Raw genomic sequence first — 60,948 nt, forward strand, 5'->3', positions numbered from 1 at the left:
GACACAACAATTTGAGATATTCACGGTTATGGCTATGTCAGACTCTTCACAAGCTTCAGTTAGTGGAATAGCTCCTCCAGTTGACAGATGACGTGCCAGAACATACAAGGGGATCTTAAATTTTAGTTCTCTCTCCGCTTTGTTCCATAATTCAGTCTCTTAATTGGCATGCAGAGTATGTGTCTCTACTTAATGAGCTGTGTGGTGACCTACACTGAGTTTTAGTAAAGATCTTGATGCGTGTGATGCTCAGCTTCCAGCCAGCACTAAATGCTCACCATACAAGAGCTCAACAGGTGCTGAAAGGTGAGAGAAGAATGAAAAAAAATTAAGGTTAAAAGCAGTAAGACTGTTGAGGTATAAGACTTGCTTTTTGAAAGGCATTTAGATTTACCTGGATATACCCTAGCCAGGGTGGTGTGAAGGGGACAAGCTGGTCTGTCATCTGCAAAAGCTGAAAGTTTAAATCTTTCCGTTCTACTTCCACCACATTCTGGAATTGCTTCCCAATATAGCTGGTATCTGATGAGTCTTTGCTTCAGAACAGTATCTCCACCAGAAGTAGACTTTTATTTTTAAAGCAATGCGTAGGAACGTCAGAACATGGGGGCCATTTTGCTCTCCTGGTTGGAAATTGGCCAGTGGGTTTAAAGCTGGAGGGAGAGGAGGTTTGCAGGCAGACAGGGCATGATGGCCCCACGCTGAGGGGAGAAGTGCTTTCATACTTTGTGCTGTGAGGCTGCTGGGCAAACAGGAAAGCCCTGATGGGCTCAGAGCAGCCCCTGAGGAGCATCCAGCAGGTCACCGAGCTGCTGCAGAGCACAGGGGCACTGGGCACCCTGTCCTGGCAGCTGGGCAGCTGTGGGGTCTCAGGGGTGGTTCTCCCTGTTTGGACACAAAGCCCAGCATTGGGCCTGGCTGGGATTTTAACATTTTTTTACATTCTTCTGGCTCTTTCTACACAGAAGGGGTTCCAACAAGGGTGTGAAGACTTTTGAGCTCCATGTTATATGTGCAAACTCTGTGTTTGAAAGCAAAGGGATAACCCGAAGTTTTAGGTGTGAGCCTATAAGGCTGGGAAATAGTTACCTCCTAAAATGTAGGTAATGATCATTGGTGTGAAAGCTGAGAAAAATTTACTTGGTAAGCAAGCGCTCTAAAAAAGTCAAAGCATAAAGATGGTTTAATTGGCTTAATTTACTTCCTGGTACTTTAAAATATGCCTGTTTGAGCCTTGACATTACAGCACTTCAAGATGCTCCTTCTCTGATGCTGCATCAAAGCAGTGTTGAAGCAAGACGGCTCGTAGTTTGAAGTGGCAGCTTTAAAAATTACGGTTCTCCTCTTGCCCTCCTTAACTCCCAGCAGCAAAATCCCAGCCCGATTAGCAGACTGATTTATTTTACATAAAAATAGTAATCTTCTTTTTTGCTTGTCTCCTCCCAGTTGGTGAATTCCATTCCTGACATCTGCAATTTTATCTGGATACTGTTCTATTTTTTCTCCACACCCCACCTTTAATGCGTATCAAATTGCTGGGTGCTGTTAAGTATCTGCTATATTTCACTGCAGAAGTGGGTGCATTTGGATGATGAATTGAATATTTCCTATATATGAGTAATCTTCAATATCCTGCTTATATCCTTTGGGGTGAAACACATTATCGGTCACATTTTAAAACAGTTTAGGTGCTTTGCTCAAATCAGGCATTTAAGTAACTTTTAAAATCTGTCCTTCTGATGCTGACTTTTATTTATTATTACCTTGTCACGGTTTCTAATTAATTTATTTCATACAGCAGTAAAGGAGAGAGATTCAGACATAGTTAGTATGAAGCCTTCTACCCCTCAGTACACCCAAGATGAGGAGGCCATCTCAAACGTGTGTTGGCGTGACCATGGTGGTGTAGAGCCAGGCCTGATGGCAGCAGCCAGAAGAATAGCATACTGTGAGATAGCAGTGAAATGGCAGGAGGGCAGTATTTCCCTCTTTGTTTTCCTGTGGGTTTAGTGAGTAAAGGAAACTGCTCTGCCAGGCTTCCCATCTTCCCAAGCTTGCTCACTTAGATTTCAAAGCTTGTGAAAAATCTTAGAAGTTTCAAAACAATTTTGAAAAACTTCCCAAGTCTTGGCTTTTTGATGAAGTGAGGGAATTGGCTTGCTCCTGTCTTCGCGAGCTCTGGATCATCAGTGCATCCTGATGTCTGTAATAGGCCCTATGTATCTCCAGCCTCTGATGCCAGGGGCAGTTCTGCAGGGGCAGAGGTCTGCCACCCCACCGGGGTGGGCAGGGGGAGAGCCGGGACAAGACCAGCCCTGGTGGTGTGCTAGGTGCTGCCAGAGGCTGGGGCCTGAGGGTCCCCTATGAAGAGACCATATTTTGCCAGGACAATGTTTTCTTGCTCTCCTCCCATAAAGTCCAAGTAATTTCCCAACTTTATACTAAAGTTTAGTTGGACCTTAGACTAAAGCAGGGGTGAAACCATTTTTCTTGTCCTGCTTTCTAATAAGCCCAGGTGCAACTTGCAAAAAGCTCCCGTGAAGACCCTATTGAACTGGAAGAGCATCACATTTCATGTTTGCTGAAAAACTCTGTCACCCCCTCGTGCTCAAAATGACATCAAAGATATGAATGGGGTCATCCAACTTGCCAAACATCTTGGAAGAGAGAGTGAAAAAAACTTTCCTTTTCAGAGGATATTTAGAGGTGAAAAGGTAAAGAGCAGCAACTCCTGGAATCATTTCAGTGTGGAAGTGGTGTTTCAGGAGCACAGGGTGAAGGATCCAGAGCTGGAGTAGGACTGGTTGAAATGCTTTGTGCATCCCCAGAGAAAGAACAGGGAGATAGGGAGCAAGAGAAAAAGGGAAAGAGGCATTATATCAAAACCAGGTGATCTTTGTCTAGTATTGAGCTGAAAGTTTTGCTCAGCATTAATCATACTAGAAACCAATTTTCATCCTCCTGTATTACTGATTTCAGGAAAAAGGGCATTTGGAAAAAAGAAAAATGCAAAGAAACTTGACTGAGGTATTTAATGCTGTGAGTATGTAGTGAAAACTGATCAGTTCTTCTTTTTCATATTAAGTCCTAATATAGCAACAATCTGTTGTTCACTAAAATTAATGGCAGGTACATTTAAAACAAATGAGAGGATATCTTTCTTCACCCAGCATGTCCCCAGCCTCTGAAATTCACTACCACAGCAGGTCATAAGGACCACTAGTGTGGCTGGGAAAGCTACAAAAGTTTATGTCCAAATACCATCGCTTATGGTTATACTTGCTAAAATAAGAGTGATCTAACCACAGCTTATGTTCAGACTCTACACTCAACTCTGAACTAACGGGGAAAAAATTTGGTCCTGTGGGTGCTCCAAGATGGCAGACGGGTTTACTGTTCTTAGATGTTTCCATAGTTATGTTATTTTTGTCGCTTGTTGAGTTTCATTTTTTTTATACACCTTTCCTTTTATAAACCATTTTTTTTTTAAAAAAAAGATGCCTGGGATTTGCTAGTAAACTTCCATTTGCCAGAAAAGTTTTTTGCTCCATGATGTAAACAGCTGCTTGAAAATAGAATATAAGATGCTAAAGATCAATGGGCACAACTGACTGCTGTTCCAAATAAGAATGCCAAGCATTAAGACATTGGAAAATCAAATTGATGACCTGTAAAAAATAAGTTCCAATTAAGAAATATCAGGTTGAGAGAAATTCCTGAAAGCAAGGAGACAAGGCAAGATGAAATACTTTTGAGAATGAATGATGAAGCTGTTGGTTATGGGTAATTTTGAGTTCCCTTTACAATCTGTTACAGCATATCAGATCTATGGCTGATCAGAAAAAAACCTGTATGGTGGCCAGGGATGTGTCAACACTCGGGTGGTTAGTAAAAATTTGTGTTTGTACTATGGCTCTTCTGCATAGGCAGGTACTAGACATTTATGCATTCTTCTTCCCTAACTGCATCTGCACCAAAGGAGTATCTTTGAGCATGCCCAGAAAGAATTCTGCACATTCTTATAGAAAACATTACATTATTATCTTCTTCAGTAGTAGTTTAGTTTATCTAGGGCATCTGACTGGGGTACTGTGCAGTTCAGAGTATTGTTTTATACAGACTCTCTGAGGGGAGCTTGGGGACATGTTTTGGTGCCTGGTTTCAAGGACCTGAGCCTGCAGACACTTACTGGCATGAATCTTCAGTATACGTGTAGAACCATTAAGGTCAACAGGACTTCTGGCATGGCTAAGGCTCAAGTAAATTATCTGCAGGGCTGAGCCCTCAGCTTGTTAACTCTTTGGTAGACAAGAGTCATATCTCACCTCCTTTTTGTCCTAGGTGTGCTATGGGTCCTCTAAAAACCAGACCATGGCTCACGTTTTCAAGACCAGAGGTTGTGTCAGTGCGTACTCGAGACATTGCCTCTTCTTGTGTATATGACAAATTCAGGAGCAAAACCGCCAAGGGCTGTAGAGGTAAGCGAGCAAACCTGGCTTTCCTTTGATGCCTCTCTGTAATTTTTCGCTCCTGGTACACTGCTTGTCCCTCCAGCTCTATCGCTACAGCAGAAAGACAGTGGTAAATCAGGCCTTGATGATTTCTGGAGAAGGCATCTGCATCTGAATTTTGGTCTCAAAAATGGCTTTAGAGGAATACAAATTGAAGATAAGTTTCTTAACTCTGATATGGATTTTCATTTGATTTTTACTGTATGTTCTCAAAAAGAACTGTCAGTGTGTTTGTTCAACTGAGTATATATGATGTTATAATTGTTTTGTTTAGTACTGTAAATATTACGTGTGATTAATCTTGTTCATGCTGGAAAGGTATTTGAGTTTCTTACCAGACAGTATATATTTAAGGTTTGCTTTATTTATGTGGAGAAAATGACAAATACTGTAGCTGAGGGAACAGAAAAAATGAGAGCAGTGCACTAAAAAAAAACCCCTCTAGTTTGGAAACTGGGGAACAGTGCTGCTCTGCTGTGCTCTGGGTTGGGGTGACACTGCCTCATGAAGGGCTAGAGCTAAAGATTGCTGATAACTGTCACATCTAACCTATGATAACAGAGAAACTAGAAGGAGCCAGATGAGCAGGATGTGACCCTAAAGGCTAAGGAGAATAAGCCAGAGAGCCTGGAGGAGGCGTCTTCCCTAGGGTTTAAATCTTTTGTAAATAGCTTGTTCCATCACAAGTACTGATATCATGACCCTGAGCTATTGAAGTTGCTGCTTTCAATAGATCCTGGAGGCTCCATTAATACTGCTAGATCATTCACACAGGATGACATGATATTCCTTTCCTTTCCTTTTTTTTATTTTTTTTTTGTACTTCCTGAGCAGTGTGCACTTAAAAAAAAAGGAAAAAAAAAGAACCACCCCCAACCACCCTGCTCCAGGAGTGCATCTACTTAAAATGTAATAATAAATTGCACCCCATTAGGGTTAAAATAAACACAGCTACAGCCCTGCCATACTTTTGGGAAACACCGCTGTTCTATTTTATTTTAATACTGCAGGACTGTTTTGCTCTCACTCCACACCAGCCTCACAAATCACTAGTGCAGTGCTCTCACTAACTTGTCTGTATTATGTTCATTTTCTGGGTGGCAATAAATATTAGAATAAAATAAACTAAAGACTGCTGGCTGGGGCTCTGTTAGCTATCTTTATGGTTTCCACGGCAGCTGAATGACAGCTCAGGCTGGAAGCAAGCGGCCCCTTTTCACCAAGTAAATTTAGCCTTGGGAAGGATGAACATCTTCTAACTCTTGAGCTGTGATGGTTGATGCCAGTCAGTAAATCAGTCAGATTTTAATTATCGGACACATGACAGGGAGCAGTGACAGGCGGCAGTCCACTGGAGAGCATTCCTTCAAAGCAGCTTTAAAAACAGAGCAGCACTTGAAGAGGAAAACCAAGTGAACAGAACACAGTCACAGCTGAATTGCAGGACATTAATAGCATGATGGAATTCCCTTCCTAATAATTTTAACTGCTTCTTGGCCACAGCCTTCCAGACCAAGTAGATCTAAAGCAGCTTTATGGGGAATTTATTTTTTCTAAACCCCATTTATACAGACCTGTGGTTTTTAATAGAGTTTCACACAGTTACTTGCATAAGCAGCTGTTTAGCGCAAAGAAAGCAGTGACAGATTTATAATGCAGCAAAACTTGCTAATTGGATAGATGAAATTGCATTTCTGACAGTGGCCCCTCTATGAAAATTGGTAACATACCTCACAATGATTTGCGTATGTAAGAACTTGATTATTTATTATATTTTTCCTTTTATGTTAATCCTATGATTAATTCTCGGGTAATTACCTACAAACACCTCCCTGGAAGCCTCTTTAGATAATAAGGGCTTGGTGGTTAGTGAAAGGTTATGGGAATTTTACAAAATCTATTTAGAGAATTCTCAGGATATTTAGAAACACTTTATAGTTTCAGTGTGTATTTGGGGAAAACTGGGGAATTACTAAACGTTAGCTAGATTCTTTTTTTGAAAGAACAATTGAAGGAGTCAAAGTCATCTTTGGAAATTATCACTGAGCTAATAAAAAGCTTAAGAGAAAATGTAATAATAATAACAACAACAATATCAACAACAAAGCTCTTAGCTATTCAAAATATATTAATGTGCTACCTTTCCAAGTGGGCAGCTTGCCACTGTTGGTTAATTGCAATACGTGAAAAGGAAACTGAAGTGTAGCCTTAAGCTCTTCGGCTGTTTCTCTCGCGCTGGTTTAAGTTCATTGTTTAGGCTTCCATGCTGAAATCGAGAGGAAGCCTTTGATCACGCTCAGTCAGATGGGATGCTCTACGATCTCCCACACTATAGCCATGCTCCATAGTGCACGGGGCACCGCACACGTGGGATAAGCTGCCCCCACTCAGACAAGCCCGTTTGCTGTATACCCAGCACAATTCAGAGCAGAGTTTAGGCTCTGCTGAGAATACATGAAGTTGTGAAAACAAAAATATTTGACTTAATCTCAGTGAAGATCAGTAATTTTTCAATGAGTAACCCACAGCCAGATACAAATAGGTCAGGTTTTAGAATCGGACCTCTCTTCTACAAAAATAATGTCTTTCCCTGTAAATGAATCCCTTTTCCCAATGGGAATCATACTGTGCATTTGAACTCAGATTTGTTTTTGATGTTCTAGGCTAGGCTTCAAAAATAATTTTAATTTAAAGGCTTCTGTGGGAAAAGCTTTATAATAGGAATGCAGCTTTCCAACAAATACATAACTGCTCAGCATTGTTGGAGTTTCTTGGTAATCATCTTCACAAAGCTAAAAAGCTTCATTGTTATTATTTGTTTTATAAAAAGAAATCTGTAGATTGTCAAATGTTCAGGTTTCCTTGTTTTGTTTTATTTCTAAAAGAAAAAGAGGAAAGGAAAAGTACCATTTTTTTTTTAATGCCTTTAATTTTCCAATCAGGTAATTCAAACATGCTCCCCAGCTGACAGGAACAGAGACTTCACCAGTACCTACCCAAAACAGGCTTGTCAAGTACTTGTCAGCTTCCAGTTGTCCCTGGTTCTTAAAGTGTGGAACATGCAATTAGTCTGGTTTAAATAAATCATAGGCCAAGACCACGGACAAGGATCAGAGCCTGCTGTCCAGGACACTGTCCTGTGTGATCTAGTTGTAAGAGAATAGCTTGGCTTTCATGGGAGTGCTGTCTTCCCACTCAAAGTCAGTGGAAAAAGACATGAAGTGCATAACACAAGATAAACCCTTTGCTCTGGCTCTGTACCTGACTTCCAGCTGCTAAACTGCACTGGAAGTCAGTTAGAAATACATTAAATACTTCCCAAATGCTCCCTTCCCAGGAAAACAATTGCCACAATTGCTGCAGTGATGTTTTCTGGCTGAAGGGATGAAAGGGTGTGTGCTGGGGAAAGGCGAGTCATCCTGCTGATGGTGAACGAGGAGAGACTGTCCCCAAGACAAGACATGGGGAGTATGGCTCACTGTGAGGGCAGTGGTGAACACCCAGGTTTAGTAAGTTTAGGAGATTGGTTCATGCCTCACTTTATGCTGATCGTAAATAAGGATGTATTATTTGAGACTGATGTTAGTGAAATGTAGAGCAGAATCTGGACCTCGTATTAAGTTCACCAGAGGATATTCATCTAGTCAGGATGAGTTGTTTTATTCTGTTGTTCAGATGCATAAAGTGGGTTATTCAGGTGACTTAAATAGTAAGCTGTAATTTCTACAGAAAACAGAGATTTGTAAGTAGACAGCAATATATGTCAGTGTTTTACTGTGATTATTAAAAGTTAAAGGAAATGCATCGCGTAAGCCATACCCTTTGTGATTTTTATTTTTTTTTTTTATTTCTGTGGGAACAAGAGGATGGTATGGCTCTGCAGACAAAGAAAGAAATCATCCAGCACTGAGTTTGATATAAAAACACCACCCTCTATATAAGGCAGCACCTTCTGGCTAGGGGACAAATAACCCAAACAAAGAAACAGCCCTTTCAGAAAAGCAGGAAGGTAATGAAGCAACAGAAAACAGAACTTAGGTCGTTTGCTAGCGTAAGTCAACATAGCTTCATTGGAATGTAATCAAGTAGCGAGATATTTCAGAGATTTTTGCACATTTGGGGAAAGAAAAAACAGTGGCACTCAGAGGAGATTCCGTATATTATTGGAAGCTTATGACATCCAGCAAAGATAGCTTTCTTTACTTAGGATTTAGTATTAAAGGAAAGTTTGTGTGGATTTCTAAGGGCAACACACTATAGTGAATGGCAAAATGATATTATTCGCTAATCCCAGATAAAAGATAAATTATGTCTTACCAAATGTGACAACCAAGTCCTCTTATTACAGGCAGTATTTTCACAGTAATATTTTCCTATTCCTGTGGCTTAAGTTGACAGTGAAATATATAATCATATACTTGAGCATTCAAAAAACCTCCTTATGATTTGCTGTTCCTCATCTGTGTGAAGAGAAGGGTTTCTGGGAGTTTTTCTTCTCTTCTTGCAGTGTTTTGCACTAGAAAAGGAGAAAGAAACATGGGAAATCGAAGATTAAGCCTCTAATTTAAACTAAAGTGTGCCTGACTGCCAAATTTGAAATAGAGTCTGAGATTTTCAGGCAAGGTTTGGTTTAGAAATAGGGTCCAGGAACAATATCTGCATACAGATTTAGATCTGAGCCTCTTTCAGTTATCAATCTGCTTATCAATCTGCTTGAATGTGTGCTGGAGAAGGAAGAAAAGATGGTTGCAGTTGTGTTGGACTGAACTATTGCTTCTTGGAAGAGGCAGGGTGACAGCCACTGCTTGTGACAGGGGTTTGGTGCTAGTTATCCTGACCTTGATTCATTACATTGGCCAATGCAAACTGGGCACAAGTGCTACCGCTGTAATAACGATTTGTACCACGAAGCAAATGCTCAAGGCACAGAGTAAAGGAGACCAGAACCCTGTCTGGTTAACCAAATGTTTCCAGTGGCTGTCACCCAGGTTGTTCACTTTGTCCTTTCCCTCTGCATCTCTGCCTCTTAAAATATGTTTTGGGCTTAAAGTATATTTATAAATTTTAATTAACTAAGTATAATAACAGCCTTTGAGAGGTAGGAGCTCTCTCCACCCACCACCAACATGCAGCTGCTCTTTTAATAGTGTACAAGAATGCTCCTGAAGTGTTTTGGGCAGGAAATAAACACTCTCTTAGGCAGTTGAAAGTGTAGGTAGGCAGAGAGGAGCTGGAAAGTGTCCAGAAGGCTGCTGCACCGAGAAAACAGCCAGGAACTCTGGTTTACATCTTATCTGGAGGCTTACTCAGTTAGCATTAAAGTTCCTCCCTTCATACCATGCTTGGTCATATTGGCCCATGAAAGAAATACGAGACCTCTCGAATCACCCTCCCCACTTCCTGCAGCACCCAAGTATTTTTTGGAGACAGTCTGTTCAGATATAGATTGGACGTGACCCCGCTTCAATCTGAATTCTTATAAAGTCTTAAGACTTTAAAAATCATCTTGACAGATGAAAAACCAACCAGCAACCGAAACTGGGAATTTCAAGTCTTATTGCCATCCTCAACTACACTAGTTCAAAATGTTTCTCCTAACTCTAGGCTTGTTGTATCAAAGCCTTACTATTACCAGGACAATCTGCTTCACAGCATTGGGAAGGACGGAGTATCTGCAAGGGTACATTTAGCTGGGGGACCTTCTTAGTAAATCTGAGCTCAGCATTAGTCCTTTTGAAAAGTGGAGCCGAGATTTTCTGGTTCTTAACAGGACAAATACCACCCTTGCTAATCCAGACATAAGAAAACTTTTTGGAAGCTTAGATTTAGAGTATGAACATGTAATTGTGCAGCGATAATGCCGCTTTCCTTTGGTTGGTCTTGCGACAACTTCAGATGGCAGCATGGCAGGAAAAAATGGCTAGAATTGCAGCAGAAGTTTTCTGCCCTCTGCAACCTGTGCACAGTTACACTTTGGTGCAGGAGGAAGAGGAGGGGGTGGCACACCTAGGGTGGGAAAATATCCACTCTATTCCATCCAAAGGAGAAGGAAACTTGTCTGTTGCTATTATTAAAGCAAAAACTTTGCAGAAGCAAGAGCAATTGTATGCTGCAGAACTTTATGTATACCTGAGCATTTAGAGTGCTTCTGAGACAGGAATAGGTGCCAGAAGCTGTCTTATATATTTTTGGGTGGCATTAAATTAGCTTCACTTGCAAAAAAAGAAATGATTTGGTAGAGTAAACTATATCCATCAATGGAAAAGAAGTGGTCAGATGGGAAAGTATTATATGACTGGCTTAGGCAAAAAGCTTTTTTTCCCAATTACAATTAATTTCAGTGGACTTGGGCCTACAAGCCCCTGGCCTTGGGCACTTTTCACATCATAACAGTTGTGGGGAGGGAAAATGCAGAGATGAAATGCAGCCATTCAAAACTAGCCCAAAGCTGTTCTAGCAAATAGACAGACTTTTCTCATTTTCATGAAACCATTGAATATATGAATTTCACTGGATTCACTTTCTTGTGCCAAAGAAGTCAACATAGTTCATCCTGGCATGTTCAAAATTGGAAGTATCTGATTGACAGAAGAGGGAGATGGCAGATTCAGAATATTCAAATCTTGCTGTTGCACAGTTCACTGCAATACAAAAGATACACAAAGAAATACTGCTGACAGTCCATCCATTGCACTGTGCCATATATACTTACTTTGCATTCCCTTTAAAATAATTTTTGTGTTTTTCTGTTCTACTGCCTCATAATTATCTTTTAAACTTCATATTATATTTTCATATCTTAAGCTAGATTCCTCATGGGTCATTTTTTTAAAAAAATTAGAGCCATGCAGTGCTCTTATTTTACAGAACATATCTAACTATATTTTCTTTTCTTGTAAAGGTCTCTCTCACTAAGTTTTAAATTCAGTTTTTTGGACTGAGTGTGTCCAGAAATAAAACTTGCATCAGATCAAGAGTATTTCTTGAGAAAATGTGGGATTTCAACTTGAAGCCTACAGAGGCAGAGATAGAAAGCCCCAATAAAGAGCCTTTGACCAAAAAGCACACTTACATTGTGCACTGAAACATGGTATACAGATATCCAAATTATCCTTAAACAAACTAAGGTGTTTAATGGAAGCAGTCCCTCCCTGCCCATGGTGATTCTTCATGCAGGTACTTCACCCTATTTCTCTGCAGAATAAATGCACCAAGGCTTGCCATAATCCAAAGAATGGGCTGAGCCCTGGAAGCCCAGCCACGGTTTTTGTGAGACTAGACAAAGCAGTGCCTTTCAAGGTGAGAGAGATGCTTGATACACATGTGCCCCTGAGACATTATCGGGCAGTGATACCCCACGGCACTTCGCATAGCTCCAGTCTGTGCAGAGGCTCTTATGCTGTGCAACTCAGCTCCCTTCAGTAGTTCATGAAGGAACAGGGCAAACATCTGGCTCCTGGCTTTTTTTTTTTTTTTTTTTTCCTCTTATCCTCTTCCCCAATGCATCTGCTGAGGGAGTGTTTTGCTTTGAAACTTTTTAATAATATATAGGTACATTGCTATGCGTTTATGTCAGAAAGGGTCAAGCCAAAGGTGATGCTTTGCACTTACTGCAGAGATATTGGTGCTGATCCTCAATTTCTGTGGGATTTCACAGTTGGGAGCCAGTCCCTGTGAAAAGGTGGTAGGAATAGCCCTTTTCTTCTTCGTTTCTTTGTGCAGGTGACATGGAGACCTTCCCTGGGTGCTCCCCTGAGGAGGAAGCCCTGACTCGCTGAGGAGGGCAGCTGGGAGATGGACAGATCCTCCTCCACCCTCCGGTCTGCCTGGGACAATGGCTTTCAGGTAGGCTTCTGGCAGCAAGCTCACTGTGAGTGTGTTTCCAGGAAGTGTGGGGGAGCAAGTGCATGGGAGATTCCAAGACTTCTCTCGTGATCTGTTTGTTGTGGGGAAGAAACATAATTTTTTTTTTTCTCCGGGAGAATGAGAAATCAGTCACAAATTTCATCCCAATGGAGGCAGTCCAGGCAAACTAAGCATTAGGAGAGCATGTGTACAGACGTACTCCTTTGAGGTTCCCCTCAGCTGACCATACAAATTTCCCTAAAAAGTGAAGCCACAGTCAATAGAGCTTGCAGGTATGTTAGGAAATTAGGGTGTCCATTCTTGAATTTCTTAGCTCTGAGGCACTCCCCAAGTAACTTGAGTCACAGCCGAGCGAGTCCTCCAAACAGTCCAGCACTCAAACACCTTCAGGTGATGAATGAGTCCTGTCTGAACGCTGGCTTTGTAAGGAAGGCAGGTGAGTCCTGTCTGGTCCTGAGTTCAGTTACGAACACTTCAAACAGTGCCAGCTAATACGTCTTCTCATCTCCTGCTTTATTTGCCATTAAACAATCCTTCCTCAGGCTTTCTTGTGTTCTGCATAGTCATTCGTTTGAACTGCCATTCTCTTTGGCAAGCTGCAGAATTTTCAAATGCAGGTTAAAGCAGGTATTTCCCAAAGCAGATAGTGCACATACTTCTGGGAGCTCTTTGTAGCATGTACTCTACTAAAGTCTAGCAGCTCTTGTTCGCAATTTGTCTCATTTCAATCTTATGATTAAACATTTTATCTTAACCCATCAAAAAAGGCCTCCTTACAACACTAAATAGAACTCTTCACATGAAAACTTTCCTATGAAAAGATTTCTGGATATGAGACATACAGTAATTAATGCTGCTTGATAGAATCTATAGATGTACACTGTAGCAATGCTATTTGCTTTAAGCACTACTTTAAGCAGGAAAAGGCAATGAATCCCCCTTCCAGTGTCTGATTTTATGTTTAAGAGCTAATGAACTGAATTCTTCGTAAACATTGGCAGAAGATGCAAATGAACAGACAGATTCTCCAAATGCAAAGGGACACATGAGAAAGAGCTAATTTTACACAATTGACTCTCTAACCTTTTTGGATCAGTGGAATTAGAGGCTGATTAATCTGCCATGATTAGCATTTATTGAAGCTTTTGACACTGCTGCATTGTTTTTCTTTTCCTTTTCTTTTGTGTCTCTGAGAGTTAACAGTTTATAATACATTTAACTACCAGTCCATCACCCTGACAGGGTCATAACTTTCCTTTATGGACTTTTAAAATTAATAACAGACAGTTCTATTTTGACATGCCCTTGCTTCTGCTGCAGAACTCGGCTGTTTAATTGTAGAGCTGGCCTCTTGTGGCCAAATGCTCCCAATGTTTAGCAAGGGTTGAAAATATGGATGTTAGGAGAAAAACTGGCAGATGGCTGACAAGGCATTTTTACTCATAACACACCAGTAAAACTTTAACTCAGAAGATTTAGTGCTAGAGCTTTGCAGTCAGCAAGCTGCAGCCATATGCAGATTTTTTTTTTCAAACTTCTAAACTGATGGTTTTGCAAAGTGTGCATAAGCAGCCTTTATTGATTATGATGTTAAAAATTGAAAGCGTCAGTATCATTTAGCTTGAGACACTTTTAAAGAAAAAATGAACGTTCGTTTTCATTATGAATTCCTGACAGGCCAGACACGAGTAAGGTCTATAGTCTTTATTTCTAAAACTAAAGCAAGGAATGCTCTACTATACTTTTTTTCTGAAAGAAATGTTTTATATATGAATCAAACGGCTCCTCACATATACACAGTAACTGTTGTTTCTTACACATTCATAGACTCCAGATGATGTCCCGACCCATGAAAGTGACTTCTTAGCTGGATATAAAATCACAGACACCATAAGCCTGGGTGATAGCTTCACAGCCTAACTTTCAGACACAAGTTAGTATTTATAACAGTCTCAGTACCTATCTATCACTACAAAAAGCGTGTTAAATAACTTTAAAGGCCTGACAAACCCACAAAACTAGGAAATGAAGATTTATGGGTGCACAGTCCATGAATTCATTCTATTGTGCCCAGGTGTTACGGCACATACAGCAATGACATATGTTTGCTTTAGTTTAACTGTGAAGTGATGTAAGTACATTATCACAGGTATTCTGCAGTGGCCAGGCAGCACTACCCACCATTTTTTCCATTAAATGCAGCCAAACTTTGTGCTTGGTCACAAAACATGGTATAAAGTAGCTGGTTACTTCCTTCCTTTCTCTGTGCTTCTATACCACAAGACATTAATTCACATATATCAGTTAATATCAGCATAAATTATACTATAAAGATAGAAAATATGTCTTAGAAACGCAGGAAAAAAATTATCTTCCTTAGTCTTATCTCAGAAAGATCTAAACCAGATAATTTTTCAGTAAGGGAAATAATTAGAAAGTACAGAAAAATATATGTTTTCCATAGTCCTGTGAGACCGTTGTCTCTCCCAAACACAACCTTGGTACAAAAGAACCCCAAAGAGGTATATTTTCTAGTGCAGCTGAGCCTCAAATTTGTCTATGTAAAATAACATTTGTAGGTAAAAGAGGAATAACTATGCACCTAAATATCTTTGGTCAAATGGCAAATGAGTCTACGGTTGGATGGGTGACAGGCAGGTTGGTGTGCCGTCTGCAGACGCATCTCTTCTACTGGTGGGGGCTGCACTGCTTCCCCTGACAAAGTTTTACCTGAATCCCTTTTAGGAAGAAACATTGGAAATGGTATTCCCTTAAATCCTCAAGCACAGTGGTGCAATTAAATCAAATTAATTAAACACTGTTTACATGTATCAGGGCCTCCAAGAGCTCAGATGAATCTTGCCCTGCCTGCAAGACAAAAGGGAAGATGAACGGTAAGGAAAGAGACCCTCTCACAGCCATTGCTGCTCAGAGCATCCACTGTGGGCTCTGCTGCATGGCTCAACTGGATCTTGACCTTTTGAAGTACCAGGGCTGGAGATTGTCTCCAACAACTCATTCAGGACAAGTCTTCCTTATTTCCCAGTCTTTGCCACCCGGTGACCCTCTCCTGGACTCCTCTCTCCCTGTGACCCATCCTGGTCTCCTCCTGGGTTCAGCTTCTGTGCTGCCTCCACCCTCACACAGTGGTTCCCCAGCAGCAGAGGGCTGTGTCCTGCTACCAGGCACCGAGCACTCAAACTCGTCCCTCGCTCTACTTGATGCATGGATTTTCCTAGTTGCACTCCCAGTTTCAGTTCTACTGAGCCTGCCCATTTTGGGCATCGGGTAGAGCCATCTCAAACAGCTGCTCCATCTCTGGGTTGGACAGTTACGGGCTCTGCTGATGTCCTCCAAAAAGGAGAGAGAGCAGGTGGGGACCTGACCTTCCCCAGATACCAAGATCAGCTCTCTGGGAGCCAGGGGGTCTATGCTGGATCCCTCCTGGCCTCCTCACACCTCCATCTCCTGAAGAAGAGGAGCCCCATGCACTATGGACTGCTGAAATCCAACATTTTATTTGGAGGTCATCATGGGGAGAAGTGTGGGAGAAAGTAGGGTTTTGTAGGAGGAAGAAATTCTTTGCGTAAAGCAATCAGGGAAAACCTCCTTTGTGAGATACTGAAATGAAATGGGGACAGTGTTTTAAAACCACTTTGGGTTGCAGTAGCAGTGCTGATAGCATCAGCAGATCACCTGACTCCATAATTTCATGTTACCAATTACTGCAATCGAATTGATTACATGATCTAAATCCATGAGTATTACCTGAGTGTGTGGCCCCTGGTGTTTTGAACACTTATGCATAAAGATTGCTATAATTCTTGTTAATAGTCATGGCAGTTCATCTATCGCTCATCTATAATCTCTTGAAGATATAATAGGAATAATTACCATGAGGCACAATGGGGAAATGGAGTCTAACACCCTGGCTGAGGCTGAATGACACCAGAGCCTGCGTTACTCAGGCTTTGAGTGAGGAATGCCTGAAAAATTCCGAGTGAGTCAAACCTGCTGAATACCTGGCAGAGTTCCCTCCTTCATGAAAACTTTCCAAAGATTTGCCCAGCTTTTTACCACCTATTTCTTTCCACTGAGGAAGATAGAACAAGGGTAGGAGCTCATTTTGCCCAATAATTATCACCAATACTAAGGAAGTATTGGCATTTCTGAACCTAAAGCCACAAAATCCATTTAATACCAGGAATCAGGATTTCTTGCTCCCTTAACACCCTGCCAGCTCTAGGCGGTGCCAAAGCCACTATTGCCAAGGGGATAATGAGGTAATGTGCCTGAGTGATAAAATTCTGGCTTTCTGGCTTGTTGCCTGAGGTATAAGATGGCACACACCTATGTTCATATGAAAAGGCAGTGTGGGATCTTTTAGGAGGATTTCCAGCTTAAAAATGTCTCAAAGAAAAAAAAGAGCCAGGAATTAGACAGATTAAAATGTCCTTTAACTGTTTACAATCTGAGAGGAAACTCCAGTTGCAGAATACTGGCCCATGCTTAATCCAAAATCTGCATTAACTAATGCTTGTTGGATGTTGAATTACAACAGAAAGCCTATGTTAATGCATGTGAGAGCCACATGAATATCAAACAAATTCATTACGATCGGTGCTATTACAGTGAATACCAAATGAGTTCATAATGATGGAACAATGAAACTGTTACTGATAGATTTTATTTCTGCAACAAATCCTCTGTATAAGGGTCCACTCCTGTAGTATTAATTCTAATATAAGTCTGCATCTGAATATTAGCATCATCAGATAAATTATACCTTTCAATATTCTGAACTACACAGTTCAACCTTTTTTTTTCCACCAGTACATAATTTTTTTTAATCTCAATTTGTCCTTAAAGTTTGATGACTATTGTAAAGGGGTAACACTTTATTTTAAGTATCCAATCATTAGGAATTCATTTAGTATTCATTGCAATAACACTAATACAATAGAATTGAATGAATAAGAAATTAATTTAGTATTCATATAGATGTGATATGTACTTCCAAAAGAGTTCCCTCTAATTCAGCATTAGTTTGGCATTATTTAATGGACACTTTATTTTAAATGTACTGGTAAAGGTGACTTAATTTCTACACTTAGATATTTAGAGTTTTTAATTCTTTTTTTACAAAAAGGTTTGAAATATGGCAAGTTCATCAGAACACAATGCAAGCACTTCAAACCTATGCAAGAGGATCAGCTTTATGAAAATGGTTAAAAGAAAATCTAAACATCTTGTTTTCCCTGATTGGTATTGACATATTTACAGAACATGCTAGTTACAGAGGTTGTAATAATTCTTTGATAATACAATGCATACCTGTTCTTTGAAGAACTGGTTTTATAGCAGAACTTAAAGCACATTTTTTTGTTGTTTTATTATTAGCATGAAGGACTTCTAATGTATGAATTACAGTTCTAAGAACAAAGGCAAGTCAAGCTTTCCTCCAGATTAGGATCTTCAAAGTCAGAAAAGAGCTACATCTGTGTTCAACTGTTCCATACAGTGTAACTAAATCGAAGAAATGCCCCTATCCAGCAAGGGCAAAGCCTTATAGATAACCTCTCCTTCCTCTTTAAGCTTACTCCCTACCATCCATTAGTGATGGCTACCAACACACTGCAGCCACATCACTGAATCTGACAAAGTTATGCTGAACCCAGAGGGATTATGATGATTTGCCTATAATTTCTGGACTTCAGCAAACACACAAATGCATTTATGAAGTACCAACTATCCTTTCAGCTAACTCTTCATTAAAATGTATTTAGATGTCCTTCAAAAAAAAAAAAAAAAATCGTCTTACAGTGAAACTCAAACTGGCTGATTCCCAGGCTTACAGTTACTTTCCTATCAAGAATTAATGCAATATCATGCACACACCATTACTGAAAAATTCTACGCTGTTTTTTGCCAAGTGTTCCTATATAACAGTTTTATCACAAGTCTGACAGCCGCCATAAAAATTCCAGGCATTCTATATCAACAGCCCTCTTTGTACTAAGTTATTAAACATTAAATTTTTATTCGTCATTTGTATTCTGTTATGCAAAATAAGCTCCTTGATAAGATGTGTCTTCTTAATTGGGCCCTTGATGCTTCTTGGATCGGAGTTGTCAGATTAGCTGGAAGAAGAGGCTCTGCATTGAGCCAGCTCGCTACCAGGAGACCAATAGCTTTGTAACAACGATATTAAGTTAGAGGGGCCAAATGGAGGGCAGCACTAGGCTCAGGTGAGACTCTACATCTGTGCATGTCTTATGCTCAGGCACTTTTCTCATAGCATCAGCAGGGCTGATGGAAATAGATTTGTTTGTTGTTTACAGCATGCAGCTGTGGATGCTGCTGCATGGGAGTTGTATAAGATTGAAGCAAATTTGTACTGAGACTAAAATATTGAGCTCTTCTCCAGTCAGCAGTCTCTGGAATCTTATTGTCGAAAACTTTATCTAGTTGTAACCCTCCCCAGGGTGATTTTCATTTGCAGCTGCCCTGCTCTGTCTCTCGCCGCCTGTCCCACACTGCCTCTGCATCAGCCAGCACAGGAGTAGGCTCCTGGTGTACAAGGTAGTGGCTGGGCCAGGCAGAAGTAATGACAACTGGGGCGAGTGTTTTGTACGCTGGGTTTTGCAGAAAGCTTTTTGATTCTCACAAATCCCTCTGACAGCTGTCCTTAGGAGAAATCATTATTTTCTTCCCTTTTAGCTACAACCTGAAGAAAGGGCTCAACATTTAGTGTGGCACTCGGTGGCAAAGCACAGTAAGAAATCTCTAAGCACATGGAGGGGAAAAAAACCCAACAAACCAACCACCTCATGAAAATGTAAGATTTATTATTTTCATAAGGTAGACCAGTTCTAACAGAAGTATAGTACATTTCCAGGCTGGTGCTAGAAATTTAATTGATTAGTGCTTCTGGTATTTGTTTGACTGAATTCTCCTGTAATTCTGAAAAAAATGACTCCCTCATTTTATTAGTTATTTTCTGCATTGCAGCCAGACATGGAGGTCTCACCAACAGCAGGATCTGCTGTGCTATGTGCAGGAGCGCAGCCACCGCCTCATTAGAGCAGCTGGGCCAAGTGAGTGTGGAGGGAGTCACATTTCCAGTTTGCAGATGGGAAATGGAGGGTAAACGGTATGACCAAAGTCACCCTCGGAGGCTGCAGTGGAGAAACACATTGAACTGGAAACTTCTCGCGCTTCACAAGGTGTCCTAGCCATCAGACCTTCCTTTTGTCATAATTAAAGAAGACTTATTTAGTATTTAGCAAAATACTGCATCTCAGGTTGTTGTCTGATCTGTTGGAGCACATTGTTTTTATTTCCTGAACATTATAAATCCTTCTGTAGTTTTCATTTAGGACACTCTGTGATTTTTATTTTTTTTCAGATTTTTGGCACAAAAATAACTTAGAAATATTGGCGTGTGATATTATGTGGATTTAATAACCTATTGCTGTGAGAGTCTTTTAGACTGTTATCTAGGAAAGGTTTAGAGTTTTTAATATGGAATTTTTTGGTCAGAAATCTCTTAAATGAGTACAAACCTTAGTGTAATGTACTATTGTACATTTTCATTTCACTACACCTGCTGCAGTTTAGCTTACGGGTGATGCCAAGGAATAGAGAGCAGTCTCAACCCTTTTACTAACTTCTCTTTAGCCATGGTGATTTTATTTTTTTTAAGCACTTCATCTCTACAGGGCATTTGACTGAAGTTTTGATATCCAGCTGGAGAAACAATTTCTTTAAAAGGAAGGCATAACAATGAATGCTGTATATTGACCCTATGCATACTCTGTCTAGTTTTGAATGAAGGCCTTCTGCAAATCTCCCTGTGTTTGCTCATAGGCATCCCCACGCATGCTGTATGACGACAAGGCTGTTGTGGATCACTGAGTATTGCAGCAGCAGGACTGAGAATATTAGTTTGCACTTAACATGTTTTGTGCTTTCAGCTGGGTCAAGGGTCAAACAGCAGAAACACGGTGGGAGAAAAAAGGAGCTGTAATGTCCAAAGACATTACAAAGCTGTGCTGAGACATCCTTTCTTTCTGTTATATGTGCAAAGGACTGCTTGCTTTCTTTCAGGGTTAGGACAACCGTTCCTCCTAAGGAGGCTCAGAGCTTGCTTCACGTCCTAAGGCCACTATGCCAGACCTGTGTTCAAAGACAAGAAAAGGCATGGAGATCCTGCCCAGGCAATAACAACTCGGTGGTAACGGGGAAGATGTAGGTACGTGTCCCAGCGTCAGCATTTCACACAACTCAAGGGTGAGGAGATGGTGTTGGCAGTGTCCTCTCCGTCTCTACAGTCGGCTGCAAAGGGAAGGGAAGAAAGACGACATGCATTTCCAGCATTGCTCCCTTGAAATTTGGTGTAAACCTTTTATATATTCAGAGCATTTTGACGGGAGCAGGGTAGAGCAGCTTGCTCACTCACTGTCCATGTGCCTGGGACCCAGTGGGTGTCCCCAGCAGGCAGTGCACTGCCCGGCACAGCTGGAGCAGCTCTATTGATGCTGGCAGCACTGTGTTTCCTAGACATGACCTCCATGCTTCCAGGAAGCGGAATTTTAAAGGAGTTTCTGTGCCTAATTTCCAGATTTGAAGCATTGTTCTTCACCTTACTATATTTAGAAGCTGAACCTGTACACACCCCCTGCAGTTCAATCACTGGCATGCACAAATTGTGTGTGGTTGGTATCTGTCTGCCTGTCCTTCCCTTCCATCTCAGACTTGGATACGTGGCTTGGAGGCACCAGTGGCAGAAGAACATTGGCTGTGGTAAAGTAACATGCCAAAGGTCATGTGTCAGTAGGTCTGTGGCAGCATTAACCCTAAGCCATTAGTCGCAGCATCATCTCAGCTGAGACCGCATGTTATCTGCAGCCTTCCCTCAGAGCCAGTTGTTTAACTGCCACTTAGCTCAGAAACCTAAGACTCCCTCCTTGACTCAGCAAGTTCTTCCTCACAGCACTTGAGACAGTTTTTGAGCCTTGTTTATAGAAAATTATGAATATTTCAAAAGAAGGAAGGGGAAAGAATCTTTAAATTCAGGGGGGATCCTGCTCTTATCTGAAGAATTAAAACTCACAATCCTGACTGGCTAAATAGATACCTTACATCCATAATAATTCTTTCAAGAGATACCAGCTAACCCATGTGATTTCAGCCGCCATGGCTCCAACATCTGGCTGTGTTTTGACGTTTCTAAGATGTAGAGGTATTGTGTGGAATTGCAATGTTTTTGCTCAAATGTCAGTGATAATATTGCTGGCATGCTCAAGCAGTGGATATTCTTGTGCCTAGATACCTCATTATCTGCAGATGCCATAATGAGAATATGAACGCTGTCAATCACTATGAGACACTTGTATAAGCAATAACATAGGAAAGCTTTCCTTGATTTTCTCTTACTGCTCTGTGTTTGTTGGCTGGGAAAATCATTGGGATGTGAGGAACTGAGACTTTGTTTGGCCTGTTCTTTACAGACTTGAATCTGTCAAGTCTCGAGCCTCTCTCCTTAAATACCTCCAATTCATCTTCCCTTCAGAGGGGGCTAGCAAGGCAGGGAACTCTCCTGGAGTCTCTCAGGCAACAGCTACCTCAAAGATAGATACAGATTGTGGGGGACTTGCAACGGCTCATCCCAGATCTGACACCACTGATGCCAGATCATTCTCAATTATACCATTAAGGTTTACGGACTCTCTGTTTACTTCAAGACTACATAGACAGCTCAGGTTCAAAGCAGAAAAGTCTTACTTTCCAACCCAAAAAGTATTAGAAAAGCTTGAAGCAAACAGGCTATCCCTGGAAACCACCTTTTCATTCAGAAGGGCTTTCCCAAGCTACATGTGTGAAGGTTTTTAATAAGTGTTATGAAATCCCTACAGATGTAGATACAAAACATCTGCAATATTTGATAGCTTCACAGATTTATTTAAGTTATTTCTGAAAGGCATATTCTGTAAGTAAACATCTTACAGTTCTTAATTATCAAAAGGGGAAATAGTTTTACTAGTCTCTCCTTATTTTTTGCTCATTTCAGTTTGACACCCATGGAATATTGGGTAGATAATATTAATTTTCCCTGACTTCGATGTCTACAAGTTAGACAATTAAGTCTGGGCTAGTTACCCTTTAAAGTCAGTGGAGTGAAACAGGGCAGTTTGTACTGAGAGTCTTAGCATTGGTCAAATGAATCAGATTTATAGCCTGCACTGATTATAAAAAAAGATGTAGTTTAGTGACGGGTACAGGCTAGATACCTGACTTTACATATGTAATGCTGGTTGAGATTGATTCCACCCGTCACTGGCCAAAATATTGCAGCATGTACTTGTGTTTCCTACACATCTGAGAGAGCCCCCAGAACCAAGGTGGCTCCCGGGGTGCTGGTGCTGCCAAGGCTGCCTGCCAGCCTGGGGGCTCCCCTCGCCCACTCATGCTGCAAGCCAGCCCAGCAAAAGCTCATTCTGGCTCAGCAGTGCCCAGGTGCCCTTTTCAATTTACTGTGTGGTGGTGATGTAATGATAACCGTGTTTAGCTGGATGAAAATCGAAATCAGGGGTAGGGAAGCAGCCCTGTTTCCCTGAGGGAAAGATCCCTGCATCCCTGACCAAAGTCACCAAATGGGGCCCCAACCTTTGGGTCTACTCTACTTGTGCAGGAGGAGGTGAGGGCCAAAGAGTTTTATGGAGTGTGAGCTTCTGCGTGATCATTTCTGGAGGCTGCTGATGTATTTCTATCCTCTCTTTTAATTAATACATTAATGAATTTAGTGCTGATTTTGCATTGCTGTTTTGAGTGTTGGAAGGCATGATAAACAGTAATCATTAATGTGTTGGTGGAAGGCTTAAAATGGCTTAGGATAAGGGCTTTTCACAGATGCTGAGGAAGGTGCCTTGGGTGGCCATGGACAGGGAGGTGACATGACTGTCTAGAAGAGCAGAGATGTTGGGCTCCATCGGTAGTCAGGTACTTGGCCTGCTGGGCAGCTTCTGGTGTATCAGAATGGCCATTACACCCCTCCTAGACTTAAAGGAATCTGTTGAGCTCTTTTCTGCAAAGTGTCTGGACTTTCATTCTGGACCTACTTGAACCCCTTTGTATTTTACACCACGCTTGCTACACATTTTTTGGGCACAACTCCTCCCACCTTATCCTTTCATTGAACATAAACATAATGTAGCATAAAGGTGAACTTGATTTTATCATTTCATCAGGGCTCCACACTGAAATTCAAACACAGTGTGTGTATTCATTGAATTCATTTTACCTGTATAATCTCACATTATAATGGTATTGCCTTCCAGAGGGTCACTGCAGATTTGCACTGTGATCGTTTTGTCATTGCAAGCTTGTGTGATAATAGGATTACCATAGGCATGTTCTGAAATTGTTGTAAGATTGCTGTGAGGACATTAAGTCTCTATTCAAGAGTTTGCATCACTAAGAGTTGCACAAAACAAGCTTAGAAAACCTGAGAAATGTGTGTGACAAAAAGGAAGACACTTGACGTATCTTCCTCATGAAAGGAAACCATTTGTGTTTCTAGAAGTTTTGCAACAGGCATGAAAGTAAATGAGGGAAGCTTGAAAGAAAATAAATATTTATTGCAGGTCAGATTTACATATATACATGAAAGTACATACGCAAAAATGCAAATGGAGTTACTATCAGTGCCTATAGAGGCAAATGCTTACATTGCAAATATCTAATTAAACAGCTGTATGGCACTGTGTTTTATCAGAGCAGTAATGGTGTCTGTCTGCTAGGGCTGCCCAATTGTGTCAGCCTTTTTATTCTTAAGGAAAAATGTCCTGCTACTAGTGTTACCACTACAACAGTGAGTATCCTGGTACATATACAATCATATATGATTTCTTGTTTGAAATGCTGAGAACAATTATATGCAAAAGTTCTGATCAAATAGAAAGTGAGCAAGCCCATAAAACTAGTGGCGTGCAAATAAAGGATTATTACAGAGTACTCCAATTTTAAACAAGTAGTGGGAAGTATTTCATTTCTACTCATCATTTTTGATGCTGTTTGTGTTCTTAAGGCCTATTTAATTAAAGAAGAGCTTGTGGCTCCTTTAGGAAAATAAAATAACTCCACCCAGAGAGGTGTATTGTATTCTATTCTAATTCTGTCAGCTCCTTGCTTTTTTTCCTTTTGATTACAGGGCATGTTTGCAATGTGATGTAGTTTAGCAGTATTATTTAAAATATGGCTATTAAGCTTACCTACCGTTCTGAAAGCTAGGCAAACCTCAGATCATCCAGAATGCTTGCCCATCCAAACCTTAGTCAGTGACAGATTAGCTTAGCAAAGGGCCTTGCCTGGCTGTCCCAGCTGGCTTCTATACTCATTTCAAAAATATGTTTTCATCAAAAGCTCTTCAGCTGACAGCTGAGTTGGGGGGCAAATAAAACAGAAAAACTCTTGGCAATTTAATTTTTCAATGAAAGCTTTGACAAAAAAAAAAATATTTTTTTTTTCATTATTAAATCGTGCTCATCTTCAGCGTTATTTTCTGAGTAAGTCTTAAAGGAACCTCTAGCTTTTACCTGAATTCCAGCTTGGAAACCGCCAACATTTCAGAGCTCAAGGGAATTTACAGCTGGCCCTGAGGAGACTCCAGCCTGCACACAGGGCTGGCTAAAGTGGGTCACCACAGCATGAGGTATGTCTGGGCTGTCCATGTACACGGATGGTGAGTTAGTGGCTGGAGTTGTGGGACAAGGGCTCAGAGTGGTGGGTACTTTAAAACCAGTGCTGCCAAGGGCTGCAGTCATTGAATTATAGAATAATTTAGGTTGGATGGGATCTCTGGATGTCATCTACTTCAACCCCTTGCTTAAAGCTGGGTTAAACTTGTAAAACACCTTCATCACTTTCTTTATTATCTGACCTAATTTCAAAATTATCTCAACTTTCATCCAAGAGTATAGATGGACTTTTGAAAACAAAGTTTTATACTCATTTTGCAAAAGGGCCAGCTGACATAAGCCACTGCAAAGCTACTGGCTGAGACAGATCCTCAGAATTCCTGTGTCTCGGTCTCTCAGCTTTCGGCTTTCCATGCTAGGCAACTGCCTGCCTACAGTACAATTGGTTATTATTTACATGAAGGCACAAGATCCTTCTAATAAAATGCCCATCAAAGCATCAAAGTGGTCATCAGTGTGGGCTCATTTTTTCTCTTAGTATCATTCAGAGTTGTATAGACGTGTTTCTCGCAGGCAGAATTTAACCTTTGCTGCACAAATTAGCAGAGGTTGGTTATTAAAGCAACGTGGTTTGAAATTGCTTTGGTAGTTGCTAAGCACATCTGTGATTACGTCAATTTAGGTTTACCTCAAGATACAAAGCTTCAAGTGAAATGTTAGAGAAGCAAGGAAAAATCATGCTTTCACATCTAAATGACATATGCTAGACAACCAAAATAAACCCCTCTATGTCGTTATATTCTGGGCTGCCCTTATTTTGCAGCTCTGCTTGTACTGGATTGAGGTCTACAGTTGCTGACCACTGCTTTGATTATCTCACTGTAGCACATAATGCTTCATACCCGGAGAATGTATTCTAGCAAGCTCCTAAATTGTATTTGGACAAAGAATAATTGAACACTGGACAGAATAACAAATGCTATGGTCAAGCTTGCTTCATGGGTTTATCGTGTTGTATTAACATGATAGAAATATGAATACTTAAATCTTATCTCAGGTATAGTTTATAACTGCATTAATCATTTACTGTATTATATATTTTTCATGTCACTAAGATTGTGAGGAAAAGATTCAATTTTCCCAGTGCAGTCAGTTGAATGTGGTTTAGATAAGTTAAAGGCATTGCATTAAACTGTTTCAGCATGGCTTTCTCTTATAGATCCTATAAAAGGATGGGGAACATATATCAAACAGTAATAACTGGTATATTTTACTTTTTAAAAAAAAGTCATATAGCAGTGCATTTTCCATTTTCATTAAAATCAGATAAATGAAGTTACTAAGTTTGCCACTTACAGGTAAATGTATTCAAATTGACACAGGCATTTCTACCTGCTGTATTTGCTTGAAATTGTTAAGGGGAAATGCCCTTCTATCAATTAAAGTAGCAGTTTGGTAGACACTGAAATTATCCAGGGATACCATAAAGAGCAACAACAAATACCCACAATATACCTAGAGGTGTTTCACTTTCCTCGTATTTACTGGTGATGTGGAATACGAACCTTCCAAAAAAAAAAAAAAAAAAGAGTGGCTCACCAGCATGTGTCTCTGAGATTTCAGCACACCACAAAGCACTCCCATTTTACTCCACATAAAAAAGGAATATGTACCAGCATATGCATTATGCACTGCTAACTGCCTTTTTAGATCATTATATGAACATTGCACATTCATTGCCCATGAATTATACGTAGATTCTAATTTGCAAGAGAGATACTGATTCATATCCTTGAAATCAAGAGGTGGCCAAAGGAAAAACGGGGGATGCCAAGGCAAGGGATGCCAGGGGGGCTGCGCCAACGGCTGCAGGCTGAGTGCAGGCGAGGTGGTGTGGCTGCCGACCTCAATGGGAAAAACAGTGAGTGGAGCAGGTAGCGGTATTTACTTGTCTGTAGGAGTGCTCCATCAGTTTGGGGGAGTTTTGGACAAATGGGTGAGTATCGGGTGGTTAAGTACTTTTGCGCTGCCCCTTACTGGCATGTAATATATGGCCACTGGGGCTCACACCATGAGCAGCTGCTTCTGTTGGGGAAGAGATGCAGGGAATGGTGTCTGGCTGGGCTTCGGTCTGGTCAGGACCAGGGCTGGCTGGGGATCGGGTCCAGCACCGTGCCCAGGACTGCCTAGGTGCAGTACAGCACCCTGAGGGTGGCACGAGCGCCGGGCAGGGCGGGCACCAGCGGGTCCTGGGGCGGCTGTGCCATGCAGGTACTTGGGTCCCCTGTGCAGGGTGTGGGGTTTGTAGCAACAGCACAGATATACCGTGACTGGAGGTGAATTAATTGTTTCAGCAAATTTTCATAGTTGCTCATAACCGCGTTTTGGAAAGTCCCATTTAATAACAAAAAACGAAACAAACAAAATTATACTGCTATAGCTGTCATGCTTTGCTATCGTTCATTATTATTTTTTAATATATATAGATAAAACTGTTCAAAAGTTTTGTACCTGGAAAGCCAATTGAAATACCAGGATCCTTATGCCACGACCGTTCTTTTGCTACAAAATTCTCTGCACTTGTTTGTATTTATCTGTTGCACTTCAACATCATGCTCCGTTTGCTTTATGACTTTAAAAATAAATAGGATACTTTAAATATGTTGTACAATAATAACTTATTTTCTGGTCAGATATCCTCTAATTGAGATCAGCTGAAATAATCTTAATGAAGTTGTACAATATGGAAGATTCCCTGCTATGGAGGATTTATTCGCCTAAACTGTAAGTGGTGAGTGAAGCGTTTGCCAGCTCTCAATTAGTAGTTCCTATGTCATTGCTGGATTTTTAGAGGGTTTTCCTTAAACTGCTTTGAATTATGGTGTCACAAAATGCTAAATCAATTACATATGTGTCCTTGTATCTACCCCATAAGAATACCTGCCATGATTTTTTTATGGTCCTTTTAGACTTCTTGTTTACTTCCATGAAGTGAAGTAAAGGTCATAACACAGTGCAACTTATTCCTTAAAGTTTAGAAAAAAATCAAAACAGCAGGCCGTATAATAGAAAGGTGAGATTCAAAGACACAAATCACTTCACAGTCACAAAAATTGCCAAAAAATAGCAGCTTGCAGCTGTGCACAGCAGGGACAGAAAACATTAAACACATGTTAAATAACAAATAGGAGACTTAAATATAGCTAAAAGTGGACCTTATTCTGAATAAATCATGTAAACTGCATCTTAATGGTTCTAAGGAATGTAATGGATCATGTGAAATATGCTAAATTTGTATTGTTAAAAAAATCAATAGTTAACCCCATCCCTTTTAAAAAGGGGACTGTTGAGTCCATGAGTAAATATTTTGTCTTTCATTTTCCTTCTCTATGTACAGCCAGATTTGTGAAATTTCATTTCAGTTAAGGGCAAAGCAGGACTTGCATTCAAAGCAGTTTGGGTTTTGGGTATGATACTATTTAACATTCTCTTTACAGAGGCTGGACTTTTAATGAAATTGTCCTTTTCCCCTTTCTTCTGTTACAAATGCAAAGAATGTGGATTATCCCATTTTTTTATATACTCCTGGTAAAGTGTTTGAATTGGGCTATCCAACATGCTGCATTCATTTGTGGTGCCTGTGAAAGGGCAGCCATTGCTCAATGGGCACAGCGAGCCTCATCCCATCCTTTCTACCGTCTGGGAATGAGCGACTGAGCGCGAGGGGGAGAGGAGGGGAAAAAAGGCTCTCTTCTTTTTATGAGAAGCATGAAAAATAAATCACCAGTTTGAGCATTCAAATCAATCCTGCTGGCAACTATCTTTCCCTTGAAATGTTTGTTGCCTGTATATTTCTGCCTTCTGAATATTTTCAAGCCTTTTTGCCTGCCTTCCTCACCGAGGGTCACGTTTTAGTTTCGCTGTATATATCTTTTTTGAGATTAATGTACCTTAATGACATCATTGTGTGCGATGATGGGAAGGTCCCCAAGTTTGCTTTTCTTCCCATCTCAGTTGCACTTCTGAACAAATCAGCTCTTGGGCTTTGATGTTTTTTCCTTTAGGGCTATCTTTCTTATAGGCAATATAGCTTACCTATACATTTAGCGAGTCTGCAGTCTCTCATTAGATGCATTTTTGTCATCAATAATAAGTTCCTAAGGAGCCTAATACGAGGGGTAACGGATACGGTGTGGAATGGAGCCATTGTTTGATAATGCAATATCTCTCATAACAATGTAAATAAGAGACTGAATACATTTCAAGGCTCCTTTGTGCTCCACGTTATTAGATAGTGCTCTATTTTCAATCTGAATATTCAAAATATGCTCCTAGAGTGCAGCATCGAAGTAAGTGGCTTTGAGGATATTTTTTTTTTTAAGTGGAAAGAAAAAAAAAAAAAAGAAAAAATGAGGAGTGTTCTAATGAGGAACAGTTGAGTACTATGATTTAACATACTTCTGAGGTTTCTATCAGCCTGGAGCCGTTCTTTCTTGGCTTGTACACAGTGCATTTACATGGAGCTCTGTTTGGATGAGTGCCTTCCAAAGTACTAAATGCTCTAATGTACTGAAAAGCGATAAATATGGAAAATGCACACATGCATACACACACACACATACACGAAGTGCAGATACATATGCAAACACATACACACACACCCCTACACTCCTTACAGAGAAACTCACCCTCCCCCATACAGATGTTTTCATCTCCTTGATGGATGGATGGGTGAATTTTTGAAGGCAAAAATAATAAAATAGTATGTATTTTATTTATTTATTACCTGGCATTGCATAATACTGAAGTACTGCTTGAAGGGATGTGCTCCCACCCCTGCAGTGTGGCACCAAAGAATAAGACTAGTTAAAGGGGAAGAAAAACGAGGGGAAAAATCCCATAGAATAAAACCTGTACAAGTATTGTCACTTCTTCCCTGACCTGCCTGTACTCTGCTAACCTGAAAATGAGGGAAGGAAGGGTCTGGGTTTAAGCAGCACAACAAGCTGTGTTGCTGGATGTCAGGTACTGTAAATGCAGACAATAAGCTCTGGAAAGCATGTCACTGTTTACCAAAGGGCTCTTTGCAGTGACCTTACAAGCTAACAACAGTGATGGGAGTAGAAATGGTAATTGTCATTTTTATAGCATAGTCTTTTCTAATTTCTTTCAGTTCGTTCCTAAAAAAAAAACAAAACAAAAACAAAAAAACACAAAAAAACCCAACAAAACAACTTAGACCACAAAAAAGAGAAATAAAATCGTGAAAACAAAGCTGAATAGGTTAATGAAATGACAATAGAAAAGAGTCCTTAATGGGGATACAATTGCTGCCTGAAATATTTATTACTTACATTTATTTAGATCCTTCATGAAAAAATGTGTCTGTTTTCCTATACTTTGATTTTTGCTCTGAAGTTTCGAGGAGTTTTTGTGCTTTTTCATCTAATATTCCTCCTCTAACTCTCCCAACGTGATTCATTTCTTTAAGATCTTGTTTTATTTTTAAGTCATCAATTACTCAAACTTTGTTGGCCTATCTATTCTCTGCCATCTGGACCCCATACCTTATTTTAAAGCATGTTCAAATAATGACAACCTTCTTTTCTCAATTAATTTATGGGCTGTGGGGACCATTTTTCATTTGTTATCATGCACTTCCATTTGATCTCTCATATCTTTCTTCTGCATCTGCAACCATAGTGTATAAATCTTCCTCTCAAGCATTGTCATGGTGCCCAAGATATATAGGTGTAACTCCCTATTAGTTCCACAAAACCGACCTTAATTTCTAAAAATGGTATCAGATGCGAATAAAGTTTGGTAAGATGATTTGTTTTGATTTACTTTGTACCACTTATCTCGGAGTTTTCTTCCTACTTTTCTTTTATCTAATTTAGACAGTATAGTCTTGCAAGCCCAGTTGCATGTTTATCCATTACCTCCCTGCCAATGCTGCTCCTTAGAGAGATGGTGCTGTAAGATTTTGGATGCTAAGAATAATAAAATGGCATTTTTCAGTAACCTGTAGTAAGTATGCAATTTCTTCTTGCATTTAAAAATGGTAATTTTGTTTCCAATGAAATACAGGGATTTTGTAGGTCTGATTGAGGTGACATCAGTCTGGTAAAATGAACAGAAACAGACAAATCCAAATAGCTTTCATTTTATTCTGCTGTGTTGACAAATGATAAGACTTAAAAATCCAATTCTCCCACCGAGCACTTAGAGGAAGCTGGTTTGGACTGCTGAAGGGCTGTGGCTCACAAAACAAAAACCTCTCTTTTTTGTTATTGGGGGCGGGGGGCAGAGTATGCATACACACACACACACACACACACACACGTGTGTGTGTGTGTGTGTGTGTGTGTGTATGTGTATTTTGTTTTACATAAACAGACTTCAGTCCAAACTAAGGGTTGCTAATTAAGCAAAAACCATGACCAGATGTTTATTAACACCTCTCAGGTTCATGGGATTTGGATAGTGTGCAGTTTTCATGGACTAATTTGAGAAGGGAAACACCTTTATTGGAATAATGGCCAATTATAATTGCCGCCTATGCCTATTTTTCTTTTATCTGGTGTACAGGGGGGAAAAAATAAGCCCAACCTATCATCCTCATACTGTTGATATTAATTCTGCACATTATTGGGTACATATTATTAATAATAAATACATAATAATGTACAGATGAAAAATTCCTCAGCCATTTACTTTACAACAACTTTTCTGTACGTGTTTTTATTAGTTTATCACATGCCAACGTTGTTAACCTATTTATATGTAGCCTGCCACTAGGTTTGCCTCTGCCAAAGCAACGATGCGTCACTTTGATGCCAAAAAGCACTGAAACAGGAAGAGTTGCTGTTGGGTCCCAGCATGGTGACTTCATCACAGGCCTCAGCTTCAAACTGTGGAGTAATAAAACTGAATAGCACAATATAAAACTCCATGTTTCATAAGACAAATATTGCTTTACGCATTCATGTCCCTTGTACTATGTTAACTGTAGGAAGAAATGGAATACAGTTTTAGTGACCCCCTGGGACCTATAAAGGCTATTTCTGAGTCTGAATCTTGCTGTTTAATTTAATCATTTATTATATTAATATTCAAATGGGCTGCATCTTATTAGCTACTGCAAAGATGTTAGTATGTCTGAAATAAATACCTAATTATGCTTTTGAAGAGAGAGGTTCTAAAGACTTTTGTACATTTGTGCTAATAGAACAGTTCATTTGCAGATTTTTTCTGCAGAAATCAGCAGTCTGAACATTTTGTTTTTTCCCCTCCTTACTTTGAATAAAATAAGAACACAGATCAAATATACCATTGTGGTGCCTAAATAGCACATACGAGTTTTCCCCTTTGTGCTGTGAGACTTCATTCTCCAAGCGAGTGAGTTATACAGTAGCAAACTGACCAGTGCCCTCAGCTTCTAGCTCAATAACACATTAATAAAAATAACTGCTTTAACCAAATGACCATGAAATTAAGTATGTTCTTATTCAAATTAAACAAATAGATATGCTTTTGAAAAAACATTTTTGAGCCTGACATGGTCATGTTTAAAATACATTGACGTTTTATTGTTTTAAAAGCCCATTATTATTTTTTCCCTGAGTGCAAACTAGAAAAGATGAGGACTTTGAATTTCATGTCTTCAAACAATAGACAGCAGCTTCCTGCAAAAACACATGTTGTGGTTCTACATCAGGTAGGTAGCAGGATGCAGGGATGTGGAGGAAAACCATCCGTGGATTTCCAGTGCCAGCACATCTGCAGGATCTCCAGAAAAAAAACCTTTCACTAAGTCTGCATAAGGATGTCTTGAACTGCAAATACTGTGTATGTAAATGGTACTAACACATTTTAAACTAAATATGCACGGTGTGTTTAGAGCAGTACAGAAAATTAGTAATAAATGCAGAAGTTACCGTCTGCAAGACTAAGGATCACAAGTTGCTATCTTTCAAAAGATCACCACAACCAAACTTGGAATAATCTTTTTTTTTTTTTTTTAAGTCTCTAAATCCAAGGTTCCTACTAACACAAAGTTATTTCTTTCATAACTGTTTGCTGAATAAATGATGTTGTTAATAAAAGGTTAAAGGACAGAGACTGCTGGAAGCCAAAGTCAAGTCCTGATATTATCCACAAACAGCCAAGATAGCGAGCTGCAGGATGAGGTCCTCCGTGCCGACCTGTGAATGGGCTTACCCTCACTCCGCTGCAGCAGTGTGGAAGCCTCGCCAGAACATCTCCTGCCATCGAGGACAACAATTACCACAGTTATCACTGCTGGGCAAATTATCAGCCTTCTTGAATCCAAGGAGGAGAGAGGTAGGTCAGCTCCTATATTTACTCAGGGAAGTTTTGTCTAACACCTCTAAGCCCCGCTGCTCCTCGTGGGAGTGTTGCCTGTGAAGGCTGTGACTAGACCCCACTCCGCAGTTCGTTCCTTAATTCTCCCAGAGCTTTTGGGGCTGCACTTCATCCCATTCACCCCCACAGAGTCTTCACTGTATCCAAGGCATCCTTAAATGCCTGTGAGGTTTGCTGTGGAGAACTTGAGTCAGTGACACCCCACCCCTGCAGGTGATTTTAATGACAATTATGTAGTTACCTGTAACCTTTGACAGGATTGCAAGGAGGATCAGTATGTATTATGGCATAGAATACATAACGTTTTATAACCACTGTTATCTTAGTGACCAACTGAAATTATTAATAATGGTCATCTGACCTACCCTGTATATAAAACAATAGCCTTGGTAGTTTGCTAATTAATGGCAATGATGTTTCTCTCAATAAGTAGTTGATGCATTTCTCTGTTGGCAAATACTTAAAAATACACATTGTTGTCTAGTTTTGCCTTCTTTTCTCCTGCAGAGTACCTAAAGATTAGATTTTCACTGTTGGTTTAACAAGTGCAAGCAAAGCTAGGGCATCAATAGTTAACCTTATATTACCCTCTGCTGAACAGACACAGTATCAATGTAGGGGTTTAACTACCACACCACTAAAAACACATATTCCTGCAGTTTTAGACTAGCCATAAGAATGCTGTGTATATGTTTTCCTCATTATTTGGATGTGCTGTTTGAATGTTGTGATCAGTGATTCAGAGCACATGATTCATCAGGAAGACATTTGCTAGGCAGACATGTGAGGAGCTGTCTGCCTCTTCAATCTCACTGACAGGGCAAAAATGCTGATTTATAGTAAATCATTAAAATCTGCTTATTATTGCACTGCTTGTTCCTCTTCTCCACTTCAAGCCAGCATCTTGATCTGCATCATGTCTCTTACAATTTTATACTACAGCAAGCAGTTATTTAAACAAGAGAGAAATGATCCTTAGTCTTTATTAGTGCATATGAAAGGATATTTTGTTTAAAGAAGACTAATTAAGAAAGCAGACTCTATTTTCTTGCTCAGTTTAGGGAAAAATAAAGATTTAAAACGTGGAAGTGCAAAGAATTATTACAATAAACCAATACTTTTAAATGATTATTGAATAGCTTGTTTTTTAAAAAATAATCATAGAAAAGCAGCTCAAATACCACCAAAAATATTTGGACGGAAAGAGAGCTTGGATGGTTATTCAGCTTGTGATAGAACTCGGGGAAGACACAGCTAAATATTATGTGATTATTGGTGGAAAGGGTAAAACCCCTTGGAACTAGAACTAGGTGCCAGTTGGGTACAGTGACAATGGGAACATTAAAATAATTTTCGGGGGGGGGGGAAGTTTTGTTTACTTTTAAAGAGGTGGTTTTGTGAAATAATACAATATGTAAATACGCTGTCTGATAGAAAAACAAAGAAACAATACAAAAAGCTCTATATTGTGTATGTGTTACTTACAGTAAAAATTTTAATTTGATGCCTGGGGACAGAAATCCTTGCCACTGAATTACAAAGAAGTGAATAAACTGACTCAAAATTAATCCATACAGATCTGTCCCCTTAATAATACTAATTCCAGAGAACAAAGCAGTGCATAATGCATTTTAAATTAACTTGGAAAATGCATAATTTATATTTGTTTTATTTCTTAATATTTGAACACAGGTACATTTTAGAATGCTAAGGACAAGAAAGGAGAGGACAGATTTTGTCCATATATGCTCAATTTAAAAAAAATAAAACCAGATAATATTTTTCAAGCTCTCTTAGAAAAGGACTTCAGCTGTGAAATATTACGGAGAAAGGATAAACACAGTTAGGAGAGAGAAAATGATTTTTAACATGCTGTGAAATGAATATGTTTGGTTAAAATATAAAAAGGGTCCTAATTCCTAATAAAACATTCTGAAATAGATAATTACATATTAGTTTGGATCAAAAATAATGTCCTTACTCATGAGAAGCAATTGAGAGATACACGGCGGGGTGCCCTGTCGGGCATGGCAGGCAGATAGAATACAGGATGTAAGAGGGCAGGGGTAATGCACTGCAGTGCAATGCTCCGCTCCCTGAAAAATACACCGTGCCTACGGGAAACGACGAGACTCGGGGCTGCTGCTTTATTAATGCTCTTCACCTACACATGTAACATTGTCACCTGCCTCTTATATATATATCATATTATTTACCATATGGGTGTGCAAGTAGAAAACCAGATATCCTGTGTTTCTAATCTAGAAAAGCCGTGCCTGTAATTCAGAGATGCATTGATCTCCTGGCTGCTGGGGTAGCTCAGCAGGTTGGCTTCACCCCCTCCAGCCCAAAGGGCCAACCTGCACTTTACCAGGCACCACCTTACCACAGGGAAGAGGAAATAATTTCGTACATCGGTATATCAGCCTCCTTCCAGGCTGTGTCTTTTGGACAAACTCACAGGCTCTTCACTGCCCCGCCGTGCTATGTCTGTGCTGCTGGACTTGAAAGTTTGTCGTTCAGTTGGCCTGAAAAGAAAGGAAGGAAAACAAAAGGATTGCTGCTACAGTACAGGCATGGGTGCAGATGGTAATGTAATACAAGGAGAGAGCATCTGGATTTAAAGGTTCTTAGTCTGGAAAATTAGTCCACACTGTTTTTCTCCTGCCTTTTCCAGAGTAACTTTGGATCTAATAAATGTGAAGGGCTTTTGGAGAGGGCCAAGAAGCAATCGGGTAGGTGTGTGCCTCTTGCATAGCTGTATATGCAGAGATGGGGCATGCCTGCACGGGCAGCAGGGTTGTCTGCATTTCCCCTCTGGGGTACCAGCCTAGGTAGGTCCTGGAAAGAAAGATAAGCTTTTAAAGAGAAGAAAATTTGCAAGCATTCCCATTCTCATATCAAAGCTGTGATCCTGAGTGAGGATGGAAACCCGAGTGAGTATTGAAAAAAAACAACCTGCTTGACTATATTTACTCGGGGAGATGTGGTGGTTAAAACAGCGGTGGTACATGTGCAGCTGGTAATCAGTAACGATTTAGAATAATTTCACTGGTGTAGATTTCAGTTATTGATACTGCTAACTGTTAACTCACTTTGAGTGGTTATCATAGGAGCACACGAAGGATAAAGACCATATTTTATGGAGATTTTCCTAAATATTCTTCATGATGATTAAAAGAGGTGAAATTTGCCTGAGACCAGACTTGCTTACAACACAAAAATTTAGCTCCTAGTTGCTAAGTTATAAATCTTTCTGCCAGATTGGCTGGAACATCACATTACCTTGAACTAAATTTGTAAAGAATGACCATTGTCCTCACAGCTGTAAGAGAAAAATGTAGAGCTTGCCCCAAACCACAGGTTTTAATAGGCTGTTCACATGAAACTAAAAAGTGAGGAGATAAAACCAAGCCAACGCAAATTTATCCAAACTGATTACTTCCACAGTGACAATTTGTTAAATAATGACTTTACTAGGAAACTAAATTGATTACATTTTGCACACTTTTAGTATTTTAACTACCTGGAAAAAAATATCAGCTTATGTTTATAGGAAAACATTCCTAGTTAATTCTTTCCTTGGTGCTATGGTTGCGAGTTATTTTCAATAACTCAATTTACAGGCTAGCCTTATCGTGGGCTAATGCAAATTAATGCTTTGAGTCATAAGTGTTTCCCTTGGAAACAGTAATTTCAAGTTAATGTCTCTTGATGTGAAATGGAGTGCAGTGTCACAAGCTCTCTCTCACCAACCTACAAATTAACTTCTGTCCCCTCTGTACAAGAAATATGGATGGAGTCCTGCTTTGCTTCCCATAAAAAGTTATAGACACATACGTGTATGTGTAGGTGTGTCTATGCAGGCATGTGCGGCAGGCCACTCTTTAATGAACTGGTTACCGTGGATTTTCACTGGTGCAACCAACGGTGTGTGAAAAGGCTGTATGCAGCCGTTGGAAATGAATGAAAAAACAAAGTACTGACATTTGCAGCATACTAATACAATGATGAATCATGAAAGATAATTGTTGATCCCCAAACCAGGCCTACTTGGGCAGGTTGATTTGGTTTGCACCTAGGGACTGGTGAGAAAGAATTTGCAGCTAGCAACTATGAAAAAAAACCCACCAGAATTAAAGAAAGAAAACAAAGAAAGCAAATAGTGAGCAGAGGGAAAAAACATGTTTCTTCACTGTATTAACGACTTTTTTTGTGACATATTTTAAATGAATCAACAGTAGAAAAATTCTCCGATCCAGCACAGCTATGCCTCCTGCATATATATTTGATTTAGTATTTTCAGTCCAATCTTTTAACACAGCCTGTAGAACCCCAGCCTTATGCTACTGCTCAGAGAAATCACAGCACTTGTCTCCATCCTTCCAGCCCTCTGCACGTGTTGGAGCATGGGCTTTTTATTCTCATAGTTGGGCAAAAGTAAAACCAGAGTAGTCAGAACTACTAATGGTGAAGTCAGTTACAACCGAGTCAAAGCAGGCTAATTCTCCTGGCTGTGCCCTTGATGGTGCCTTCCCCTAGAACTCTCATATTATTGAATTTTTCTTCTTGCAAAATTCCTTTTCTTTTTTTTTTTTTTTTCCTTCTTAATAGTTCCGAGGTCAAACTTCTCATTTTTATAGCACCTACCTTCTGGAATTTATTTAAAAATAAATATTACAAACCTAACAAACCAGCCAGCCAGCCCTTCTCCACTTCTCCTTTGCCTAAGATAACTAAGTTAAACAAAACAAGCTTTGTAGAGAAATTACACAAATCCCATCTTACAATACAGAACATTTTCCATCTTTGCAGAGTCCTGAACTTCTTTTGGAGCTACGCAGCTCTCTGTCCCACAATGGACAATATTTGTGGGCTGCTACCTTTTGACCTCCACAACATCCCACAGCTTTCAGCAAACACCCAGGCGACACCAGTAATGCTACTTATTTTCTCCCAGCAATGGAACTATCAAAACAAGTTAAAAAAAAAAAGTGGTAAATAGCAGTTAATGTAGGATGCCCGCTGAGCATCAGCTAGGACAGTCCCAGCAGTCCTCCGAGCCTAAGACCACACAGCTCAGCAAGCCCTGGGACAGCTGCAAGTCTCCAACTCACAGAGGAGGGAAATGGTCTCTTCTGAAAATTCATGGGTAAGGATGTGTTCAATGAGAAGGGAAAAAAAAGCCTAAATTGCGCATAGCTCTTGACTCTGAGAGAAGTACCTATGTATCCTTGGGAAATAGCTTCCCTCATCTTGAGTACAGGCAAGAGAACGAAAGCAGAAGTGCCCATCAGCAGCCAAAGGCAGATGTGGCATTTCAGAGGGAGAGGAACCCAAGGCAATAATTAGATCAGAGACAGAGAACAAGGTAGAATCCTAGAAAATTAAAGGGAAGGAAGAAGAAGCAAGACTGCAATAAAGGAATAAAGAATAGAGGACAGAACATTCATAAACCAAGATGAACAAATAAGATAGTAAAAACTAGGGAGGGAAAGGAGCAGCATGACTGATTTTTAAAAGCTCAGGTCCTGATACCTATAGGAGGAGGAAAGGAATGAAGACAGTGGGGGGAAAAAGGAAATAAAGACAATCTGGCCTGATGGAAATAGCAGAGACAAAGAAAACGAAGCATGTCTGAAGAAACAGCAGCAGGAAGGGAAAGCACAAATTCCTTCGGGAGGAGGCAAAAAAGAATAGCTGTGTGCTCTGGACAGAAAGAGATTTCTTGAGAAACCACTGGCAAAAAGGCAACAAAGTCCCTATTTATTAACGCAGATTGTTTAATGATTTTTTTTCCTAAGACTTGAAGCAAATTATGGGACTCAGAACACTAAACAAGGATGCAGAAGACAGAAAATGTTTAGGTTGTGCAGGTGAGCTTTAGGTTTCAGAGTGTCTTGAAATAGCACATACTGAATAAAATTGCAGCAAGTATAATAGCCTGTTTACAAGATCAAGGCACAGAAGCAAATCGAATGAAAGGTTAATAAGATCAGAGTTCATAAATTAAGGTTTAAATTCTCATTTTCTTAAAGAGAAAGATTTAGATGAAAGATCATGCAATCTATTTTAATTGTAGGAATAATTAGACGTATGGAAGAGCAGAAGGGATAATATGTAATCAGTGAAAAGACCTGGTCTTCTTGACCAAGGAAACGCCCTCCAGACAAAGTCAAAGACATGGTATATTCAGGAATCAATACATTTTTCTTTACTTGAAGAGGTCTCTTATTGTCCACGTTGGTTCGTGTCATCCAACTTTAAATGGTTTTACTTCATCAAAGAAAAATTATTCTTTTTTCCCTCTTTTTTTTTTTTTGATGTTGCCATGGATAATTCATTCTGACCAAAAAAGCAAAGATTCAGATATGAGCAAAAGACCAGAAAGGCTATGGGGGAAGACCCTATTTAATACTTTGATCTACAGACTTGAAAACAACTGTAAATATTTTTTTAATATTTCCAACATAAATAGTGTCATCTTTAGAATTATATTTGCAATCAAATTTATGATGGCCAAAAATATCACTTTAAAGCAGAAGCATCACTTCTACCGTCTGGAGATTTTTCTTTTTTTTTCTTGTGTTAGGTGTCTTAAGAGTGTGCAGAAAAAGGCACTGCAAATTCAGCACTTAAGAGAAATGATAATCAGACAATACCACATTTAAATCATAATGTTACATTACATTGCAACACCTTGTTTTTCTTATGACTTATGGCAATCCTCTAAGGACCATCACTCTTCAAAGAAATTAAGAGATTTCATCAGTAACAATCCCAAAAGAATTCTTGCACTTTGGAGTGTTTTGTTGGGTTTTTTAAAATACAGTTTACACACAAGAATATGGCCGCTGATGTGATAACAGACTCAGTTGGCAAAAATGCTTTTCTTTTCACAATTACTGCTTTTGGATTTCATTCTGCAGAAGGCTGAAACAAAAGCCTTGGCAAAATTCCTATGACCAAATGGTGGAAGAATGTGGCTGCTGTTTGAGGGACCGTGCCGGAGGAGCCCAGTGCAGCGGGACCTGCAAGCAAGTCACCACTGCCCTGCGCCAGGAGAAGGTGCCGTAGCAATATCAGGAGCATTTCACTTCTGAAAGGCAGCTGTGCGCATGGCTTGCTTGCTTACCTGTCTTGCAACACTCTTTGCTCACCGTGGGGCAGGAGGGAAACACTAGGGCTGTCACCAGCTTCATGGGCATCCTCTCCTCCTGGAGCTGTGTTCTTTAGGGCTCACATGGCTCCCAAGGGTCTGGCCAGCCTTTAAAGTCTGACTCCTGCAGAGATCAGGCTGACTCCGTCCTCTACCTGCATAGCCTCCAAAAAGGGAGCAAGTAGAAATTTAAGCAAAAATTGGTGGAGCCTGAAAGACGAGTCTGTGCTACAGCATGGAAGAAGGTGGCGTGGGGAGATGTGGGCTGTCACTGCCCTGTGAAGGGTCTGGCAGCGTTTGCCAGTGCACGTGGGGACCGGGCAGGTGCCTGTGCATCCTCCTTCGCTATGACCAAGCGACTGCTGGACACCAGGCACAGCAGTGGGGATTTCCCCTGCATCTAGGAGGAAAAGCATCACCTCAAGGGGTGAAGAGCAATATTAATAGGGAACGTTGTCTCCTTCCTTTGTCGATGAAACACCTTGTTTCAGGGTTTTTGTTTTTGAACAGAACAAACGGTAACTAATCGGTAAATGTTATTTTGCATGTGCATATATCACTGGATTGCTCCAGCTCCTGTAATGTGATATCATACATCAGAGTCAAGAGGGATTAACAGCTCTGTCAAATGTCATCAGTGAAAGCTGTATATGTACAGTCATCTCCTGTGGAAACACTTCTGAGCAGGCTAAGTTTAATTCAAATAGTTTTCAAAAACATCTCCAATTGTCATAAATAGGCGAGTCCCTGGAGAAGCAGATGTTAGCTCTACCAAATGCAGTAAAACATCTTAAGAAAAAAAATCGTAAATATGGGCAAACTTCACTGATAGAGTATTTGCTAGAGAAAGACCAAAAGATTTACTGTGGATGTCATTTGGTGTTTAAAAATACTATCATGTGTATCATTAAAACAAAGAGTATTCTCTTAAATGTCTGTTATTTAGTTTTGAAATGAAAAATATCAAATAGTTAAACTTTATTACGTGTAAAATTGTTTTTAGATCATGATGTAAATGTTACATACAGCAAAGCAAAGTTGAAAAGCAAGAAAAAGCAGCTTGCTGCAGAAAGATTCAAAACACCAAAGCCAAACAGATGTTTTTAAGCTAATCTGACTGTAGCAAGGACCACGTGCCATCACCTATAACTGAGCCCTGAAGGAGGGAGGCCAGGATTACTGTGGGGTTATAACCTGGTTCAGCTATTTAGAAGCACGTGGAAACCCTTGAAATGCTGCATGTAAAATGCAGCGGGGCCTTTTGGGCAGATGTGGTTTCCATCCAACAGCAAGTCCTGCTTTAAGCTGCTCAAGAGCAAGAGCCGCTGAAAGGCCCAAGCGCTGCCCTGCCCACCAGCCTTCGGATTTTCCTCTCCATGTTACACAGGAGCAGGACACAAACCAGAAACTATTTGGGTGCAATCACAGGAGAGCCCTGCCAGGTTTGGCAGTGCCAGCACTTGCCCTGCAGCTGGCTGGGGAGGCCCCCCCGGCAGCCCCCCGGGAGAGGACTGTGGTGCTGCCATGCCCTCAGCCATGGCAAGGTCGGCTGTGTTCCCAGGCAAACATCAACTCCTCCCGCAGCTTTCCAGAAGACATCTTCAGCCCACACCGTACCCAATATACAACAGGATATAACTTCCTGAAAACAAAAGGGTTTTCTTTAAAATAACGGTCATGCCTCTTAGTGTCTCAAATCATGGTGAAAATTGTGTAAAGTAAGTAGTGTTTTAAGTAAGTAGTGTTTTTACTTACTAAATTTCTTCCTTCAAAATAAACTGAGTTCTAGACATACAACAGCATTAAAAAAGAAACGTCCTGTGACCAGTTTTGTACTTTTCTGGACTGCTTTTTCTGCTGCCGTTCTTGGATGGAAGAGACCACAATGGGCTACACTCATGTAGAAGTATGTGCATATTGAACACTAAACAGTAGTCATCATGTCATTAAATCAAAGGAACACCTCACCATGTAACTGGGTCTCGATTCCTTGCAGCAGCATCACTGTACAGGTAACTGGTCCCTTGGAGGTCAGCTGAATCCATTTCTCTTTCTTTACAAGGACTTTTCTGTAAATCTTGGAAGTTCACATGTTGTGTTTAAAGACTTGTAATCTCTCGTTCACATAACCATCACAAAGAGCACTGCCACCACTGTAGCGTTTAGACGAGCTGGATCACCAAAGGCAACAGTGGCTAGCCAGGCAGCAGAGGAACTAATGGCATCTAAATGGTCGAGATTCTATGGCATATAGACAAAACATGAGTAAATCTTGAACATTATTTCATTTTGTTAAAAATATTTTCCTTCAGAAATCTTAGGTGTCAAACTGAACATTTAATTACCACATCTAAATTGTGACAACCTACACCAGTAAACTGCACTGTTACATGAATGAGGGACAAACTATCACATGAAGGTACTCACCGTGATTTAATGATCCTTCAGAAGAGTATTGTTCAGAAATTACCTCATTAGTTCCTTTGCAGGTAACCAGCACCATTCATATGTCACATTGCAACAGGATGCTGAAAAGCCTATCTAGGGTCGACTGAAATTTGTCTTCTGCCTGGTAAAATGGACATTGCAAAGGAAATATATAAAAATGTGACTGATCTGATGAGTTGCAGAGAATGACAGTGCATCCTTCTGGGACTTCTGGTCTCTTCACTATCCATGGATCCATGCAGCCACCCATTCTTCCACCCATCTGTCCTGAGAACTTTTGATGTGCGTGCCCAGAAACTTCTGATAAGATGGTAATTTTCAGCTTCTAAAGCCAGGCATTTTTTTTTTCCTTTTAACTGCAAAACTACGTGTTCTCTCCACGTCACGGTCTAAATCAAATGGCAGGATATTAATAAAAGAAGTCATAACCAGCAGATTAAATTTCTTTTGTATTAAACTTGGTGAGAGTTATCAGGACCTCAGATTCTTAGCTATAAAAAATATTCCTTTACTAAGGGATTAACTTCTAACAACAGATCTGTTGTTCAGCAGAGTGAGAGATGCCCCAGACTGCAAGGGACTTGAACCAGCTGGCCAAGCCCTACGGTCAGCCTACGCTGGGCTGAAATATTAAGCATTGTCTGCCAAAGCTGCATCTCTTTGCCTGGCAGTTGTCAATTAATTCATCTGCAAGGCCTTTTTCTAATACTCTGTACTCCACTGGAGTTTAAAAAGTCAATCTCTGTGTTCTTATTAGGTTGAAAGAGCTTAATTACTAGTAGAAGGAATTAAAATAGTATTGAAGGTTTTGCTTTCTGAAGAGTAATTAATACAATATATAATTAAACCTTAGGTTTATTTTCAAGGGATGATATTGCTTAGGTTACCTGAATTCAGCCTTCAGCACTGACCTTGTGGCCTTGTGGACAGGGGGATGGCAAACCTCTGCAGGAGACACTGGGAAAGCAACGGCAGGAGGACAGGAGTGACACTGCACAGAGGACATCCATCGGGCTTGCTTTCCAGTCATGTTAAACTAAGCTGTGGGAAAAACTTAGTTTAGATTTTCTTTCATACATTGGCACTTATTAGGTTAAAAACCATCAGAGGCAAACCATGTAGTCATGCTTGTGCCGCTGAGTGCTTCAGAATGTCACGTGCCAGGTTGCCAGTGCTGAAGAGGTTTGGGTTCCATTTGTTGGGTTGTCTGGCTGTAAAGTGCACGTAGCAGTTGGGTCCGGCGGGCTTTGCAGCAGGAGCTGAGCTGGGTGGGTGACTCGGGGGTCACAGTGCTCCATTTGCATCCTCATCTTCACACACCTGCATCAGGTATGTGTGAACGCCCCGTGATACCATTCGGGGAGGTGGGTGTAAGCATCTTTTTTTTAGGAGGCAGATACCCATGGTCAGAACGGTGCTACGAGGAGTTTCTTCAGCTGGGGAAGACAGGATCTCCAAGTCGGCTTTGTTTCACACCACCGTATATTATTTCAACTGTTAATGAAAACACATGGGTTAATGTTATTTAAAATGCATTTAGGATAAAGGCTGCATATGAAATAATGTCAAAAGGAAAAAAACCCCACAAAATTGCCGTAAAAGCCAGCTTTCTCAGAGAAATATCGCACTGGATTTATTTGAGAAAGACTCAATATTTTCTGTTTGGAGGATTTTGATGAATAAATGTTATTCCTATTTATTATTTATCCACTTTCAAATTGTAATGAATAGTCGTGGTGATAATTTCTTTATTTCTATATTTATAGAAATACAGAATTTCATACATACTGAACTGTGTTATTATCCACACATGTTCCGCCTTTCTGTAAATACAGAAATTTGGTGTTTGCCAGTAGAACTATTCATTACAATTTGAAAGTGGATAAATAATGAATAGTAATGCCATTTCTTCATTAAAATTCTACAAAAGGAAAATATATACTCGTTATTCCTTTCATGAATTCGGCCCATTGAAGGTTCATAAATAATTGTGCTTCACAATTGTGTCTAATTAGCAATGAACTTAATCCAGTGCATCCAAGAGCCTGAAGCAAAGGGAGGGATATTTTTTTGTTGTTTTATTTCTCACTCTCAGTGGCAACTGTCTGATTTTTGAATGTACCTTTGCTGACAAAATGATGCACTTTCAAAGATCAACGTTACATATACTTCTCCCCCCCCCCCCCCCAAATTTGCTCTTTTAAGTATGAGGTTCATAAACACTGTCCCCACCAAACTTCAGGTTAGCTCAACAGTGGAGCAGCAATAAACTGATAAATGAATCTTAAAAATACTTCTCTATATTGAAGTTCTCACATAATACTTTTATTCCCTAATATGAGCTTCCCTGCAGAGCCATGCTGCTGTAGGAATGTCTCGCTATGAAACAGTTACTTCTGAGCCAAGCTTCAGCAGTGGCACCTGCTGTGGCAACACCCTTGAGGAAGGGTTGTGCAAAAGGCAGAAGGTTGGGTCTTCCCTACCGGGGGCACTGGTAGAGTCTCAGCACACAGGCACACACAGCACCACAGCTCGCTCTTTCCCTGCACAGGCTTCAAAGTCAGTATACAATGTAAAGTGATCATATTGCCCGTGAGGATTTCCCAGCAATGCACCCTTAAGAACTGTTAGAGGATGATATGTATTTAGCTGTCCCTCTTTTCTGTACAAGCTGGTTTACTAGAGAGTGGCTGGTGAAAAAACAGAGCTAGATGTACTAAATGTCCTATATTCTTCAGCTTTCAGTATCTCTAGTTTCTGTGGTGCTTATCACATGCCTATATAGCCGCTCCCATCAAGATTCCTTGGCAGGCTTGATAAAAATCCTAAATATATTCATTGTTTTCATCTCCCCCAACTAGTCAGTCATCAGTGACGCTGTTGGCTTTGTTCTTTGTACTTTTTCAAAGGAGCTTAAGCTCATACTCTAACTGATTTGATGTTATCTGAGTCTTAAACTATCACCAGCTATGAAACATCTAAGTCTGTTATGAATAGTCATTTAAACAACCAGTACTGTTTTATGAGACACCAGCAGGTTATTTGATTATATTACAATCACATGCCTTGCAGTTGAACTTTACTGTTGCCAGTGAAAAGCAGAGGAGAGGAAGAAGGAAAGGGAAACGGATCTTTGCTTTTCTTAGTGTCCTTTGTAACTCATGCGACTCATACAGTGAGGACACCAGACAATATCTTTATTGAATGTATGCCATCAAACTATTTAACACAAAATATGACATATTTTAACTGACCTTGTCTTAGAAAACAAAGGCAGACTCCAACAGATTTCTTAAGTGAAAGCCTCTAATATCACAGCTTCAATAAAATAAACATCTCTTTTGTTTTCCCTCTTTGCCTTTTACAAAGACCAAAGGAAGGTCTAAAGACAGACTCCCTGATGGAACACATTTAGCTAAAATAACACTGTCGCCTGCTTTTAGAATTATCTCAGCTCCTTCCAAATATAGAAAATAATAGAAAAATAAATGCTGTTTTATCATCATACTTCACCCCTGAGAAATTCATATCCTCCAACAAACAAAAGTATGAATTAAAATTGTCTTTCGAGACAACTGCTGGAGAAAGTTACATAGGGGAGAGTCAGGGATTAAATATACAGACTGATTTCTGCTCCCAGTTCTGCCCCAGACATCCAGAATGACACTGGGCAGGTCAGGGATTTTTTAGGTACCTGCTTTCCCATAACAAAATCCATACCCATGAGTTAAATCCTCATGGCTTATAAAATGCATCCAGAGAGTTAGGCACAGAGAATAATAAGTGAAAAGCTGCCTAATACAACATAAATCTAAAAAACGTAGTCACCCTTGGGCATAATAAAATGGGCATAATAGTATTCTCCTACCTCACAGAGTGCTATCAGCATACATTTACGAATGCATGGGTTCATAAAGACTACAGAAACAGCTTGGGAGACCCTCCTACCACATCATCTCAAACAGACCCTGCCGCTGCCTGTCCCTGGCATGAGGTGTGTGGGGCATAGGCCAGGGAGAGCCCTGGGGGTTGATTGTTCTTGCACCTTGCTGTCCAAACAGGTTTTTACTCTGCAGCATTCAGCCATCTATAAGAACACGGGAATCTTATCTTTTGAAGTAGTTGGGCTGAGAAGCATAGCTTTTCCCCATGCTTTTCCCATCTTTCTCACGCTGCTGGTATTTCCTAAGTCTGGGAATTATCCAGAAACCAGAATTCAGCAACGCTGCTTTGGTATTTGCCTTTCTGTCAGGCCTGTGAGCAAAAAAATGTTGTCTAAATGCTTGGTGATGTCTTAAATTCTCAGAGCAAGAACATGTATGTCTTCACTTACACGTCCTTTGCGTCCACAGGCATATATAGCAAAGCGGTGAGAGATCTGCAGAAGTGATTTCCCATCTGAACACGCTGTGACCTGGATGCCCATGTAGGTATACGGTTACAATTTTTGCAACCTAGGTGCAGAGGTTTGAAAATATGCCCCCAGTGACCAGTCATTAGCAAAACTGAAATGAGGACAGTTTCATGTAAGAGGCTTTCTGAAAGCCTTGAAATATACTCAGCATATTTTAAATGGCTTTAATTCTACAGTACTTTTAATATAACCCTTTAAACATGAGGGAACACAAAGGGGAGGTTAATTGGAATGGCTAATTAAACACAGTGAAGTTAAAGAACTGGAACACTGGGATTTTGTTTTGATATTTAGCAACATCTCATAACCCTAAGGACATTGATTTAGCCTAAGGTCTGGTATCTTTATAAATTGCAACATAGCCTGGAGACCCAAAGGAGAGACAAAAGGGTTGAGTGCTTGTAACAACAGATTCCCAAAGGAGCCCTAATAACAATTATAACCAACATGATTATTTGCATTAGTTAAAAAATAAATCCGTCTCTCAAGTTTTAGTCATTTTGTACTGATCAACTAGGATATGGAAACAGTGAGACAAAATCTGCAACAAAAGCACATCCGACCTAGGGATTCAGAGGACAGAAATTTGTATCTTCCCTTGTGGATATTCAGCCACAAACTTCATTTTGCCCTCGATAATCCCAGAGCAATTCAAACCATTCCTCAAATATGTCAGTGAATGGGAAAAAAAAAGGCTGCTTTTCTAGACTTCTTCCCCAGTCTTTAACGATAACATTCAGAGAGCCTGTGAGGTGTAGTTATACCCATTTTATAGCTAGGAAAACAAGCAACGTACCCAACTCTCAGCAAGCAGAGAGAAACCCAGAAGCGGTGACTGGATGTCCAGACCTGTTCCTCGCTGCTGAAGGGTGCCTGTGCCTGCTGCTCTGCCATGCTGATGTGCCAGCGACAAACCCAGTAGAGCAGGAGCTGCCAAAAAGCACTGAAATTAGAAACAGTAGAGCCACACCAGTAAGATCCTAAACCTTACAGCTTCTCTGGCTGGGGGACCAGGGTCTTGTCTGTGCACTGCATGGTGCAGGAATGCAGGATGGAAACCTGCCTGGTTGCTGTGTCTCATATGATTAAACTGGAAGCAGAGACGAAAGCTGTTGAACCTCTGTTGGCTTTGTTCAGTGAGCTCCTCTTCCATGAGACCTGACCTTACCACACAAAATAAAACCTCACTTTAATGAAGGTATCCAGATGGCCCTCCTAGACACAGCTATAGACTGCTGAATGCTAAGAACAAATCAAAGGAGTTGTTTGGTTTGTTGGGTTTTTTTAGTGTTGGGGTTTTTTTGTGTGTGTGGGTTTTGGGGGTTTTTTTTGGTTTTTTTTTTTTTAGGGTTACCTTCACACAAACAGCACATATATCACAGGAACATGAAGAGCTGGATGTTTTCTGTAAGCATTTTCTTGTCTTTGCTGACTGAGAAGTTCCCACAACAGAGCACAGTTTGCCCAGAGTTGTTTACCTTCCCGATTTCTGATATCACTGTTCAGCTGCTGGTCTCGTAGCAGTGCACAGATTACGATGTCTGCTGAAAAACATGATTTCTCAGCCTTAGCAATGGCACCTGGGGAATTAACAGAGCTCTCAAGGATTAAAGTGAGATCCTAGCCATACTTACATTACCTGTGTAGCCGGCACAAGGAAGAGTTAGTGTCCGTGTTACCATGATTCACATGGCTGATGCAAAAGTGTATAATCTTTTTAGGAATGCTGACTTCTATTAATTTAAAGATACAAGGATCAGATTACTAGAATATTAATGGTATAGATGCATAGAAGATGAAAGAACTATTATGAGTCTGTTGTTCTAGTTTAGTAGCTGGACTGTTAGAAAGCAAGCAGAAATACAGAGCGCACATGTAGAGCCCCCAGTAACCAAACCCCAAGCAATTACCTGCCCAGACTCAGAAAGGACACGTAGGTTATTGCTAATCGTCTGGACAGGGTGAAAAGACCTGAAGAAATGAGACCCTTTCTAAACTAGCAAGGCAAGGTAAGTGGTGGGGATGGGGATATTTAAGCAAATTTTATGATGATGGGCAACCTGCAAGCCAACGTTGTTCTGCCAGATCCCTGCTGTGACTGTCCATTTCCATAAAGAGCAGCTCCGTGGTGCCACCACACCACACCAGGGACCGTGCAGGTGATCAGTGGTTCCACAGGGCACAAGTTCACCTCGTACCCCACCTGCACACCTCTCCTGCTTGCTTCTCACTCTGCATGGATCTGGGGTGTTCTTAGAACAGCTCGAGCGAGAGCATCACTCACAGTCCGTTACAGGCTACTGTCTTTCCAAAGGGCGTTCAGCTGATGCCCCCACAGCCTGGTGAAGCCTCACTGAAGCCCTGCACATAGAGCAGACAAGTCTACCTCTCCAAAGAAGATTTGCTGGCAATCCACATACGTTTCAATACATAATTTTGATTTCATGAATATTGAGGCAACACTAAATGACTGTGTGAAGCTGCAATCCAGCTCCGAAACAATTTGCAGCGAAAGGTATTCAGGCACCAGATAAATCTACAAATTCACTGCTTTCATTAATACTTACAGAATGCTCGAGAGTAGAAGAGGCCTTTATGCACTATATGAAATATTTAACTGGAAACATATTGCCAATAATCAAATATTATGCTCTGAGAAACCTAAATGCAGTCTAAAAATTGGGAACTTACTGCTGAGATAGCAAATAGCTCGCTCTTCATTTCTAAAGGTCTTGCAAAGTTTTGTCAGTGCTTTGCAAAAATATCTGCGAGAAATGCGAATCCTCCCTGTAAAATCCAGCAGGAAAGGGCCACTTCCCAGCTGCCTTTGTTGTCAATTTAGAAAAAGAGAAAATGGTTTCACAATGATTGCTTTCACTTTAATTTCCCCCCTCCCCTGATTTCAGCAGGAGGAGATTCTGCTGCTTAAAGGGGGTTGTAAGTCCAGAACTGCTCTGCTGACTTCACAGAGGCGTAAATGAGAACAGAACAGAGACAATTGCTTTTAAATGGATTAATCAGAGCAAGTTAAATAAAAAGCAGAAAATTCTGTTCCCGCTTTATATTCAGGTCAGAATTTGGGGATTTGTTCTTCTCATTTGCCAGTGTTTCAGAACTAGGAAATAATATCTGAGAATTCTTTTTTCTTTCTTGACAAAGAGCGCTAGTCAAAAATTGGGAACCAGATGGCTGCTTATATATTTCTTTTTTTTATTTACTGCAATACTAAAGCCACCATAAAAAAGCAAAGTTGAACAGACAGAGCTAATAATATAATCATTCAAAACACCTGCAAACAGTGCAGATGGGCAATTTCTGTCTGCAAAATCATCAGTGAAAGACCGCCTTCCCATATGGGCAAATCTAGCTGCCTTAGAGCTTCCTAAGCTCTGTCCCTTACCTTAAGAAAACCTGCATTGAGCATATGCAGTCTTTTTATAGCAGAGCAGAAGTGTCTGTATCTGCCTGTTTATTTTAGTTAAATATAACTTACAGCACTTACAGCCCTCTATCAGTGTATTTGATTTGCCCATTGTACGTCCCAAAAGGGCAGAAACTCTGAAGTAGTAAAGCAAACAGCTTTTACTCAGGCAGAACATTTACAATTGTTAATGTATATTAATGAACCTCAAACACATAAGTTTTATTCCTTTATGTAAGCAAACAGTTACAGGACCAAGGTTGCTGTTGCTGGGGGGTGTGAGCACATATGTCTGTCTTATGTATGCATGTGTTTAATATTGGGTTATGAAATTATTTCTCCCCCTTATTAGAAAATAAATCCTCCTTCTGGTATCCTTTTGGCATGTCATCTCCAATGATAATATACATCGAGAAATGGGAAAGAATGAGACCCAGGTTGTTCCAGAGCTAACGCTGGTGCTGCCATTGAGCCTAAACCAGGACGGGCTGATTTTCATGCCCCAGCTTCTCGTCACTTCAACAACAAACCTGCTTCAAGCCCTGGCCCTTGGGAGCTCCCCAGCCCAGCTTCCCAGTCAGATGGAACCCAAACCTCTCTGGAATTCAGCGTGATCTCAAGCAGCCCTTGTGACCAGACTCCTCATTTCATCCCTGGCGCTCTCATCTAGGCAAAATATTCAGCTTTGATATTAGTATTATTTTTGAGTCAGCATCATTAAGAAACCTCCCCACTTTCACATGAAAGTCTTATCTATAAATTTGATTATCCTCGAGGATACATGATTTTGGAACAAAAAAAAAAAAAAAAGTGTAATTAAACACTGTGAAAATGAAGTGGCGAGGCTGTTCCAAGCCAAGCAAATCATCTGCAATACTACTTTATTCAATGAATTCAGTCTGCGTTGTGTCTTTGCTCTCTACAACATCTAAAAAAAACCACAGACCTAACACTTTTTCTTTTTTCTTTTTTTTTAATACTAGCTGTGGACAAAAATAGAAAGCTTAACTACATTTTTACACTGCTGCTCTTGTTAGGTGTGGGCACCCACACCAGCTGCTAAATAAAAACTGTTCCTTGCTCCAGAATATATACAAATTTACTTAGAAATTCCCTGTTGTTCCTTACAAATATTATTTTTAACGTATTTATTCTGTGCAGAGTGATCTCAAAAGCAAGTCCAGATGAAACACAAATGGTCAGGAAATCATAACATGATTTTGGTTTTTTTTTTTTTAACCTCTTAAAAACCTACCTTAATACCACTGCATAAGAGAGTGTCTGCAGCCAGGACATCATGGAAGGGGGTTTGAATGCAGATCCCACCAAGGCAGTGACCTTCTCCAGGCGTTTTCTGCGTTCAGGGTCCACACATGAGGTCTCTCTGGAAGGAGCTCATTGCTGTGACAGGGCCTTAAATTTCATTTTCCTCAAATATGTGCACAACTTTGAAATTTGCTTTGTATAAATACTTCCTGGCAGTGAAATGCAACTTCTCAAATCACCACTGAAAGAACACAAAAGGAGCAGCAACCAAGCCACAAGGAATGCAAACATTCACAGAAAATATTGTACATTATGTACCTAGTTCTGGTGAACATCATCATTAGGCCATTTCACCGGGATGCACAGTGTTAGCAGCTCACGTTGTTGTTTTAACATAACAATTAAAAAGGTAATATGTCGTAGGAAAGGAAGTAGGGGGGAATGTAGGTAAAGAAAGACCTGGTTTCTGCATTATATAGCAATATAATTCTGCAGAAAACCCGTCTGCTCTCCTAGCCAGAGCTTGGAAGGCTACAGCTTTTACAATGCCAGCTCATGTACGAGGAAAAAGATGTAAAGGCTTTGCCAGGGCTTCCTATAGTGCAGTAGCTCCATTATTATTATTAAGTATCTTCTTTTCAAAGTTTCCTGGATTTCCTAAATGTAACAATAATTTTAATAATTACAAAACCGAGAATACTACTTCTATGACTGACTGTGTTCCCTGTTTTCCTCCAAGCTAAAGCTCTGCTTTCATGTAATACATAAAAGAGCAATATTGCTCTGATGAACTAAGACACATGAAATATCTAATTAACATTAAAATATTGTCTCTTGTCATTAGCTTCATTTGCACTTTAAGTGTCAGTTCTTGAGAGAGAGGTTCAGAAGCAATGACCTGGTCCTCGAATTAAAAAAAAGAAAAGAAAACAAAAACCTATGCAAGGCAGAAAAGAGGAAAAAAATACGCTAACGTACCACATTACATACAAACAGAACTGCTTGCAGTTCTTGAGAAAGAGGTTCAGAAGCAATGACCTGACCCTTGAATAATAATATAAAAAACCCTCAACAACCAAACCATGCAAGGCAGAAAAGAGAAAAAAATACAGTAATGTACCATGTTACATACAAAGAGAGCTGCTTTTCTTGATACCCAGGCTCAAAACAGGATTCTCAACAAATAAGAAGCTTTTTTCTCTCTTCTTTTTGTTTCCCAACCATCTCACCTCCGATGAACCCCTACAGAGTAACTTTTGGCCATGAGAGGGATGGAGGGTGATGGGAGGCCCCAGTCCCATCCATTTCCCTGTGCACCCACCGCACAGCGCCGGGCATTGCAGCTCAGCCAGCCCTGCCAGGGCTTTTCTTTTCTGGCTGAGAGCTGGCCCTGGGACCTGCACTCACCTGTCCGAAAGCACCCTGGCCACCAGCTGGGTGGGACCTTTGGGGGTGAGATGTCCCGGGAAGCTGCCCTCTGGTTGCAAAAACTAAACCCTCCCATTGGCAAACAAGCCAGCTTGTTGAGTGTAATTGTTTTATCAAAACAGATAACCTTTTGTGATCATCCTGATGGGAGCAGGAAGGCAAAGGAAGATCATTATTTTCATTTTAAACTGACCAGTTTGTTAATCAGGTTTTGATTATTTATGTTTCTAGGAGGTTTGTGCCAAATGAGAACTGCATTTATTTATTTATTTGTTTGTTTGTTTGTTCTGTACCTGGCACTGAAGCATGCCAGATCCCTTCGCAGCATTTCTTCATCGCAGCATCAGCACAAACCTCACAAAACAGCATGGAAGTGGAAGTGGGCACTTCCCAGCCTAACAGCTCGAGGTCAGGTGGAGCTGCAGGTTCAGAGCTGGATTTCTCAGCTCTCCAGGATTGTGGGAACTTTGTCTCGTTAGAAGGGAGAGCTTAGCTGAGATACTTGGAGCAGACACTCGCCTGCAGACACCAGCAATTAATGTGTACTCAGACAGGGGTGTTTATTTCTGGACCGTGTCTGGTAACAACTTTTTAAATTAAAATCTCAGGGGTCGCAAGCAGGGTGAGAATTTTTACTGTGAAAAGAAAGGTGGATATTATTTATACAATATAACCCCAACCTCATAAACAAAATAAACTTTCCTCTCATTAGAAACTTTCCCCTTAGAAAGACCCGCTAATTCATTTGAAGCGTGATCACTTTCCTCTTTGTGCTCATGTTGGTTTATGCAATCTATTAACAGCTCTTCAAGTTACTCTTACTTTTGGTCTTCCGTGTTCTTGGGAAGGCAGGAGATGTGAGAAGAAACGCTGCCCTGTCCCCATGTCCTTGGCTGGGGAAGTTCCCAGCTGCTGCTCATCCTTGGGGCCAGGGAGAGCTGCCTTTTTGGGGGGCACAGCCCCCCGCGCATCAGCCAAGGACTGCCGCGGCCACCAAGTGCTGCTACCCTTTCCTTCCCAAAGCTGGAGGAACAGCTGTCTCCGATGCTGCATGGGACAAAGGAGAGCAGGAGAAAATCCACACATCATTGGAAACACCGTTCGTACCATCATTTGTAATTTCCATGCACTCTCTCTTTTGCCTAGACATCAGGATTAAATGCCAAAACCTGTAAAACTAATTGTATCAACGTAATTCCCTTAGTCAGCATACCTCTTGGTTGTGTCGCTGTTATTCCTTGCCATTTGTAGGTCAGGATCTAATGGATGAGCTTTACAGGCCTGCATATTTCTTTTTGGAGTTCATTAAAGCCTGAAGCAATTGCACCTTAACATTTCCATGCAATTGCAAATTTGACCTCTGGCAACAGGCCTTGCAAATCGATTCATTTCCAACCGGTTATGATTTGTCATCACTGAAAAGTTTTGGTGGGGGGGAGTGCCCACCTCTGAGCCACGCACAAACCAGCCAGCCTCAAGAGACCACTCCAAAGCAGGGCTTTGCCAGAGTCACAAGGACAAACGGAAACCAAGAGACAGTTGAGACACTTATTAAAAACAGTTAATTATTTAAGAGTCATCAAAATTCTCACGTGCTAAAAATTGATGGCAAAACAACCAAATGCATCCCGTGTTTGGTTAACACCTAAAATTTGACTTTGACCCTCTGGTACCAAAGCAAAGAAATTCACAGTTAAAGCTACATGTCTAAGCAGTACTCTGTGCTTAACTCACACTGTTTTTACAAAGGGTCTGTGCACAGTTTTAAGTGCCATATGTCCAGGGTAAGGAAGAAAAACAACAACTAAAATATTAATATCTAGTGTTTGTTTGTTTTTTTTTTTTTTTTTTTTTTTTTAATACAGGAATTTAGATCTTGTGGAATATAATATAGAGTAATGATTCTATCTGATTACTGGTTTTCATTTTCCCTGGTAGTTCACTTGATGCTCTTTTAAACTATCATTACATGACTTAAAGGTTATTGAGTTTTGTTTCTTTTTTTTTTAATCTGTTGAAATGTTTTAAGTTTGTGGAACATAGACTCCTAAATCAATGCTGATGGCACATCTAAGGTGCAAGTTGCAAATTTAATGGATTTCTTTGGTTATAATAATTAAGAATAGGTATTTTTACATTTTTTAAACCGAAAAGTCCACCTCTCTGAAGTCCCGATTGCAAGTGTTTAGAAGTGCAAACATGAAAACTGAACAGGAAATTGCATTTATTTTTGGGTATAGCATATCTGAAAATCTGCCTCAACCGCAAAGCAGAAGCACACTGGGAACAAGTACAAGAATAGGTCATGAGTCTGGAAAAACTCTTGATCTTAAATATCTATTTTATTACTTCTCCAAATCTGTGAAGATACGGCTTTCAGCCGCAGGGATTTCTTACATTTTTGGGTGATGGACTAAAGGTGCCATTAACAGAAGATCACATTCCCTGTGTAGGTGCAACTTCAGCTAGCACAGTGCCAGACAGGCTTTCCAAAATATGGACATAATCTGATTAATATTGCTTTAGCACCATCCAGAAAGCCAACTGCGCATGCACTATACACTTTTCTGCCAAAGTCCTCCAAGAAATACTTTTTACTCCTCACTGTTCAAAATAATCCATGACAGTATATTACTGCCTTCCTACACATGTGTTACTCAGCGCCCTATCTTCAGTTTCTCAGCTCTCAAAGTATAATCCCACAAACAGCTTCCAAAAATCTGAGATGCGGTGAGCAACAGCAGATAAATAAATAAATAAATAAATTCATATACCTATTTCTAAAACATTCGCTATGTCTGCATGCCAACCAAACAAGCTTCTCAAATGAAGTTTTTTCCCTTTTTATGTTTGGTCCAGGAGAATAAATCAAGTTTCATGTGACTGAGTAAAACAGTTCATCAAGAGAAACTTCCTTTAATGTGCAGCCATGATGGCATTACAATTTAGTTGAAAATGATAAAGGCGAGCCTTGGTCCACATCTGTGAAACCACAGAGAGATCTGTCCTCTCTGATCCACAGGAAAATTATCAGCACTGTGGCTTTTGTTAAGTCTTTTCATGCAAGATGTCATTTTTCAGGAATGTACAGTAGTTATCTTGTAGTGAATGCAAACAAAGTTATGAAGTCTACAAATTAAAGATGAATATCCTGTTCTTTGGCTAATGTACAACATTCTATACTTCCATATCATTTCATATCTTTTAATATAAAATAATTATACCAGATAGGATTTCCATCTCAGACCGTGACAAATGTCTTATTGCTACACAATGCGGCACTCCCGGTGGTCCCCACCACTGTTCAGTGGGCACAAGGCAATGAACCCTGCTAGCCACCCGGCCCAGGAGGGTTGGAGGCCATCCTGCCAGCGGCTTTTCAATGCATGCAAGGCAGCTCCTGGGTGTAAACACATGGCGTAGGTGAAGTTTCTGACTTGATTTTACAGCACTGCAAACTCAACAGTTCCAACCCGGCTTGCTTCTCATTCTGCTGCCCCCACACGCGCTGGGGTTTCTCATTGACCTGAATGGGGAGCAGGGTGAGGAGAGTCTGGTAAATGCACTCCTCATTCAGGGAAGCAAAGAAAAACTCTGCAGACTGCACCGTCAGCTGGGTCTCTCTTGTCTAAAAGCTTCTGTGTTCTGGCGTGAAACGAAGGCAAGACTCCTCAAAGTAATGAAAACTGTAGCTATACTAGCACAAAAGCAGCATTGCCCTTTTTGTGCACATGTGCTGCTGCTTCTGGGAGCTCCTGGCTGCAGATCAGTGAAGATTTGGGTGCATCCACAGAGCATGATGCAGTGCCACAAAATCCTGGCACTGGTCTCCCTGAAGCCCTGGAAGTGGCACAGCAATCTCAGCAGGGCAATCCACTTTGGCTAGTTTCCTGGATGCTGCACTGATGCTGCAGACACTGCTACGCCTTACTTGAAGAGCCTGCTTGTTCAGCGCTATCTTGGGATCTTCACATGATGCTGTCAGGGGCTTGTACCAGGTTTATTTTGCACAAACAAAATCACTGTATTTAGAAAACTCTCAGCTCTGGACATTTTATGGCAAGAAAAGTCAATTATGTGATAATGCTAGTGATACGAGAAGACAACCAGCATCCAAATTCCTGCCGTCTTTTTTCTACCCTTTTTGACCTAATGTGTATCCTTTGGTCAGTGGCTTAATTTCAGTGCCTCACTCATTTATCATTTTGTACTAGGTTTGCCTGGCAAGGCTGTGGCAGTGGGGGGCACAGGGTGGCTTCTGTGGGAAGGTGCCAGCAGCTTCCCCCGTGCCCGATGGAGCCGATGCCAGCCGGCTCCCAGCCGGACCCGCTGCTGGCCAAGGCCGAGCCCGGCAGCGACGCTGGCAGCGCCTCTGGGATAACGGGTTTCAAAAGGGGGAAAGTTCCTGCGCAAGAGCAGCTGCAGGGGGAGAGGGGAGGGAGCCCGTGGGAGAGCAACAGCCCTGCAGCCCCCCAGGCCAGGGCAGGAGGGGGCCGGGGGGGCTCCAGGCGCCGGAGGCCGTGGGGAAGCCCCCGGCGAGGCAGGCTGTGCCCCCAGCCCCGGGGGGTAACGGGGAGCAGACCCCCACCCGCAGCCCCTGGGACCCCAGGCCGGGGCAGGGGGATGCCCAGAGGGGGCTGTGACCCGTGGGCAGCCGGGCTGGAGCAGGTTTGCTGGCAGGACTTGTGACCCCATGGGGGACCCGTGCTGGAGCAGTTCTTGAAGAACTGCATCCGTGGGAAGGACTCGGGGTGGAGAAGCTCATGAAGGACTGTCTCCCATGGGAGGGACCCCACGCTGGAGCAGGGGCAGAGTGTGAGGAGCCCTCCTCTGTGGAGGAAGGAGCTAAATGTGTGATGAACAGATCACAGACCCCGTCCCCCTGCACCGCTGGCAGAGGAAGGTTGAGAAATCAGGAGTAAAGTTAAGCCTGGGAAGAAGGGAGGGGTGGGGTTAAGGTGCTTTTAAGATTTAAGTTTTATTTCTCTGATTTGTCTGTAATAAATTTTAATTTTTTTCCCCCAAGTTGAGTCCATTTTGCCCGTGATGGCAACTGCTGAGTGATCTCCCTGTCCTTAACTCAACCCACAAGCCTTTTATTATATTTTCTCTACCCTGTCCAGCTGCGGAGGGGAGTGACAGGGCGGCTTTGGTGGGCACCTGGCATCCTGCCGGGGTCAGCCCACCACACATTTGTAAAATGGATAGATCCGTTCTCACCTACATCAAAGGCAACATGCAGGGCAGCAGGGGGATTTAGAGGCACTTAATAACTGTAAAGTGGTGACAATACTGGAATGGTGCTAGGAAAGAACAAAGTATTACTTTGGCAGGTGAATAATCTGTGCCCCAAAGCCATTGTGAGCTGGAAGTGACCTCTTGTGTCAGCTTAGCTATCTCTGTTCACTGGGCTCTAAATACCATGCAAATAAATAAGGAAGTGATAGGTAGAGTCTTTTCAAATTTCAGAAAGTTCTGACTCACTTTCCCACGGAAGTGAATCGCACAGTTTAATCACAATTCGAGCAAAGGCAACACCTTCTTTTACTAGTCCACTACCCAGTTAGCTCTAATGACGGCGTTTAGAGACTACGTGCAGAACTGCAACTCATTCATCTTCAATCATTATTTTGAGTAGAGTACCTCTAGTGCATTTTCTCTCATCTTTTCCTCTTAAGCATGAGCCCTCCAGCGCTCAGCATCGGAAGTACTTTTTCTGAAGGCAGCACAAACGCGATGCAGTCTGCGGCTGTGACATTGGTCCCCCAAGAGAAAGCACCAAGTCATGAAGAGAAGTCAGGTTGTTGCTCAAGTCTCCAAAGGAAATAACCAACTTGCTGTCATGTCACTAGCAAAAACTGAAGGGATTATGATTTGAGGAGCGGATTTCTGAGTACCCTGCCTTGCCACTACACAGTATTTCTGTCTTTCTTTTTTATTAACAGCAACTAAATGAACCTCAAAAATTATCTGGACTGAATGACAACAAAACAAACTAAAATTAGTAACAGCATACCCATTGCCTAGGGCAGTGCTGAACTGATGGCTGATGTGATGGTGACAGACAAATCCTTATTCCCATTCTAAAATCTGTCTACTAAATAAATAATGCCATCAGTAGCATTTCCAGCAATTGCATTCAGCTCCTGCAACTTTTACACTATTATTGTATTGCCTTTGACTTACTCTACAGCATAGTTTGGTACCTGGGCTGACTCAGAAGTAGTACTGCAGCCAATAAACTCATGACCAGAGAGACTGAATCAGTTAGTTTGAAGTATTTGATGGATAATATCTTACACCAGTCCTTAGTAGAGATCCAGTACTTACCTTGTCTTTTATTCTTCTACGCCAGCCTTTTGCAGTGTGGAAGTACTTTCTGGATATTCCTTCTGTATCTCCTTGTTTCTCTCCTGTTTTTATCACATCAGCCCTGATAACAAAAAGAAAAAAAATGTATCTGAGTAGCAACCTATCTCTACAGAAAGACAAGCAACAAACACAATGTAAGAGGTCACATCAGAAACAGCTGGAAGACCTGGGAAGAAAGTATGTCTGGATCTAGGGTAAACCTTTAAAACTTTTTAGGCAGATAAGCGGAGTTGTCCTATTTGGATATCTTTGATGGAGTTCACAGTAATAGAAACCTTCTTTTCTCCTTGTGTTCTCTAGAAATCCCAAGATACTTTTTATAAGAACAGGGTTATATCTGAAGTGTTAAAACACAATATGCTTCTTCCATTAACATGAAAAATGCTACTTGCCATCTGACAAGTGCCTGTACTGCAGACCGGCTTCAATACCACTTCTGAATCATCCCCTATTGTCCCAGAATGAAAAGCACTATTTAGTGTATGGCTTGCTGTTAGTACTTCATCTTTCTACTAACTTTTTGACTATTTATCTGTTTAACTTCCCCTCTGGCATTTCTGCTTTTCTCTGGTCTTATGCTTATTGGTACCAGCATTGTTAATACAGAGGATTGCTCGCTGAGGAGCGGGAGAGAGAGCTGAGAGCAAGTCTCACAGCTTGGCTTTGCTCCCCCTTGCCCAACATCCATCAGGATGCAGTGTTGGGATCCCTCCCTGGATATATGCACCTCTAAGATTCCCCTCATATAACTAGGCTACGGTACAGTCACACTGGGGTATTTGCTGAATATAGACTCCCTCTCTGAGCTCCTTCCTACTGCTGGTACTTGCTAGTGAGGTTTTCTGAATCCAGAGCTGGGTTTTGAGGCTCTGGGGTTTTGCAGAACTTCTTCTAGTCATTGAGCTTGGTACTCTGTCTATGGAAAAGAGATATTTAAATAAACAGAATCAAATCTTCCAGAAAGTGATGTAAATCCA

General features: G+C 40.8%; 1 long non-coding RNA gene across 9 annotated transcripts; it reads right to left on the minus strand.

Moving 5' to 3' along the window:
- Positions 1–31,225: 31,225 nt before the first annotated feature.
- LOC119157966 lies at positions 31,226–60,028 on the minus strand. 9 transcript variants are annotated; one of them, XR_005107715.1, is made up of 6 exons: positions 59,930–60,028; positions 52,161–54,646; positions 48,281–49,025; positions 42,591–44,564; positions 40,599–40,786; positions 31,226–35,991 (listed from the first exon to the last, which is right to left on the minus strand). It is a non-coding gene; the product is annotated as an uncharacterized LOC119157966 (long non-coding RNA). The 9 variants fall into 9 exon arrangements; XR_005107716.1 differs by lacking the exon at positions 59,930–60,028 and having other exon boundaries at positions 48,281–48,414; positions 48,839–49,025; positions 52,161–57,868; XR_005107720.1 differs by lacking the exon at positions 59,930–60,028 and having other exon boundaries at positions 42,591–43,191; positions 43,982–44,564; positions 52,161–57,868.
- Between the last annotated feature and the right edge of the window lie 920 nt (positions 60,029–60,948).

Source organism: Falco rusticolus, chromosome 15 (assembly GCF_015220075.1).
Source record: "Falco rusticolus isolate bFalRus1 chromosome 15, bFalRus1.pri, whole genome shotgun sequence".
Lineage (NCBI taxonomy): Eukaryota > Metazoa > Chordata > Aves > Falconiformes > Falconidae > Falco > Falco rusticolus.